A 72,089-nucleotide genomic window follows, 5' to 3' on the forward strand; every position below is an offset into this window, starting at 1 on the left:
GACAAAATGATATCTCTACTTTTTATATACGCTGTCTAGGTCTGTCTTATCTTTTCTTTCAAGGAGCAAGGGTCTTTTAATTTCATGGGTGCAGTCACCACCACAGTGATTTTGGAGCCTGAGAAAATAAAGTCTGTCACTGTTTCCATTGTTTTCCCATCTATTTGCCATGAAGTGATAGGACCAGATGCCATGGAACCTCAAGACACAGTTTCCATAGAAAACCGGAAGTGAGCTCCTTGGTTCACCAGGATGAAGTCAGAAACTACATTACCCAGAAAGCAGTGTCTCCAGTGGCGGCCTTGGGCGCTGAGCCAATGACGTAAAGCAGAGGCGGGCACTGGAGGCAGCTTGGTCGGGACTTCATGGACGTCGATTACACGCGGTCTACCTAGCCTTACGGGCTTTCCCCACTGGAGCACTGAACATCGACCGCTCCACAGAAAAAGGTCTTCTATACCGAACAAAGAGCCGTGAGGAGACTAGAACCCACCGCCACACTTTTGTGTGAGCCGTGACCCCGCTTGGAACGGGTTGTCAGCCGAGCGTTCGAGCTGCCAGCCCTCCGTCCCCACAGCTCTCAGAGGCGGCTCCTGGGGCCTTATGCGCATTCCACGCCGCAGACACTCAGGTCGCAGGTACTTCCATGCAGGGCTGGCGTCGGGTCGGCTGAGCCCTCTTTACTGGCTTTTGTCACCGCCTCCCGCCGTCACGCTCTGCCCACGGGCCCCATGGCGGCGCCGGCGCTGGTGAGTGGAGGGTGCCCAAGTGCGCTGGGGTTGCGGTTCGCATAGTGCCACTTTGTGATATAGGGAATCCCGGGCCTCTCCACCTTTCCGTCTTAATACGCTCGGATCTGGGGGTTCTATGAGAATGGGGTGTGGGAACGAGAGTGCTCATCGGTTCCAACCCGGGGTTCTGAATCCAGGCCAAGTGTTGTAAAGAGAGGCACCCATAATTGGCTCTAAGCTTGTGGATTCACGGCCCTTGGCCTCTGTTCCCTCAGGTCTAAAATTGGAGTATTAACAACTTTTCTCTCTCGGTCGGAGGAACTGGAGAGGATATGCTTGTGACGTGTGTCCTTGAGTGCTCAACGCAACCCAGAGAGCATCACTCCGGATGTGATTTCCGGAGAAGGACTCTCCTAGTCCTGCTGTTATGTTAGGCTCACCCAGGTGGAGTCTGACGCTCAGACATCCCTGCCTCCAGCCTCAGCGCTGCTGAGAACTGGGAGACAGATGAGACAGCTTGGAGAGCAGAAGTGGGGTGGAAGCAGTGTTTCTGGAATTGGCTGCTCCCCTAACAGGAGTAGAAGTTCCCTGGACAGAGCAGAAGACAAGCCTCTCACTGGATTTCCCTTTGTAGGTGCCATCTGGGTACAAGCCATTGGCTTGCCACTGACAGTATCCATTTCCCCAACACATTTACCTATACTTGAAGTGAATCCATTACAATTTTTATTAATGACAGTGCATAGGAATGTTGTGTCTCAAGGGATGTAAACACATGGACAGGTCGTAAATTATTCTTCAGCACGCCACTTTGTTTGCTGTCAACATAGATCTGATCACCTTCAGAACTTTGCTTGTTTATCCAGTTTTCCCTGGCTTGCTCCCTCATTCCAGCCTTGTTCCACATCTGCTCAGAGAGGTCTTCCTGATTGCCTCATCTAAAGTCTCCTGTAATCTCTGTAGTTATCTTATTTTTCTTCGTTTCGGAGCCCCTGAGGCCATATGACTTTATCTTGCTTATTTATTTAGTTCCTTGTCAGGGACGTGGGAGCTCCTGTCCCCATGCTTAGAAGAATGCAGTACCTGTACCAGGTGTTCAATAAGTGGTTGATGAATGAAAGATTCTACCCTCTGGAGCTCCTATTATCATTTCAGTTCAGTTCAGTTCACTATTACACCTAGATCAAATCTAAATCCCCTACCATGACTGGACCAGAGGGACCTGGATTCAAATCTTGTCCCTTCTCATTAGACATGTTACTCTGGGTGGCTTGACTTTGAGCCCCCATTTGCTGATTGTGAAATGGAGACGGTGATGGTGTTTACCTCATGGGCTGCAAGAGGATTAATGAAATTCACAAATACACATTGAGCACTGACAAGGGCTGGGCACTACATTTGTTTGCTTTATGAATGTTTTCACTTTAATCTCTGCAACAACCTGGTGAAGTTGGAACTATTGTTTTATTGATGTGGAAATTGAGGCTTAAAGAAATTAGCATGTTTTGGTTCAAAAGGTTGGATTTAAATCCCAAGAAGTCTAGATGCAGACCTACATACTTTTAGTTGCTTTAGCATAGCATCTAAAACCCTGAGGTGCAGGCATAGAGGGCAGACCAGTGAGTTTCAGCTGCCACTGCTCTTATCCTTGCTTGAATTACAGTAACAAACTCACAGTCCACACAAGATTACCTTTTTTTACATCACTCTCCAGTGAATTCCCATATAGGTGGCTTTTCTCTCCCACACTATTTGTATTCCATCTAAGCACCATCTACCTCCCTCTTGAACCCAGCACAGAGCTGGGTTCTCAGGAGATACTCAAGGATTCAGACCTTGGGTCTCTCTGAGTTTGTCACTAACCAAGCAGTAGGCTCTAGTTTAATAGCCATACAGTCACCCTACCACCTCTGTTTGACTTTGCAGGCATTGATATCATTTGAAGATGTGGCCATAACCTTCACTGGGGAGGAATGGAGACATCTAGACCTGGCCCAGAGGACCTTGTACCAGGAGGTGATGCTGGAGACTTGTGGCCTCCTGGTCTCACTGGGTAAGGCCTCACCTCACATGTGGTACCCAGAGCCTCTTTCATTCCACCCTCTCTCTGAGCATGATCAGTTAAGAAGACCTGAGGAACCTGCCTTTGCTTCTCCCTCCAGCCTCAGCCTGTTCTGGTCTAACCGCCTCATGATTATTTTATCATTTTTGTAGTAATCCTTTCACTTAGCCCCAGCAAACTAATATCTAAAGTGCATAAAGTAGAACTGGGAACTTAGAAAGTGCCATATAGGTATTTGTTATGTATAATAAGTTATACATAATAATATACAAAATTATACAAATTACATACAAATATAATCATATACAAATTGCACAAGAAAATTATACAAAATAATAAATTCCAAATGTTCTTCCACCTAAAGCTTAGTTGGCCACTTTACCCAGAAATGGTTACCTCTAACTGGGCTTTCCCTGCCTCGTGTCCACATAGTCTCTCCCAGGAGGTCAGTCTTCAGTGAGGTAACTACAGTGTTTTGTGACAATTGTGAATAGTTATTGAAAGGAGGCATCTGGGGAATAGTATTCCAAGTGGAGGGACAAACACAAGCCAATTCCCTGAGTGGGCAGGGAGCTTAGGTCCAGCAGAGACAAAGGAAGATCTGGTTCACCTTTTCCCCTGCCTCCTCACTGAACTTGGTGCCAGATGTAGAGCAGACCTCAGTGAACATTTGCTAAGTGACAGCTGGGTGCACTCTGGCTTGTAGTACAGGATTTTCTAATCAAAGTTTCTGTGGTATTGCTGCCTAAGTCATTGACTTCTCTTCAGAATCCTCCTATCTTTAAACCTTCACATTTGGCAAAATATATTTGGCTGCATGTGCCAGAAAGCCACATCATACAAGTTTCTTCCTGAAAAAAGTTTATTACTTCACCTAATGAGAAGCCCTGTGGTGGTCCTGGCTCCTGGGTAAGTACCTCCCAACCCAGTTCTCGCTGTTTGTCTGCTTTCTCTCTTTGGTCCAGGTCATCAGGCCACCATCCCTGAAGTGGCCACAGGATGGTGTAGCAACAAATAGGGTAACTGCTGCTGCTAAGTCTCTTCAGTCGTGTCCAACTCTGTGCGACCCCATAGACGGCAGCCCACCAGGCTTCTCTGTCCCTGGGATTTTCCAGGCAAGAGTACTGGAGTGGGTTGTCGTTGCCTTCTCCAAATAGGGTAGCAAGTCCCCATCTTTAGATTCCGCCCCATCTTCCCAGCCAGGACTTTTCTTCAGAATGGGTAGCAGTTTTAGGTCATGGCCTTCCTCAGACATCTATCAGTTGATTTAGTCTAGTGTTTTCAGCCATCCTTGGGCACCAGAATCACCTGGTGAGGTTTGAAAACAACCAGTAGTGTCTTTATGCCCAGAGATTTGGTTTAATTTGTTCTGTGTTTAGAACCAGGTGTGTCTAAGTAGTTCTGAAGCATGGGAAGGTTGAATCTTGCTGATTTAATTAAGGAAAGACTTCTGGAAGGAGGTGTCCCCTTTGGGGTTTCATAGTGGTATGTTCAAGGTATTCACTCCTGTATACGTGAGACTTTCCCTTTTGTCTTTACCTATATACCCATGCCCCTTTTATTTCTCCATGTACAGGGCATCCTGTTCCCAAGGCAGAGCTGATTCACCTGGAGTATGGGCCAGAACTGTGGACGGTAAAGAGAGGCCTCTCCGGAAACACCTGTACAGGTGAGTGGCATGGCAGCTGCCAGACTGCCAGGGAGTGACTGGCAGTCTGCCAGTCAGCCCCATTGAGTGGGCAGTGCCCCTTTCCATGAGCAGTTTCTTTCTGTGGCTTTCTGGGGGTCTTGGGTGATCATGGAGTCCTTTTACCTGTGTTTCCTCTGTCTTCCCAATCCCATCACACTCTTTGCCTTTATTGGGGTTGAAATGTGCTATCCTGAGTAAGAGACAGACTCTATACTTGGCCATTCAGAAGCATCAGGACCCTGGGGAAGTTGTATGATCACCCTGTGCCTTTGACATACAAGTTAGGCTGTGGATGCTGCCTGTTATAAGAGATAAACTCCAAAATCTTAGTGGCTCAGAAAGATTTGTTTTTCTCATTTGTGCCATGGTATAATGTGGTCAGGAAATACAGGTGGTGCAGTAGTAAAGAATCTGTGTGCCAGTGCAGAAGATGTGTGAAACATGGGTTTGATCCCTGGGTTGGGAAGATCCCCTGAAGTAGGAAATGACAACCTGTTCCAGGATTCTTGCCTAGAAAATTCCATGGACAGAAGAGCCTGGCAGACTATAGTTCATAGGGTTGCAAAGAGTCAGACACGATTGAGCAACTGAGCACATACACACATAATGTGGGTCTGCAGGCAAATTCTGTACGACATATCTATTTAGGGACCAGGTGTGTTCTATTGTCAGTATGTGGCTGTAAGATTGCCCTGACATCATCTAACTGGCCAAAAGAATAGGAGAGAAGGGAGTAGTCATACCCACTTGCCTACATAGTTACGTCCATTCGCCTTCCATTGCCTGACCCAAAGTAAGTGACTTAACAATATTCATGTATTATTACTCATAATGAATAGTGACTAATGGTATCTCAAACTGCCTCTGGATTCAGAAAAGAGTCATTTATTTTTCTGCAGATTACTACCTCCAACTCTACTTTGCATATCACTCTTCCACCTCTATCCAATCATTTATCTGTACTGTACATCCCTACAGGCATCCATGCTTCCATTTGTAAATGAGATATTCAGAAGCAGTCCCTAGCCTTGTCATCCTCTTGCCCTCCTGTCTTGTAAAACCTCAAGAGGATGTTTGCCTTTGTCAGCCTCACATCAAATGTGTGGCTAGCACCAATGTAGATTTGTGATTGCTCCCCTCTTGGGTTCCCTCAGGTTGCTTAGCCAGCCAGTGAGTATCTCTGGTCAGCCCCTCCTCAGTCCCACTGAGTCTGTCTCAAATCTTCACTCCTTTCTGTAGTTCTACATCTTCACTTGGAGGTTTCAAAGGCACTTCATACCCATCGTGCCTAAGAAGGATCTCAAGATCTTGCCCACTCCTCTCATCTCCCCATTTCAGTCAATGGTCTTGCTGTTCAAGAAGTTGAGAAAACCAAAAACAAACTTGAACAACACCTCCATCTTTATCATGTCCATGATGCAGCCATTCCTGAATCTTGATCATCTTTCATCATATGTTTCTCCTGAATCTGTCACCTCCACCAGTTCCATGAGTTCCATCATTATCACCCTAGACCAGGCTGTAATCAATCATCTTTTGCCTGCATGATGCTAAGTACCCCCATGATCAGCTCTATGTCTCACATCCATTCCCCTGTCCACTTTTACCTTATTCCAAACATCACCACCTCCTCAGTCATTGAGATCTCAACATATGACCCAGTTCATTCAGAAAATAAAGGCTGTTCCCATGTTTTTTCTTGCTTTTTAACCCTTACTGACTTATCCCTGCAGCTTCCTTCTCACCTCTACAGAAGAGTTCTCATCCCTGGCCATGGCTGATACCCCTAGCAGAGTCTAGGTCATACCTTCACCTACCTTCTCAGGTGTCTTAGTTATCTATTGCCAGATCGCAATGAGTGAGTAAAAATCACTCATTTAATGTTAAAATATCACTCATTTATTATCTTATCTGTGGATCAGAAATCTAGGCACAGCTTAGCTTGATCACCTGCAAAGCTGTAGTTGTAGGCAGTTTACAACACATCAGCTTACTTCTTCAGATCAAGTAATGGTGTAAGAGATTCCAGCAAGAGAGGTTCCACACATAATTATCTGTTACATCTCTCATCTCCCCATTTCAGTCAATGGTCTTGCTGTTTGTGACCCCATGGATTATAGCCCACCAGGCCCCTCTGTCCATGGGATTTTCCAGGCAAGAATATTGGAGCAGGTTGCCATTTCCTTCTCCAGGGGATCTTCCTGACTCAGGATTGAATCCGTGTTTCTTATGTCTCCTGCATTGGTAGGCGGGTTCATTATCACTAGTGCCACCTGTGAAGCCCAGGATTCAGGCAGAGGGTATCAAAACTGTGGGAACACTATGAGGAAGGGGTTATGGGAAACCATACAGGAGTCTGTCCACTGCGTCAGAGAACATGCTTCTTCATTTATTTCCTCCCTTTTCTGTATTTCCATCTTCTCTCTGCTCAATAGAAAACATGCTGAAGTTTCTTGCAATTGTGGGAAACATTGAAAAAAAAAATGCTCTTGACTCTCCAACAACATCCAGAAGTTGTTGACTCTATTTCAGCTGAACAACCAAGCTTTTTAGAGGACTTTTCTCATTCTCAGAAGAGACATCTACGCAGACCTCCCCTTTACTAGTCAATATTTCCTTGAATTTTTGTACTGAGGTGTAATTTATATATAGTGAATGTATAAATCTTAAAGGTCCATCATTATGAAATTTTACATATATATAAATCAGCATATCCACTGCACGTGTCAAGAAATGCAGTATTTCCAGCACCTCTCAGGCTTCTTGTGCTTCCCTCTTTGTTAATATCCCCTTCTACAAAATTAACCAGTATTTAGACTCTATCACCATAGATTTAGGGTTTTTTTTTTAATATTCATTTATTTATTTATTTGGCTGCACCAGATCTTAGTTGCGGCGTGTGGAATCTTAGTTATGGCATGCGAACTCTTAGTTGCAGCATACGGGGTCTATGACATACGGGAGATCTATGATATCCATGGTATACAGGGTCCCCTGACAAGGTGTTGAACCAGGCCTCCTGCATTGCAAGCTTGGAGTCTTAGCTACAGACCACCAAGGAAGTCCCATAGATTAGTTTTGAAGGTTTATAAATGGAACCCCACAGTGCACAATACGGCCCTGCCTGTCTTCTTTTGATAATCATTATGGCTCTGGAATTTGTCCATGTGGTTGCATTTATTTGGAGTTAGTTTCTCACTGTGCAATAGCTCAGTGAATACACATACCTGTGTTCCTATCGATGGACATTTGACTTTTCAGAATATTATGGAGAATGCTGCTATGAATATTCTTAACCATATTTTTTGTTGCCTATAAGCACACATTTCTGTTGGGAGTATATGTATGAGTGGACTGGCTGGATCATGGTATAGTTATATGATTAGCTTTAATAGAAACTACCAGTCAGTTTCAGAGTAACTGCACCATGTCACAGTCCCACCAGCTATATGTAAGATCCCCCATTGCTTCACATACTTGTGAGCAGATGGTATCTGCCCCTTTACTCTTTGAGGCCCAGTAGTGGTAATTCTCAGCATTGCAGTACTAAAAAAATGTTCTCACAGGTTACTGCTGACATTCTGATTAACCAATGTAACAACTATAATAATGACAAGAGATAGTGATCTACAATTTACAGAACATTTCCCATGCACTTTGCTGTACGTTTTCTCATGTTACCTTGTTATGAACTGAACGCTTGTGTCCTCTCAAAATCTGTATGTTGAATCCCTAATGCCCCAGTGTGATGATTCTGGCCCTTTGGGTGGTGATTGGGTTTAGATGAGGTCATGAGTATGGAGCGCCCATGATGGGATTAGTGTTCTTATATGAAGACAGGGACCACATCCTTTCTTAAGTGTGGTGTGTGGTGGTAAGGAAGAGAGGGTGAAATCTCTGGTGTCTCTTATGATAAGGATTTGATCCTCTCAGGTCCCTACTTTTATGACCTCACTTAACCTTAATTACTTCTGTAAAGGCCAGGCCCTACGTCCAAATACATTGGCAGTTAGGGCTTCAATACATGAATTTGGGGAACACAAACATTCAGTCCATCACAGAATGTCTTTTGAATAAATAAAGGGCTATTCAGATACTCATTTTTTTCTTCTGTCGGTTTTGGTAATGTGAGTCTTTTAAGGAATTCATCTACTTCATCTAATTATTCTATCCATTACTTTTTAAGATTGTTTCATCTCAAAATGGTACATTTTATGTTTATTTTACCACAATTAAAAATTGCTAAAAAATAAGTTAAAGATACATACATATCATTTTTTATAATGCCATGAAAAACTGACATTCTCAAAAAAACATTGTTTCGTTGTACTTGTGTATATATTTTGCTTTTTTTATTTGAACATTGTAAAAAGTATCTGCTTATGTTGTCTTATAGGATTTGTATTTTTCATTCAACAGTGCATTACTGAGATTCATGATGCATGTAACTATAGTTTGGTGTCCCTGATGGCTCAGCAGTAAAGAACTCGCCTGCCAATGCAGGAGACACGGGTTCAGAAGATCCCTTGTCTGGGTCAGGAAAATCCCTTGGAGAAAGAAATGGCAACCCATTCCAGTATTCTTAGCTGGGAAATCCCATGGACAGAGGAGCCGGGCAGGCTACAGTCCATGGGGTTGCAAAGAGGCAAGACACAACTTAGCAACTGAGCATGCACACAGCTATAGCTCACTCATTTTTTTTCTCCCATAGTCATTTATATAACACCGTGTATTCATCCATTTTCATGGAAATTTTCTTGTTTCTAATTTTTTGTACCCATAACAGTGGAGCCATGAAAATTCACATGTGTGTATTCTCACAAACAAGTGTAGTAATTTCTCTTAGAATATGCCTAGGACTGGAATTTGGGAATTAAAGTTAAGCAAAAGGAGAACTTTACTAGATGTTGCTCTGTTGTGTTCTAACATGGTTATTTATACCCACTTAAACTTCACTTGCCCTGTATGAACAATTCCATGGATCTATACTCTCTCCAACACTTGAAAAGTATTTTAAATCAGATGAATATAAAATAGTCTCTCGTTGTGGTCTTAATTTGCCCTTCCCTCATATTTAAGAAATTTGAGTACCTCTTCATATGCTGATTAGTCAATACATATCTTCTGTGAAATGTCAGTTCATAGCATGGTTCAGTTTTCATTTTGGGTGTGAAGTGTTGAAGTCTCTAGCTGTTAATTGTAATTTTGGGTATTTTTCCTTTCAGCTCAGTTTTTGGTTTGTATGTTTTGAGGCTCTGATATTTGGTACATACAGATTTAGGGTTATTATGTCTTCCTGGTGGTTTGATCTTTTTATCATTATATAATATCCCTTTATGTCCCATTTTCTTTGCTCTGTCATCTATGTTATCTGGTGTTAATGTAGGTCTGATATTATAGCCATTTTTCTTGAATTGCCTTTTAAAACATAAGTCATGTTGATTAGTCTTTTATGGTGAATGCTTCTGAATCTTGTTTTTGAATTCTTCCTTTTCCCCAATCTAAAAGATAATCATTTTCACTATTTATTAAAAGTTTTTAATCTTTAGCTTCTGACAATAAGTCTTAATCAATCTGGAATTAATTTTTTGCTTTGTGCAAGGTAGAAATACAACTTCATTGTCCTTCATTGTGGCAAGTGAGTTTTCTACATCCATTTATTAAATAGTCTTTTCTTATTCCCACTGGCCTCTCTGCTACTTCTGTCATATATCAAAATTGTGTGACTCCTCATGTGTTGAGCAAATTCCATATACACATTTCAGAGCTCCTAACTCTGTTTTTCCTTTGACACTTTGATAGCTTATATCTAGGTTGCATCACACTACTTTGTTATATATGATTTCATAATCATCCTAATTCCTCAAAGAGCAAGTCCTTTTGCTTTATTCTTCTTCAGAGATATCCTGGTCTCTGTTCTTTTATATAAATTCCACAATCAGCTTGCCTGTAACCATGAAAAACCCTATTGGGATTTATCTCAAGTTGTATGAAATTTATAATGAACTTGAGAGAAACTGGCAACTTTATATTATTAATCTCTATTTTCAAATAAATCTTTATTAATGTGATATGTTTTCTAGTTATCTAAATGTTATCTATTTCGGTCTGTTCACCGAGTCTTTACTCAGGTATAGTAGACTGAATATGTCCACCCAGTTGCTTATCTCTGACTCCCTACAACTTGTGCACAGTCCAGAATCCTAAGATTTTGTTTCTCCTCTGCCTCTGCCTCCCTCTCCACCATCCTGTTATTCTTTTCTTTTTGCCTGGCATTCAGCATTCTCTTAAGACCCTGACCCTTTGAACTTTTGGTTGTCTAATACAGTTTTTCTCCTAATTCCTCTGTCAAGGAATTCCTACTCACCTTTGGAAATAAGCTTATGTAGCACCTTGTCCTTGTAGCCTCCACTGGCCTCTTAACGTCTGACATCTGGGCCAAGTTAGGTTCACCTTCTCTGTGCTGTCATAGCAGCATGAGATACTGGAACACAGTCATTACGATTACTCTGCCCACCCCCCCGCCCCCCACTCTGGAGAGTGAGGTAAAGTCTCCACTACAGATTTTCTGTTCCATGCTGCAGCTTTTCTCCTTGGGTTACCTTTTAAAGATGTCAAGAGCCCAAGGACTGGTAAAGAAAGAGATTTTAAACCAGGGTTTAAGAGATGTAAAAATGCTGTAGATGGTAGAGGATTTATTGTCATCTTCATTCTTCCACTAAAGTGGTCATTTATTTTGTTCTGTGTTGACATCACTAATAGGCACTTTTTTTATATTGGATTTCCTTCAGGTGAAAAAGCAAATCCCAAGACCACAGAGCTTACTGCTTCTCAACTGGCCCTTACAGAGGAAGCCCCCTTTGAAGAACAAGTGACTCATATCTCCTCAAGGGATTCCTGGCTGGGGCAAGCAAGGTATCAGGAAAAACTGTCAGAAATGCAGGAAGGGACCTGGAGGCCAGGAGCAGATCCCCACAAGGAGACATGCCTGAGGAAGTTGAGCCATAAACATGATGACTTTGAGACAGATGATAGTCTTTGTTTAGGGGTTTTACAGGAGCAAGTCACTATACAAGATCCTCTGCATGAATGTGATTCCCAAGAACCAGGAAAAGACCTGGTTATTGATATAAGGAATAACCTCTATAAGTGCAAGGAATGTGGAAAAGATTTTAGCAAGAATTGGGCCCTTATTCGGCATCAGCAGATTCATGCTGGAGTGAAGCCTTATGAATGCAGTGAATGTGGGAAAGCCTCTCGTTATATGGCAGACTTCATTCGACATATGAGATTTCATACTGGGGAAAAGCCGTACAAGTGTATCGAGTGTGGGAAGGCCTTCAAACGCAGGTCTCACCTCACGGAGCACCAGCGTATTCACACTGGGGATAAACCCTATGAGTGCAAAGAATGTGGTAAAGCTTTCACCCATCGCTCCTCTTTCATCCAGCATAACATGACTCACACTAGAGAAAAGCCCTTTTTGTGCAAGGAATGTGGGAAAGCCTTTTACTACAGCTCCTCCTTCACTCAACACATGAGGATTCACACTGGAAAGAAACTCTATGAGTGCAGCAAATGTGGAAAGGCCTTCATTCACCGGTCCACTTTTATCCAGCATAATATGACCCACACGGGAGAAAAACCCTTTTTGTGCAAAGAATGTGGAAAAGCTTTCTGCCTCAACTCATCCTTCACTCAACACATGAGGATTCACACTGGAGAGAAACCCTATGAGTGCAGTGAGTGTGGAAAAGCCTTTACTCATCGATCTACCTTCATCCGGCATAAGAGGGCACATACTGGAGAGAAGCCCTTTGAGTGCAAAGAATGTGGGAAAGCGTTTTGTGACAGTTCTTCCTTAATTCAACACATGAGGATTCACACTGGTGAGAGACCCTATGAATGCAGTGAATGTGGAAAGGCCTTTACACACCATTCCATTTTTATCAGACACAATAGGACCCATAGTGGGAAAAAACCTTTGGAATGTAAAGAATGTGCAAAAGCCTTTTACTATAGCTCTTCCTTTACTCGACACATGAGGAGTCACACCAGGGAAAAGCCTTATGTATGCAGAGAATGTGGAAAGGCCTTTACCCAACCTGCAAATTTTGTTCGGCATAATAGGATGCACACTGGAGAAAAGCCCTATGAGTGCAAAGAATGCAAGAAGGCCTTTTGTGACAACTTTGCCTTAACTCAACATGTGAGAACTCACACTGGAGAGAAACCCTTTGAATGTGGTGAATGTGGGAAGGCCTTCAGCCACAGTTCATCCTTCACTCACCATCAAAAGGTTCACACCAGAGTTTAGAAGATGGAGGAAGGCCTTGTGCAAGTTTGCTCACTTTAGGCAATTTTAGTGAACTCATACTGGTGAAGTACCTTTCCTTTTGAATATAACTATTCAGGAAAGTCTTTTGGCCAGAGAAATATCTTACTCAGTGTCAGAAGAGAAACATCATAATTGTCATCTCTGTGAAAGCTTTCTGTGGCAGGTCATCTAAAGGGTCACACTAGAAATTGACACCGGCTACAGCTTTACACTACATCTGAGAATCCACAAGGGAGACTCAGTGGTTGTCATGCATTTGGGGAAAATGTCTGCAACAGTTCTTCCTGTGTTTATTACAAATCCATCTCAAGAGCATTTAAAGAGATGTAGAAGAGAAAGGAAAGAGAAATGCACGTGTGCCTTTTTTCCGATCTCCCTGCCAAGCCTGTGACAATTTGTCATTTGTGTAGGGGCAGGGGAGAGGCTGAAAAGGGAGAGATCTAAGGCCTTATCACCTTTATATATTTTTTTATATCCATAGTCAGGAGAGTTGGACCATTGGGATGTTATCTCTGCTAACATTTATTGAAAGTTATTTGTTACATGTTATTGAAAGTTATTTGTTACATTTATTGAAAGTATCATGTTACATGTCAACGTCATGTCTACTACTGAGCATAAGGCCTGAGTCATGAAATACATATATATATACATCATATGCAATCAGTTCTTATTATTCATGGTAGTTATAGTCTATAAGTTCACCATAAACACTGAATTAATGAATACTGAACCATTGCTTTTACTGGCAATACAGATTAGGTACCTGTGAGCATCTATTCACATTTTCATCAACCAATCAATACGTAATCTTCTATGGAATTTTTTTTTTTCTGTTTTAAAACACCTTATTTAATAAATGTTTCTGAGAAGTTACATCCAATATTTCATTGTATTAAAATACTTTAATGACATAATTTTTGTATATTCTATTGTTACTGTACTGATTTTACTCTTCACTCCAACACACACAAACAATACATATATGCAGTTCTCTTATACAGTAAACACATAAACACTGTATAGTACACTATGTTGTACAGTAGATCATGCAAAGAAAGCCCTAGAAAAAAATATTTAATTAAATATTAACATTAACTAAAACTCTAATTTTGATAGAACTGCAGGATGTGTGATGGGGCAGTGCACTGAGTGGGTAAATCTGTTGACCTTGGCTTGACCCAGGAAAACCAAAGGAGAGGATGATACTTTGTTTTGCCTTCTCTTCCAGGGCTTAGTTGGTGGTTTCTACTTCCTTCTCTGCCAAAGTTTCTTCCACATCTTCCATCATATCATTTGACATCTTTTTTACTTATATGCTTTGTGATATGCATTATGTGTTTGACACTGTCCTTTATATTTTCTATAACACCTTTAAGTCTGAAAAATTTTTAGGCAGTCTAGCCAAGCATTTTCCCAACAGTTAATGATAGTAGTCTGCTTATTAATTATCCCTGGTTGTGCCAACACAGTGACAGTGCATATACTGACAGACACCCAGTAGTCCATCCTGGTGGTTTGTTTGTGTTAAGGGTTTTGCTAAAAAGCTCTCTTATGTTGTGCTTTTATTATACCCTAATTGAGTGATTGGATAACATAGAATTTAGGGGCATGAAAAGAACATCTAGGTTGGAGTGGGTATTTTCAACTTCTTCATGGCAATGGATTGGGGCATGATCCAAAATTAATTAAACCTTGGAGGCAAGATTTTTGCACTGGAAATAGCATTCAGTTTCTTGGATGAGCAGTTGAGGAACAAGTCCCAGAATGTTTGGTATCACTCAAGCTTTTTTATTCCACCTACAATGGACTGTCATATGGTTCAGCTTTTTCAAATCTGGACATGGGGCTCTTTACAATAGTAGGGGTTTGTACTTAAAGTTGCCCTTGGCATTCACACAATAGCACAGTTGTGTGTGATACTTGAATAATTCAAAGTCAGGCTTTGAAAGCCTTATAAGTAAACCTGTCTCATTAGCATTTAAATCTGTTCTTCTATATAGCATTTATTATTTGTTGACATTTTAGTGATAGCCACTGTGACAGGTGTGAGGTGTTACCACATTGTATTTTTTTATTTGCATTTCTCTAATAATTAGCAGTGAAGTGAAGTGAAAGTCGCTCAGTCGTGTCCGACTCTTTGCTACCCCATGGACTATACAGTCCATGGAATTCTCTAGGCCAGAATACTGGAGTGGGTAGCCTTTCCGTTTTCAGGGGATCTTCCCAACCCAGGGATCAAACCCAGGTCTCCCACATTGCAGATGGATTCTTTACCAGCTGAGCCACAAGGGAAGCCCAATGATTAACAGTGATGAGCATCTTTTCATGTTTTGTGTCTGTTTTTTAAATTTTTTTATTGGGGTATAATTGCTTCATCTGTGCCTTGTTTCAAGTGATTGATTTTTCTTCTCATTTTAGGTTATATTTTCCTGCTTCTGTGTGTCACTGTTTATTTTTAATTGGATGTCAGACATTGTGATTTGGAAATATTTTTGTATTTCTGTAAGTATTTTAGTAGGGACACTGACATTCTTACCAAAAAAGTTACAGAAACTGACAACTCTGACATTGCCTATGAAAGGTGGAATCCTCAGAAGGGCCATCAAGATCTCTTATTTCTCTGCATTTTGGCACCTGTGGGTCTGTCCTCATACATGTCTCCTAGGTGCTCAAGTGAGCACTGTGATCAGCTTTTATGTTTTAATAAAATGAAACTTTATCAAGGCTACCTTATCTATACAATTACAAATAATAATCTATCCATCCTTCTTCTGTTTGTGTTGGTCTGATATACGGAAGTATAACTGGATTGCCTGTAGCACCAAGCCCTCAGTTCTGTCTTTAACCAGGTACTACCTGGGAGTCTACATCTGGCCTAGAGGTGTGGGTTAAGGCTCCCCAAAGGGTTTTTTATTTTATTTTTAATATAAATCAGTTTCCACGATGGGAAATCTGTGCAGTTCTACACAGATTCTGAAATCTCTGGTTCTGGGCTCCTGTGGAGAAACTGGAAGACCTTGCAGTAGAAGCTGGATGCCCGCAACACTTAACTCCTGGAGGTGGAATCCACTCTTCAGTGTACCATAGCCATGCCCAGCATTTGTTCTGTTTTTAGTGACCCGTCTATCCCTGGGGCATTGGGAAGGTGCCTGTTTGTTCTTTGGAAATCCAAACCCCTATTATATCCAGAAAGATATCTTAGGCTCCATTTCCTGCCCTCTCTGTTGTGAATGCTCTCCCAGCCATACCAAACTAGCTCTACCCAACAGAACTTCTTTCCCTCCCTAAAGCCCAGTCTGTCCAGTTATCAGGACTTTGTTCAGATATTCCTCTCTGCCAGGTACAATCTCCTGAGAATTTTTTTCTCATAGATTTCCAGGTGATGCTGAAGTTGCTGGTTAAGGGGCCATGTATTGTAAACTACTGATTCATTCACTTATTTAAAAATTCAGATATTCTCTGAACATTTCTGGTGTTTGTCTTGAGTCTTATTTTATTGCCTCAATTCCCATAATATTTACAACCAGGAAATGGGTTGTAATTTTCCATATCAATTACAAAATTTAAACCACTACATAATATAACAAACTAAGGTCATCAACAAATGATTGTAAACTTGATTATTTTCTCATATAAATACTAATTATTGAGTAATCCCTGTATGAGACTATTATTCTTACAAAGACAACTTTAAAGGAGAAATAAAATTATAAACAATGAAGCAATTCTTTACATATTGGAACCTGCCACACTTTCAGAAAGTCAGATTTTTCTCAATGTAATCCGTGAGCACTTACAAACTTTGTGTAATTTCCATTAACATGTCTACTCAGTTCAGTTCAGTTCAGTTGCTCAATCGTGTCCGACTCTTTGCGACCCCATTAATCACAGCACGCCAGGCCTCCCTGTCCACCACCAACTCCCAGAGTTCACTCAAACTCATGTCCATCGAGTCGGTGATGCCATCCAGCCATCTCATCCCCTGTCGTCCCCTTCTCCTCCTGCCCCCAATCCCTCCCAGCATCAGGGTCTTTTCCAGTGAGTCTACTAGTGGGTCCTAATAGAGATAGGTTAGCTCAGTTCCAAAAGTATCTTTTGGAGATAAAAGCTAGCAGATATGGTTTGTGGCAGTCTGAAAATCACCCTGAAATATACATGATCTTACATGGGATTTAGATAATTTGCTTAGGATTCTCCTTGTTGCATTACTTCTGTTAGAATCAAAGATGTAGCATCTAATTTCACAAGAATAAGGAAGACTAACTATGTATTATGTATTGGGGTTTTTTCTTTCATTTGTTATTGCAGGATATAATAAATTTTTATGGTTTTTAACCATTTTTAAATATACAATTTAATAGTATTAAGTACATTCACAAGGTTGTACATCCACTAGCACTATCCATTTCCAGAAGCTTTTTATCATCGCAACAATAACTCTATTAAACAGTAACTCCCACCCTGCCCTAAGTCCTTGGTAACCTATATTCTACTTTATTTCTCTATGAATTTGCCTATTCTAGGTATCTCATATAAATGGAATCATACAATATTTGCCTTTTTAATGTATGGCTTATCTCACTTAGCATAATGTTTCCAAGGTGCATCTATTGTAGCCTGTTTAGTATTCCATTCCTTTTAAGGTTGAAAAATATTCCATTATATGTACATGCCATATTTTGTTTATTCATCCGTTAATGAAAATTTGGGTTGTTTTCTGCCTTTATGGCTATTTTGAATAATACTGGTATTAACATCTGTGAACAATTATCTGAATCCTAAGCGATTGAGTCCTTGCTTTCAAGTATTTTGAATGTATATTTGGAATTGGAATTGACAGAAAATATTCTATATATAACTTTTTGAGGAACCACCATACTTTTTCCCACAATGGTTATACCATTTTACATTCCCATAAGGAATGCAATGGGTTTCAATTTCTTCACAACCTCACCAACACTTCTTTGCCTCCCACGCCCTTTTTTCTACTATAGCCATCCTGGTAGTGGTTTTGCATTCAATCTTAGCCAAAAAGCCGAGAAGCAATTCATTATAGGTTTGATTTGCACTTCCCGGAGGAGACTCTTGAGAGTCCTAGACTGCCAGGAGAATCAACCAGTCCTTTCTAAAGGTGTTCATTGGAAGGACTGATGCTAAAGCTGAAACTCCAATACTTTGGCCACCTCATGCGAAGAGTTGACTCACTGGAAAAGACTCTGATGCTGGGAGGAATTGGGGACAGGAGGTGAAGGGGATGACAGAGGATGAGATGGCTGGATGGCATCACCGACTCGATGGACACGAGTTTGAGTGAACTTTGGGAGTTGATGATGGACAGGGAGTCCTATCGTGCTGCGATTGATGGGGTCGCAGAGTCAGACACGACTGAGCGACTGAACTGAACTGAACATGACTCCAGAGCCTATGCTTTTCACACACACAATTTTGAGCTCTTAAATTGTATGGAACACGTCTTATTTACCTTGACTGCAGTAGATGCTCAAGAAATGGTTGAGTAAGACTGAGCATGATTCTCCACTAGTGATATCAGTATGATCTCAGTTGAATCTTATTATTACGAGGTATATACTCTTATTGCTTTCTTAAAACCTTCACTATCTTTAAGTCTCTGGCTTTCTTTTCCTTGTTCAGTATCACTGTGAAGGCACTTTAAGAATTGCAAAACATTATGATGTGTATGCTCATGCATTTTAAATGAAAAAGTATGAGTATCTGGATGAATCTTATAGCAAAGTAACAAGATGGCATGAAACTGTATGTAGTGAAAGCAACTAAAATCTGGGAGATTGAAGGATTGGTTCATCTTTTTGGCATCAGTGCTTGGAGAATAGAGGGCAGAGCATGGGAGAAACAAAAAGCTACTACCACTATCTTACAATTAAATATACATGTAGGGGCCAGTCCACCCATAATTATAACTGTTCTTATCCTTGTTTGATATCATCCTGTGCTCCTTTAATTATAAACCTCTCAAAGATCCTTCAACATTCCATAGAATGTCAAAATAAATCTTACAACTAAATCAGAGGAAATATAAATTTCTGCTTAATATTAAAAATCCCATTCCAAACCCACTATATCTGCTGAGAATTGATATGGAATGTGCCTTCACCTATTGGCTTTCCATTAAAGTAGCACATACCAGAGTTGGAGAGTATTTTATTAAAAGTTGGAAACCCTATCATTCATCCCACACCAGAATTGTACCAGTGCTATATCCTTTCTTAAAATAATGTTACTTACAACTATCAAATGCCATAGAGAATAAAATCTGAAACATAAACTACATTTAACTGCCTTTTACTTGCAACAGTGTCCGTAAAATCCCAATCACTGATCTGTATAACCTCTCCAGTCACAAGATAAGAAATTGTGGAGCCAGTAAGGCTATTCTGTTAATATTTGAAGCCACCCCACTTAGAAACTATATTTTTCTGTCAAGCTTCAGTGTAAAAAACAAAAATGCTCTTAAATATTTCAAGAAGCTATGGTGCAGGATACTAGTGCCATCAAAATTGGTGAACAAGCTGCCAAAGTTGTGGGAATGGCTCTGGACTATTCAATTCCAACCCTCCAGAAGAGTGATCAAGGGATGGGGAAATGACTGGTGCTTCATTAGTATTGCTGCCAGCAGTAATACCTCAAAGCCACAAAACTAGAAACTAGACACTGCATAATGGATTTCAGCTACATCAAACATGATAGAACTTGCTGGTCTGCTTTGCCTAGAATGATACTTGAGAGAGCATGTGCCTTACCTACAGTTGTCCTTTATCTGCAAGGGACTGGCTCCAGGGCCAGCATACTCCCTCATGTCCAGATACCAAAACCTGTAGGTGCTCCAGGTCCCTTAAATAAAATGGCATAGTTGCTATAACCTAGGCACATCTTCCTGTATACTTTTAAATCGTCACCTAATATGATGTATTCCCTGAGTCACTACAGAAGCCAATATAAATAGTTGAAAATGTAATGTAAATGATATGTAAATAATTGTGTATAGCTGGTAATTCCAAGTTTTCTTTTTAGAACTTTTTGGATGAAAACTTTTCAAAAAACACTTTTCCAACTGTGAGTGGTTAAATCTACAGATGCAGAATCTTCAGTTATGGAGGGTCACTGTAATTAGGACTCATCCTTTAGGAGTTAGACTAAAAAGCACATCCTCTCTGCTCTAATCCCTCACTGTATGTAATTTCTTGGTTGGGTTCTCACAGCACTTGTACAAATTAAAATGCATCATTTAAGCCAACAGGAAATGGATTGTATACTAACCTCACCAAAATAGTGACATTCTTAGTACAGAGATGAGGCTACTTTTTTCTAGGTTTGCTGGTCTTCCACTAAAGGCTATAAAGGAAAGCTGATCCTCATTCATCAAGAGGAAAATAGTGGAAAACTCTAAGAAATATCAGTGTGTCAAAGAAGTTCAACATATACAAAACCACTTTATTAGAGATGAAAAGTTTTATTCATACCACATTTTACTTCTATTGCAACTTTCATTTATTACATTTATTGGACTCACTGAGTGACTATGTACCTTCACATGCCCATTAGCTAATTTTTATGTAGGACCTGGAGTAAAATACATGCTGCTACTTTATGATATGCATGTTGACTTATGCTTGTTTGCTCTCCTGTAGAACTGTTTACAAATTAGCATCATTGCAGATTTACACATACTTCCTACATCCTTCAGGTGGTTCTAGCATTAATCTTCTGATGCCTTCAAGCTTAGTGAACACTTTGCTACATTCCTTACATAAACTTTCTCTTCAGTGTGAGTTCTCTGATATAGAGAATGAAGGATGTATTTTAATTGAAGGACTTCCCACAATTTCTATATTCGTATTGCTTCTCTCTTGTATGTGTGTAATATTTCTTAAGAGATTCATGTTTGCCTAATGTCTTTCCCAACTTGTTACATGTAAAGGGTTTTTCTCCAGTGCGGATTTACTTATGTCAACTAAGGGATTAATGCTAGCTAAAGTCTTCCCCACACTTACTGCCTTCACAGTCTCTCTACAGTGTGAACTGTGATAAACAATAAGGCTTATATCATTGCTAGAGACTCCCATATTCATTACTTTCTTAAGAATTTTCTCCAGTATAGATTTTCTGATTTTGAATCCGGGAAGATCTATGGCTACAGTATAGTACGATGAACACTGCCTTTATGCAGTTTCTCTATTATGTGACCTTTCATACACATAGTGATTCATACGGCCTAAAGACTTTTCCACACTTATTGTACTACTGGGTTTCTCTCCATTATGTACTCGCTGATGGGCAGTAAGATTTGAGCCTTTGCTAAATGCCTTCCCACATTCATTACATTTATATGGCTTTTCTCCAGTATGAATTCTCTGATGTACAGTAAGGTTTGAACTACAGCTGAAGGTCTTCCCACATTTAATGCATTCATAGGGTTTCTCTCCAGTATGAATTCTGTGATGTTGAAAGAGAGATGACCTGTGACTGAAGGCTTTCCCACATATACTGCACTCATAAGGTTTCAATCTAGTGTGGTTTCTCAAATGCATATTCAGTGATTCAGGTTGGTTAAAGGATTTCCCACATTTTTGACATTCAAAGGGCTTTTCTTCAGTATGAATACTCTGATGCTGAATAAGAAATGAGAGGCTGCTAAAGACTTTCAGACATTTGTTACATTCAAATTGTTTCTCAATAGCATGAATTCTTTGATGTCGAGTAAGGTGTGAGCTACAGCAAAAGGCTTTTCCACATTCTCTACATTCATAAGGTTTCTCTCCAGTATGAATTTTCTGATGGTGAATGAGAGATGACCTGTGAATGAATGCCTTCCCACATATTCGACATTCATAGAGTTTTTCTTGAGTATGAATTCTCAGATGTTCAATGAGATGTGAAACACGACTAAATGCCTTTCCACAGTTCATACATTCATATGGTTTCTCTCCAGTGTGAGTGCTTTGATGATTAGTAAGTGATGAGACATGGCTAAAGGCTTTCCCACATTCAATACATTTGTAAGGTTTCTCTCCACTGTGGCTTATTTGATGTCGAGTAAGGGATGAGCCATGGCTAAAAGTCTTCCCACATTCATGACATTCATAGGGTTTCTCTCCTGTATGAATTCTCCAATGCCGATTAAGGATTGATTGTTTGCCAAAGGCTTTCCCACATTCACTGCATGGATAGATTTTCTCTCTATTCAAAGTCTGGTGAAGGGCAAGAGATCTGCTTTGGCTGAAGGCTGCTACACTTTCATTAGAATTCAAAAGTTTCTTTCCATCATTGATATTCTCATTTTTTATAACTGAATTTGTTGGTAAGCTCTTCTTAAGTATATCACGTTTATGTGACTTCCCTTCAGCAGAAATTCTCTGTGGTTCAGAAAAAAAAGACTTTAAATGGAGGATGCTTTTAAATGCATTACATCTGTAAACACTTTCCCCAACTGGACTTTCTCTAAAGGTGAGGGTGACTGGTCTGAAATGCTCTACTCGATTTTCATACTTCCCCTCCAACTTCTTGATATAATACAAGTCCTTGTTAAAATTTGAAAATTCATGATTTTGTTGTATAGTTTTTTCCTTTATTACCATTTGGGGTAAATCTTCATCATAAATATCTTCCTTCATTGATAGTTCTTTGTTTTTCCATCTTGATTTACAATCTGTAATATATCAAAAGAGCAAAACACTGCTTTATCTGAACTTCTTGAAAAGAAACTTCTATGGTAGAAACAGGAGAATTGGATAAAAAATAAAGTCATTCCCCCCAGTGCCAAGAAAACACATAGCTCTGACAACTCTCATATATTCAGTGATTTCTGAACAAAGTTAAAATGGAGCACAGAGAATATAAACAGCTCACAGAGGTAGGAACAGAGTGTCATAAGGGAAATGAATTAAAACATGAGTCTGTGGGGAAAAAAAATGAAACTATCAGAAAGAAAATGCAAAAGGCATTCTGGATCCCAAGCCAACATTTTGTGTCTATACTTATATAAATGACTACATTTTATCTCACATAGCCTTGATTCTCCAAACTTGGATTAATCTCAATTGGCTGTCAGATTAGTATGCTTAATATGGAGAATGTACAGCACTGCACTAAATAGCTACAATGACAACAAAATAATGTAAATACTCTTTATGGCTCAGAAAGATTTAAGCTTTGAGAGTTTACGTAGGATCTGTGTGAACTCATATATTTATTGACAGAAAATACTGTTCTTAGAAACCTTCTTATATATCCCTTACTTCCTTTAACATTTATGTTCACTCTTGATCTTTGAAGTTCTGCCTCAGGGGTAAAGTGGTTTTCCATTTAGTTGACAGCTTTTTTATCCTAAAACCATCTGTATATTTTTTCTTATGTGGACATATAAATGAATAATGTGCCTTATTTCACTTCAAATAAATAACAATTTGGATTATAATGATGGCAAAACCCTCCACTTTTGAGCAGATGAGTAACACAGAAAGATAATAATTTAGGATAGAGAAATTGTTATTTAGAAATTTAAGCATACCTCAATTTTGTTACACCTGGAATCTCTGATAACAGTATCCCTAAAATATACTAATGTGCCTCTATACTTTATACAAGCATCTTTAAACAAAGACCTCTGTTTCCTGATTCACCACGACTTACCTGGAAACATATCTTTTGACAGCTTTTCCTCCACCATCCAAGGTTCTTTGCCATCCTCCAATAAAGCAATCACATATGGCTTAGGTATGGAAAGACCTGCTTGCAGGAAATATATTAGAAAAAACACTGTTTAAGTTGTGGTCTTCATGGAGAGACCATCACCATAAAAGGACCAAAGAAAGATCTGAAGGATGTTCACTGAAATGGGATGGTAAACTTCAGGCAGGACACAACAAAACTATACATGTCCTTGGGACTGTGAAACAAAAATTCAGCCATTTACTAAAGAGGATCTCTAGCAATTCACAGTGGCAGATGGAAGATCTCTTTCATTGAGGGGGAGGAAGAGATATGCTTACCTAGAGATACCAGGTTCTCATAATTCTGGACCATCACATCCTTGTATAAATCCCTCTGAGTAGAACTGAGCCATCTCCACTCTTCATGAGAGAAGTCTATGGCCACATCACTAAATGTCACCTGAAACAGCAAACATGTTTAGGCTCAACCATAGCCCAGGCCTCTTCTGTCACTGATTAAAGGGTAAAATTAGCGTGTTGTGGAAGAAAGGAAAAAAGATTACAGCAATTGTCACAGTGATCAAGAATCTGATCTAAGTAATAATTGGGTAACTATGTGCTTGGCACTGTTATACAATAAGGGTAAGAGACAAATACAAGAACTCTGCTTCAGGAGAGTAGGGAAGAGAATTATAAAATTTTTAAAATTCAACATTTGACAGCATTTAGTCAGGTGCTTAGTTTTGTTTTTCACAGCTTATGTGCCAAGTAATAAAACATGAATTAAGTTTTAAAAAAAGAATCCAACAGGCTCAAAAAAAAGACATCTTTATATTAAAGATAAACACATAATTATATACATAACCACTTTATAAACAAAAAGCAAAAACATTTATGGTACATAATTAACCCTTATAATCTATAATTAAAATAATTTGAGACTCCTGGGCAAAAGGACTGAAGGATGGTTTCATGCCATAGGTAGTCCTTGAATAGAACCTTAAACGAAGAGCAAAGAAAAAGTTAGACACAGCCTAAGGAAAATATCCTAAGAAAACAGATTTCTTCCCAACAGTACTCACTCATTCATGGTACTATTTAAAATGGAAAAATTTTAGAAAAAGTTTAAATGTTCAATCATAACTTATGGGCTAGTCAAATTAAAATATGTGAAAAAAATGTATACATTTGTTGTTGTTTAGCTCCTAAGTTGTGTTCAATCCTTTTGTGATTCCCATGGACTGCAGCCCCCCAGGCTCCTCTGTCCAAGGACTTTCCTTTTTTTTCCTGTCCAAGGCAAGAATATGGAGTGGGTTGGATTTCCTTCAGTGTATTTAAAACGTCATTATTACTACCTTTCATTGGTGAAACAGACATTGTTTGGCTACTGTAAATGTTTCATTCCAACTATAGATTCAATACTATATTACTTCATTTGGATGTTTTACATGTGTGTTCACCAGTGATACTGGTGTTTGGTTTTAAAGAGAGAATTTACTTTTGTCTGGTGTTAGGGAAATTAAAAATCAATCAAATCTACCAAGCAGAAAATCCTCTCTGTAGTGTAAAAATAGAAGTTTTTTTTTTTTCTGTTCTGACAGAACAGTTTTATTACTGAAAAAGCATTAAACCAGACTGTAATGCACCTCATAATAATAATAACTAATAACTAATGAGACTGCAAGGACAGAAAGAAATCTCACCCTTTCATAAAGACAGTCAGATACAATCCATTACAGGGTTGTACAGAGTCAGACATGACTAAAGCGACTTAGCATGCATGCACAAGGGCCTTGGAGATATCACTTTGCAATTACAGGTGAATATAGGATGAATTATTGCAACACATAGTTCATCCTAAATTCACCTGGTAATTGGGGTAGTCCTCCGTGTTAGGTGCCTTTACTCCAAAGAAAAAATTTAAAACTTATTACCTTTATGACAAGCAGGTAGTTAGAACCTGGAGCCAGGAGTCTAGGCTAAACTCCCATACAGATAGGGAGACAGAGGTGCATCTTCCTTCATGTTTTCATTTCAAAGGGATGTCTCCAAGGCCCTTGCACATGCATGGTAAGTCACTTCAGTTGTACTCTGTGCAACCCTACAGACCATAGCCTGCCAGGCTCCTCTGTCCATGGGATTCTCCAGGCAAGAATACTGGAGTGGGTTGCCATGCCCTCCTCCCAGAGGATTTTTCCAACTCAGGAATCGAACCCACATCTCTTTATGTCTCCTGCATTGGCAGGCAGGTTGTTTACCACTAGTGCCACCAATGCCCTTAAGAAAGACTTTAATGCTCTGAAAAAGTGGCAGAGGCTTATTTAGCCTTGGAAAGATTTATAAACATCTCAAAGGGACAGGGGAAAGAATATAGAGTCACATATTTTTCTCAAGGAAACACTCTTAAGAAAAAGAAAGGGGAGAAGGTCTCCCTTTGGCACCAGGAAAATTATTTTTCCCATCTGTATTTACTCTTAGCCAGGTATAAGGGTTATACGAGCCTTATCATTGGAGAAGGCAATGGCACCCCACTCCAGTACTCTCGCCTGGAGAATCCCATGGACGGAGGAGCCTGGTAGGCTGCAGTCCAAGGGGTCGCTAAGACTCAGACATGACTGAGCGACTTCACTTTCACTTGTCACTTTCATGCATTGGAGAAGGAAATGGCAACCCACTCCAGTGTTCTTGCCTGGAAAATCTCAGGGACGGCGGAGCCTGGTGGGCTGCCTTCTACGGGGTCGCACAGAGTCGGACATGACTGAAGTGACTTAGCAGCAGCAGCAGCAGCCTTATCACTGGAGAAGGCTAATGCCACCCCACTCCAGTACTCTTGCCTGGAAAATCCCATGGACAGAGGAGCCTGTAGGCTGCAGTCCATGGGGTCACTAAGAGTCGGATACGACTGAGCGACTTCACTTTCACTTTTCACTTTCCTGTATTGGAGAAGGGAATGGCAACCCACTCCAGTGTTATTGCCTGGAGAATCCCAGGGACGGGGGAGCCTGGTGGGCTGCCGTCTATGGGGTCACACAGTCGGACACGACTGAAGTGACTTAGCAGCAGCAGCAGCAGCCTTATCACATGAACTGAGAAAATGTCCATCTTTCCTGTTTTCCACAGTGATCTAGTGATCTTTAAAATGATCAGCTTTTACAAATCTCACCTGATAAGTCAAACTGAAAAGTCAACACTATATTAAATGAATAAAACACCATGTTTTATTCCACCAATGCAAAGATATTTCATATTTTAAGTTTTGATATTAATCAATATCATAATATTAATAGTCCAGAGAAGAAACCCCACATACTCTAACATATTCTTTGATCTTTATTTAAATCAAAGCTTCTCAGTCTTGGCACTACTGACATTTTAAGCTGAACAACTCTTTGCTGTGGGGGCTGTCCTGAGAATTTTAGGATGTTTAATAGGATCCCTAGCCTCGACCCTTCAGATACTAGTAGCAACTCCCCTTAACGACTCCCTAACCCCATTTTAACAGCTGAAACTGTCTCTAGACATTATCAAATGTCTCTTATGAATGGGATTAAAGGGAACAGTGTCAATCTTGTTTGAAAACCATTGCTGCACAAAATTTTTGCATTTCCTTGAAAGACCTATCTTAGGCCTCTCTACCTACACTCAAGGTGTTCTCTCAGTTTGGTATAACTTCACTTCCACCTCTGCCTCCCTGGTATTATGGGCCACCTAGACAACTCCAGCCAGGGATACTTCAACTCTCTCTTCCCCTTCAGTGTCCCAGCAGCCTGGGATGCTAATTCACCTCTGTCCCTAGAACTTAGATATTAAATAAATACCTTAATTTTTATGATTTCTTACTTTTCTACCAGTCCTGTATTATTCAATACAGTAGCCACTGTATTTGCTATAAAATTTAATTAAAATTAAATTTAAATAAAATAAAAAATTCAGTTCCTTAGTCACTCCAGTTATAATTCAAGTGCTTAACAGTCATAAGGGGCTGGTGGCTGCCACACTGGACAGGACACAAATAGGATACTTCCCCCACTATAGAAAGTTCTCTTTGACAGTATTGCATGAGATCATGAAATCTTGTGAACCAATCACAGAAACCTATGTAAGAATCTCCTAACAGTTATTTGTTACGTGTTTAGAAAATAAATCAATGAATGATTTTGGCAATTAGTTCACTTTAGCTTTTACCTAAAAAATAAAAAAAAGACTTCTTTCAGTTCTAATTGTCTAACATTCCCAAGAAACAGACTCTGCCCAACATGCATATCTGCCACTCATATCTTCTCCTATACAGGTTTCACTTCCACTCCATGATTCTTTCCCATCATTTTCTCATCACTCCTTCATTCAACAACTGTTTACCAAGTATCTGGCTATACCAGATACCACTCTGGCCACTAAAGATAAAACAGTCAACAAAAAAATATCCTTTCCAGTAGGAGAAGATAAACAATGAGCATATGCATATAGTAAACACATAGTGTATCAGCTAGTGAGTGATGTGTGTGCATGCATGCTTAGTCATGACTGATTTTTTGAGACCCTATGGACTATAGCCCACCAGGCTCCTCTGTCCATGGGATTTCCCAGGCAGGAACATTGGAGTGGGTTGCCATTTCCTCCTCCAGGGGATCTTCCCGACCCAGGGGTCAATCTGTGACTACTGTGTCTCCTGCATTGGCAGGTGGGTTCTTTACTGCTGAGCCATCAGGAGAGTGCTATGAAAAACAACACAATGATGGAGAAGTAGAAGTGATAGTTGAGAGAAGGTGACTACAATTTTACATAGGTGTTCAGGGAAGTTTTACTGAGAAAGTAACTACAGAGCAAAGAAACAAAGGAGGTCAGAATGCAAGCTTGTATATATCTAGGTAAAGAATATTCCATGCAGATGGTACAGCAACTTCCAAGCCAGTGTGGCCAGAACTCCCAGAGAACAAAGAAGCAGATGGAAGATGAAATCAGGGAAGTAATAAGACAGCCTAACTGTGCATTCTAAAGGAGATCAATCCTGGGTGTTCATTGGAAGGACTGATGCTAAAGCTGAAACTGCAATACTTTGGCCACCTCATGCGACGAGTTGACTCACTGGAAAAGACTCTGATGCTAGGAAAGGTTGGGGGCGGGAGGAGAAGGGGACGACCGAGAATGAGATGGCTGGATGGCATCACCGACTCTGTGGACATGAGTTTGAGTGAACTCCGGGAGTTGGTGATGGACAGGGAGGCCTGGCGTGCTGTGATTCATGGGGTCACGGAGAGTCGGACACGACTGAGCGACTGAACTGAACTGAACTGTGCAAAGTTTTTTGTCACTACACAATTCTGACTTCTGAGTTAGGGCCACCAAAGAGTTTTAAGCTGAGGAATGACAGGATTTTATATAACAAGAGGATCACTGTGACAGCTGTATTGAGAAGACTTAAGAGGGTCAAGGGCAGAAGCAGGAAATCAGCAAGGTGACAATTGCAATAACCTAAGTGGCTTGGACCAGGGAGGCAGTGGTAGTGGCAGTGATGTGGTAACCAATGGTCAGATTGTGTAGACATACTATGTATATTTTAGATCTAACTAGAGTGTCTGAATGTGAATTATAAGAGAAAGGGAGGTCTCAAGGATGACTCCAAACACCTCTTGACTTGAATAACTGAAAAGACTGACATATACCATTAATAGAGACCACATGATACAGTTTAAACAACCATAAAGCAAATACCTAAAATCCCAAACTTGAATTCTGAATCATAGTTTTAAAAAAGTTTTGCTCAAGACTCTTCAGTGATTTTTAGCAGAAAACTGATAGAAAAGAGGAGCACTGAGAGAAAATACTTTGGAGTCTTCCAGGCTCTATGCTTTGTTATAATGAAAGGAATCAAAGATCCAATCCCAAAGTGAACTTTGTGAGGTGGCAACTGGTACGACAGGGAAAGCAAACACTCAAGAGTCCTGATAAGTAGGTGTTTTAGGAAGATTTGGGGACATTTCAACTTACCTGAAACATGACTCTGCAATTTCCAATAGTAGACACAGTCCTCTTTCCAGGTTCTCTTCTTATAGAAGGGCAATGCCTGAAAAGGCAGATCAAAACAGGAAAAAGCAGTCATGACAAATCAGGTGTATCTTGCAGCTCTGGACACACCTGCACAGAGGATCCCACTGGGAATCACTTTCTAGGGTTCCAACCTTTCCCTGAATTAACAATGTGTTCCTTGGCAAGAGGTAACCAGGTGGCATCTATGTGTACATCAACTATCATATATACATGAGAGGGTGAGTGTGTGTGTTTGTGTGTGTGAGCACGCTCAGTCTTGTCCAATTCTTTGGGACCCCATGGACTGTGGCCCGCCAGGCTCCTCTGTCTATGTAAATTTTCAGGCAAGCATACTGGAGCAGGTTGCCATTTCCTTCTCCAGGGTATCTTCCCTCACCAGGGATCGAAGCGGGGGTCTCCTGCGTTTCCTGCGATTCTTTACCACTGAGCCACCTGGGAAGCCCATATATAAGTGACTGACTTATAAAACAACAGTAATAATAAGGTTAAATAAGAGCTCTTTCGATCTTTACCACTATGCATGGGGGACATTCACATTATTCCAGATTTCTTTTTTAAATAAACGATGAGAAAAACTGAAACTTGGCAACACCGCAGCAATTTAAGGTTTACACAATGATTTTTTTTTCTTTCAGTGCGTATAACGCACACTCGCTCTCCCATTTCCTTTTTTACAACAGCTCTTAGAGGTAAGCGCCATCCTTACTCCCCTTTTACAAAGTAGGACAGAGGCCCAGAGGAGCCAGGGGCCTGCTTGGGCTCACACCGCGGGGTAGACGCTGGGACCTGAGAGGTTATGGCGGCAGTGCCCAGCGCCGGCCACCCTCCCCGCACCCACACTTGCCTGACCCCCTCAGCAGACCCCCAACAGCACCGAAGCCATCCACTGAGGGCGCCTCCGCGTACCTGACGCACGGTGTAGCTGTAGCGAACAAAGGCCGCTTGCCTCGCCGGAACTGCGCTGCCCAGAGTCCTCCACGATTCCAGGACCAAGAATACCGCTGCTGGGTCGGAGACAAACGCCGGGCAACCCCAGGCGGAAGCCCAGTACAGACAGCACTTCTCAGACTCCTCCGCTTCACGGAGAAAAGTTGCCGGTGAGTCGCACGGTAGCCTTCCGGAAAACCACACTTCCCAGGAGGCTCAGCGGCCGAGCGATCTCGGAGTACCGCGAGACCACGGGCTGGGCTTTGTGAGAAATTTCACCGCTTGGAGACTGCACTGGGATAGATAGATCCCTCGGGAAGAATGCAGAGGACAACAGTCCTCTCTGGCGAACTCCGCTTCCCGAAACCAACAGCAACGTCTACATGCACTGTGAAGATAATGAGAGCCCAAACCGGGAACCTGCATTTCCCAGAAGATTATGAGGCCGTGAAACGTCTTTTGGGTCATTATTGTGGTCGCACAGACGTTTTCCTCCCTGAACAAGGGCAGACTTGCTGGTGTGGGACAAGAAGTAGCCTCTACCAGCCGAAGATCTGTCATTCAAAACTTTGCTGCCACTCTGCTCGGCTTGTCCTGCTCTTGAGTATTTGGCTTCCACTTGTCCAGGACTGTATTTCCCAAAATACCCTGTATCGGAGCTGTCACAGCATTAGCTGAACGGGGACCAACTGCACTTCCCGGAAGTTCGTGGGGTCACGTCGTCGCTCGGACACTGACTACCGCAGTGATGCGCATTACATGTCCTCGAAGGACTCGGGATTATCGGACTCAAGTGAGGGTTTTGAGGATAAAGACCCTCAATCTTGGGAAAAACCACTCCTCTCACCCTCCTCTGTCCTTGAGACTTTGCCCAGCCCACCCATACGGGCGCTGGACAGATGTATCAAGGCCAGAGCATTCTACTCTTGGTATTAATTTGGGTTGTTACCTTTATTTTCTTTTTTAATTAAATTCATTTTACCTGTTTTTTTTTTTAATTATAAAAAGCATGAGAGAATTTTCTCATACCTTTTATGAAATTCTTTGCCTTTTCTCATGCTTTTTATGAAATTCTTTGCCTTTTCGCCTGCTTGGGATTGTTGAGTAGATTGAATCTGTTAAGTGGCATCTTCCCGTCCTCAGAAAAATTTCCTTCTCCATATATTGGGCTCTTCTCCATTCTTTCTCCTCTTCTTGTGAATTCCAGTTAATTGTTAGGTAGATTTTTCCACTATTTTCCTCTAATTTCCATCTTTCTGTCTCTGTATTGCAGTCTGAATGATTTATTGTTTATCTAACATTTTTCCCGTGGTCATGTATGGATGTGAGAGTTGGATTGTGAAGAAAGCTGATCGCCGAAGAATTGATGCTTTTGAACTGTGGTGCTGGAGAAGACTCTTGAGAGTCCCTTGGACTGCAAGGAGATCCAACCAGTCCATTCTAAAGGAGATCAATCCTGGGTGTTCATTGGAAGGACTGATGCTAAAGCTGAAACTGCAATACTTTGGCCACCTCATGTGATGAGTTGACTCACTGGAAAAGACTCTGATGATGGAAGGGATTGGGGGCAGGAGGAGAAGGGGACGACAGAGAATGAGATGAATGGGTGGCATCACCGACTCGATGGACATGAGTTTGAGTGAACTCCGGGAGTTGGTGCTGGACAGGGAGACCTGCCGTGCTGTGATTCATGGGGTCGCAAAGAGTCGGACACGACTGAGCAACTGAACTGAAAAGAAATTTAATGTGTTTTAGGACCTGGATAGAAGGCAGGAGAAGGGGATGGCAGAGGATGAGATGGGCAGGAGGAGAAGGGGATGACAGAGGATGAGGTGGCTGGATGGCATCACTGACTAAATGGACATGAGTTTGAGCAAGCTCCGGGAGATTGTGAAAGACAGGCGAGGCTGGCATGCTGCAGTCCATGGGGTCACAAAGCATTGGACTGAGCAGAAACAAAGGATCTGGATAGCAAAACAGCACCTGGGTAAAACAATGTTGCTAGCTGGGTTGGACACAGTACTGTTTATACCAACAGGACAGACAAGCAGAGGCAACCAGAAGCAGAGTGCCACCCATGTTCACCAGCTTCAGGGCCTTTGAAAGTCCTCCCCTCCCCTCCATCTTTCTATACCTGCTGAAGTCTTTCCTTTCTTATCCCTAAAAAGCATTCTGAAATTTACAAAACTGCCAAATAAAAATTGTCACTAGCTATCGACCTCTCAACGGAGAAGGCAACGGCAAGCCACTCCAGTACTATTGCCTAGAAAATCCCATGGATGGAGGAGCCTGGTAGGCTGTAGTCCATGGGGTCGCTAAGGGTCGGACACGACTGAGCGACTTCACTTTCACTTTTCACTTTCACAGGTTGGAGAAGGAAATGACAACCCACTCCAGTGTTCTTGCCTGGAGAATCCCAGGGACGGGGTAGCCTGGTGGGCTTCCGTCTATGGGGTCACACAGAGTCGGACACGACTGAAGTGACTTAGCAGCAGCAGCAGCATCGGCCTCTCAAAGAATAGGTCACAGCCCCTGTAGTTGCTGACTTTTCATCACATCTTGAAAGGAGTTCCGGGCAGAGATCAGGGATGAGGCACGCTCTGGGAAAAACTCGCAGAACAGGCTTTCGGATAGATCGATATTTTCTTTTTTGTAATATTTAGCTTTATTTATTTGGCTGTGCTGGGCCTTAGTCGGGGCATGCGGGATCTTCAGTCTTCCTTGTGGCATGTGCTGTGATGTGCTTGGTTGCTTAATCGTGTCCGACTCTTTGCGATTCCGTCAGGCTCTTCTGTCCGTTGGGAGTCTCCAGGCAAGAATAATGGAGTAGGTTGCCATGACCTCCTCCAGGGGATCTTACTGACCCAGAGATTGAACCCGCATCTCCTGCACTTCAGTCGGGAAGATCCGTTGGAGAAGGGATAGGCTACCCTATTTTGGGGCTTTCCTTGTGGCTCAGGAGGTAAAAAATCAGCCTGAAATGTTTAAAGTCATCTGTGAGGGGTGGTCGAGCGACTTCACTTTCACTTTTCATACCTTGGAGAAGGAAATGGCAACCCACTCCAGTGTTCTTGCCTGGAGGATCCCAGGGACGGGGCAGCCTGGTGGGTTGCCGTGTGTGGGGTCACACAGAGTCGGACACGACTGAAGTGGCTTAGCAGCAGCAGCAGCAGCAGCAGCAGTGAGAGGTGGTGGATAAATCTGTTTGCGTCCCCTTTAAGAAGATGCGAGGCCCCGCCCCTTCCTGAGAGCCTCGGGCTACCTTTTCTCAGCCCCCAAGCCGGGGTTCCCAGGGGTCTCCAGAGAGCTTGGATAGGTAGCAGTGTGCAGAAAAGAAACTACTTTGCCCAGAAGTCTGTGCTAGGAGGAAGCGGTGAGAATTGGGCCATTCAGTTCAGTTCAGTTAAGTTCAGTCGCTCAGTCGTGTCCGCCTCTCCGCGACCCCATGAATCACAGCACGCCAGGCCTCCCTGTCCATCACCAACTCCCGGAGTTCACTCAAACTCATGTCCACAGAGTCGGTGATGCCATCCAGCCATCTCATTCTCGGTCGTCCCCTTCTCCTTCTGCCCCCAACCTTTCCCAGCATTAGAGTCTTTCCCAGACTCGTCGCATGAGGTGGCCAAAGTATTGCAGTTTCAGCTTTAGCATCAAATCGGGCGTTTCCTGCGTTGTTTTCCCGGACTTCTGGCGTCCTCGGCGTTTCTTTTTCAAACGTGGTTTTCTTGCGCTCTCCGACTTTCCTGACCAGGCGACTTTTCAGAACTTGCCAGAGAAGCACCTTGAAGAGACGGGAGCCACCTCTGCGCCTTGGGAGACCTTGGGAGGGAGGGGTTCGAGAGAGCCCACGGAACCCGTCTCGGTCGCTGACTCTCTTGGCCCCGGTCCGCACAGGGAATTCGAGGAGGGCACAGCGCTGGCCCTTATGGACCAAGTGCTGGTAAGTAGCTGGTGCCCGGTGTCCCTACCCACTCGGGTCACTACCTTCATTGTCTGGCGCCCCATGTGGGAGATGGTGGTATGCGGCGGCGGGGGGGGGGGGGGTCTTCACTTTGTCCCCGCTGCTGTTGGATCTGGGTGCCCTGGCATGGGGTCACTTGCAGCCTATAATATGAAATCCAGGATGGGGCTTACGTGGAGAGGGTCTCATTTTTGGCAATACCCGGTTTGCGGCATGAAAGGAGGAAATGCAGCTTCTCAGAATCTCTAGTACGCTCGATGCGCGTGGACCTTCCCGCTGCCCGCTCTGCAGAATGTGGGCTGCTGAGTGCGGAAACCTTAATGTAGATTCCAGGTATCGCCCATCCCAGGGCTGTGCCCTTGACTGAGTACCATCGCTGAGCTTGGCCTCCACTTCCTTGGGTACAAAATGGGAGTGTTTACAGTGGCTCCCTCTCTGTGTGGGTAGATCCGGGGAGTCTACTTGCATGGTTTGCTCCTGTCCCTCAGCACTGCCGAGGGAGCATCGTTCTGTATTGTGTTGTTAGGGAGGTACGTTTCTGGGCGATGATCTTCGGGACTTACCCCAAGAAGAATCTGACATGTGGGCCTTTCTGAGCTCTAGCCTCTGCGCCGCTGATGAGTAGGGATAAGCCTGCAGAAAAGGTGGTGGGAATAATCTGTTTGGAATTGCTGCTCCTCTGCTAGGGTACAGAAGATGGCGGATCAGGTGGTGAGCCAAGGAGGCCCTTGAATGCATCTTTGCGATTGCTGTTTGGTTCTTGCAAGTGGGGTTAACTTGCTGGTGACAGTAGTGAATCAGTCGACCTGTTTAAGACACTCATATTTGGCAAATCTGTTACATATTCAGTAATGGTGGTGTGCAGGAGTGTTGTGTCTTCCCACATGAACACACAACGGGCCCTGGGTTACTCTCTAGTTTGGCACCATGTTTACTTTTGTCATAGCCCTAATCACTGTCAGGACTTCTCTTATTTGTTCATTTGTCCTCCACGTGATTCCCTTTCTCACGTCATTTCAGGCTCCCTCCAGTGTCCCCTCCTCGGGGAGGCCTTTCCTCACTCACTCCATTTAAAGTCATCTAGTCTTGAATACCCTCACTCTGTTTTCTGTCTGTGGAATCCTCAACGGCGATTCAAGATGGTTTTCTGCATTCCTTCTCAGGGACCTGTCCCCAGTCCTGGAGCATCACTCCTGCTCTCTGCTTTATCCTCAGACCTAGAACAGTACAGGGCCTGTAACTGGTGCTCCACAGTGGTTAATGAGTGAATGGACCTGTCACCCTTGAAATAAGGGACTCCCATCACACTTAAATCCAAACCTTCCATCACGGCCTGTGGGGCCCTGCTGTATCCATCTGCCCTCCCCGCACCTTCTGTTCTCCCCTTCTGTTCCCTTGCTCACTGTTGTCTTGCTAAGCTGTTTTGAACATTCCAAGCTCTTTCCCACCTCCCAGCTTCTGCAGTTTCCTCAATCTAGGAAACTGCTCCCAGATCTCTGCAGAGCTGTTTCTTCAACTCCTTCACAGCTCTCCACCAGTGTCTCCTCTTAGAAGGGTCTTTCCCTGCCCTTGCTAGTTCTAGATAAAGTACCCCTGTCCCCATCTGCCCGTCTTTTGAAATCTTTGTGCACAGAATCTGGTAGTTTCTTTCCAAAGCAGAGATAGGGGAGTGGTTGATTTTTCTCTGCAGGGTGTTCTGGGAGCAAAGAAGGAAAATAACAATGAAAACAGTCATAACAGCTGGCCTCCATATAGCACTTGATCTGTGCTGAGGTGGAGTCACCCCACCTCCCCAGAATTAGCTTCTAGTAGCATCCCTACTATATAGAAGAGGAACTTGAGGCCTGCCAAAGGTCATACAGCTCTGAAGTAGGAAGACATGACAAGCACTTATATGTGCCAGGCATTCTGGTATTTGCTTCTTGAATATTTTCTCTTTAATTTGAAAACCACCTGGTGAAGTGGGAGCTATTATTTTGATTGGAAAGTCAAGAGTCAGAGAAATAAGTTGATGTCTGCCAGGTTATAGAGCAGGCAGCTGTCATTTCAGTAGGCTGTGTTCCAAGTGGGAGTCTAGCTCCGTGATTGGAAAGGATTGAGTAATTGCTAGAATTTAGCACATGAACTCTCAGTGTGGTCAGGCAGGTGGTTAGGACCAGTTGATTAATATTGTGCTTAACTACTGATAAGTCTTATGATCGTTATCATCTGTTCCTGTTCCTCTCCATAGAATGCTTGTTGTCTAGGGTCTCAGCCTTTAGAGCCCAATGCTGATGTTCTTGGCTCTGGTTCCCAGGTCACAGATCAGTTTGGACAAGAGCAGCTCATTCTGAGGTCCTGTCTCTACTCAAATTTCTGGATAGGATATCCAGTTCCCAAACCAGCTCTGACCCACCCAGTGAAGCACAGGCAGAAGCTGTAGGTGGTGGAGAAGCATCCCCCAAAGTGCCTGGCCAGCTGGGTCGCCAAGTGTTAGGCAGTGGGGGTCATGGCTGCCTTGACTGAGGGGACCACTGCCTCTGAAATTTTGTGGGAGACTTCTTGTTGCGGCCTTCGAGGGTGCCTGGGTCGGTGTAGAGCTTGCTCTCTCCTTTTTTTTTTTAATGTTTATTTACTCATTTGTACTGGGTTTTAGTTGTAGCACACATGACTTTTAGTTTTTAGATCTTTATGTTGCAGCAAGCTGAGGCTTTAGTGGTGGCTTCTGGGATCTAGTTCCCCAATCAGGGATGGAATCTAGGTCCCTGCATTGGGAGCATGGAGTCTTAGCCACTGGACCACTAGGGAAGTCCTGAGCTCTCCATCTTGAGGTCTCTCTGTCCTCCCACCTCAACACATTCTTTTCCGCCACAGGGTAAAGGAGATGTTTTATGTAAGGGTGAGGCTGTGGGCTCCAACTGCTTAGTATTAAAGTCTGCCTTTGCCGGTCACCAGTCCAGTGGCAATAGAGAAGTGGCATAATTTGGAGAGGCCTTGTTTTGCTGTTAATGCTCACTGCTATGACATATAATCTCCAAAAGCTAAGTGGCTCAACATGTAAAAAGGATTTTTCTCAGGGCAGGGTTCATGTGGGTCAGCTTGGGAGTTCATATCACACAGTTTTCAGAGACCCAGGTGTTACCCGTCTGGCTTTATAGTTACCTTGGCATCATTCCACTGGCAGAGGGAAAATGAGAGAAGGATGGAAGTGACACCCATATTTATTTCCTCTCTTTTCTGCTAACAAGAACTCAGCAGTTAGCCATCCCTTTTTTTAAAAAATATGTTTTATTTTATTGAAGTATAGTTGATTTAGAATGTTCTGTTTCTGGTGTATAGCAAAGTGATTCAGTTTTATATATATATAAATAATTCAGTTTTATATATATATATATAATTCAGTTTTATATATATATATATAATATTGTTCACACCTGCTAATCCCAAACTCCCATTCTACAACCCACTTCCTCCAGCAACCACAGGTCTCTTCTCTGTGACTGTGAGTCTTTGTGTGCCTCTTTTGATACAGCTGAGAACTGAGAGCTGTGTGTCCAAGGAGAAGTTCAGACAGGTTTCTGGGTTTCGTTTACCTGAAACCAGTCTGGTGCACTTAGCCTACTCCTGAAAAATAAAAGTGATGATAATTTCTAACTGACTAGGCTGTGTGAAGATGTAATCATTTGATGCATGAAACTACTTAGCACCTTGCCTGAGTTACAGTTACAAGCTCAGAAAAAGTCAGTTGTTAGGATCTTTCGTTTAATAGTGTCAGTCACAATGCATAGTATCTCCCAGGTCCTCCTGAACTCAGAAAAAAGTTTATGTTACTGTCTCTGCCTATACTCTGCATCCTACCCTTTTCTATCTGTTCATCCATCCTCTCATTTGTCAGACAGAAGCAGTCCCTAGTTGCCTAGTCTTCCTGGCCCTCCTTTACTGTGGAGTCTCAGGGCAGCCTTTGGTTTCGTTGGGCCCACATCTGGGCTGCTGAGAACAGGTGGAGTCACCAAGTGTGTTGACTGGCACCACTGCAGAGTCATGGTCTTGCCCCTCTCCTGCTTCCTTGGTGGTCCTCAGCCAGTTCATATATGTGTCTAGTCCCTTCCTTAGCTTGATGGCATCTCTCCCAAATATTTAACGTTCAGTTACATTCCACCTGTTCCATCAGATCCTTCATACCTTGGAAGGAAATCATGATCTTGCCCACTCCACCCTCCACAGTGTCAGTGGATGGTCCTGTCATTTACACAGTTGAGAAGGTGGGAAATGACTTTGTACAAACACTCCATCTAATCCAACATTCAGCCACCAGCATCTTGTTTATGTTTTTCACTTCGGGTGAATCCATCACCTCCACCATCTCCATGGACTCCAATCACAAACCTCCTGGTCTTAGCTCTCACCATCTTTTGCCAAGATGATGCCAAGACATTTCTGACTGGTCAGCCCATATCCGCTGTGTCTCTGGTCAGCTTGGTGCCATGTGTACAACCACTGATCCAAACATTCACCACTCCCTGAGCCACTGATGTCTCGGTATACAGCCTACTTCATGCCCTTCTTTCTTGCTTCTTAGCCTTATAGATTATCTCTGTCTTGTACCTATAGTTTCCCTTCCCAACTGTGTGGAAGGGGTCTTGCCCCCTGCAGTGGCTACATCCTGCACCAGAAAATAAATCACAAATTCTGCAACTTAGGAGGTGTCTCATGCTTCCTTCTAGAAAGGTAACCAGTACTTAGACTCTGTCATCACAGATTAACTTTGACTGTTCTTGAACTGATACAAATGGAACCCCACAATTTATTGTCTGTCTTCTTCTGATCTTCATTATTCTGTGAGAGTCCTTCTTGTGGTTGTATATAGCTCACCTCTGTTCTTTCTCAATACTCAGCAGTATCTCATTGTAAGTATGACCATTCTGCCATGATTGCCATTTTAGTTTTTTTTTCATTTATCTGATTTATGGATATTCTCTTCATGTTACTTTGGGATACTCCTTTCCGTTGGAAATATATACAAGATAGGAATGACTGGGTCTTAGGGTGTGTGTATATATATAGTTCACTTTAGTTCAGTCGCTCAGTCATGTCTGACTCTTTGTGACCCCATGAATCTCAGCACGCCAGGCCTCCCTGTCCATCACCAACTCCCAGAGTTTACCCAGACTCATGTCCATCAAGTCGATTATGCCATCCAGCCATCTCATCCTCTGTCGTCCCCTTCTCCTCCTGCCCCCAATCCCTCCCAGCATCAGGGTCTTTTCCAATGAGTCAACTCTTCGCATGAGGTGGCCAAAGTATTGGAGTTTCAGCTTCAACATCAGTCCTTCCAATGAACATCCAGGACTGATCTCCTTCAGGATGGACTGGTTGGATCTTGCAGTCCAAGGGACTCTGAAGAGTCTTCTCCAACACCACAGTTCAAAATTCTTTGGCAATCAGCTTTCTTTCTTTTTTTTTTAATTGGAGGCTAATTACTATACATTATTGTATTGGTTTTGCCATATATTGACATGAATCTGCCCCGGGTGTACATATGTTCCCCATCTTGAACCCCCCTCCCACCTCCCTCCCCATCCCATCCCTCTGGTTCATCCCAGTACACCAGCCCTGAGCATCCTGTATCAAACACGGACTGGCAAAACGTTTCACATATGATAATATATATGTTTCAATGCCATTCTCCCAAATCATCCCACTCTTGCCCTCTCCCACAGAGTCCAAAAGACTGTTCTATACATCTGTGTCTCTTTTGCTGTCTTGTATACAGGGTTATCATTATCATCTTTCTAAATTCCATATACATGCGTTAATATACTATATTGGTGTTTTTCTTTCTGGCTTACTTTACTCTGTATAATAGGCTCCAGTTGCATACACCTCATTAGAACTGATTCAAATGTATTCTTTTTAATTGCTGAGTAATACTCCATTGTGTATATGTACCACAGCTTTCTTATCCATTCGTCTGCAGATGGACATCTAGGTTGCTTCCATGTCCTGGCTATTACAAACGGTGCTGCGATGAACCTTGCTGCTGCTGCTGCTGAGTCACTTCAGTCGTGTCCGACTCTGTGTGACCCCATAGATGGAAGCCCACCAGGCTCCCCCGTCCCTGGGATTCTCCAGGCAAGAACACTGGAGTGGGTTGCCATTTCCTTCTCCAATGTGTGAAAGTGAAAAGTGAAAGTGAAGTCGCTCAGTCGTGTCCGACCCTTAGCGACCCCACGGACTGCAGCCTACCAGGCTCCTCCATCCATGGGATTTTCTAGGCAAGAGTACTGGAGTGGCTTGCCATTGCCTTCTCTGGCGATGAACCTTAGAGTACACATATCTCTTTCAATTCTGGTTTCGTCGGTGTGTATGCCCAGGAGTGCGATTGCTGGGTCTTAAGGCAGCTCTATTTCCAGTTTTTTAAGGAATCTCCACACTGTTCTCCATAGTGGTTGTACTAGTTTGCATTCCCACCAACAGTGTAAGAGGGTTCCCTTCTCTCCGCACCCTCTCCAGCATTTATTGCTTGACTTTTGGATAGCAGCCATTCTGACTGGCGTGAAATGGTACCTCATTGTGGTTTTGATTTGCATTTCTCTGATTATGAGTGATGTTGAGCATATTTTCATGTGTTTCTTAGCCATCTGTATGTCTTCTCTGGAGAAATGTCTGTTTAGTTCTTTGGCCCATGTTTTGATTGGGTCGTTTATTTTTCTGGAATTGAGTTGCAGGAGTTGCTTGTATATTTTTGAGATTAATCCTTTGTCAGTTGCTTCATTTGCTATTATTTTCTCCCATTATGAAGGCCGTCTTTTCACCTTGCTTATAGTTTCCTTTGCTGTGCAGAAGCTTTTAATTTTAATTAGGTCCCATTTGTTTATTTTTGCTTTTATTTCCAATATTCTGGGAGGTGGGTCAAAGAGGATCCTACTGTGGTTTATGTCAGAGAGTGTTTTGCCTATGTTCTCCTCTAGGAGTTTTATAGTTTCTGGCCTTACATTTACATCTTTAATCCATTTTGAGTTTATTTTTGTGTATGGTGTTAGGGAGTGTTCTAGTTTCATTCTTTTACAAATGGTTGACCAGTTTTCCCAGCACTACTTGTTAAAGAGATTGTCTTTTCTCCATTGAATATTCTTGCCTCCTTTGTCAAAGATAAGGTGTCCATAGGTGCATGGATTTATCTCTGGGCTTTCTATTTTGTTCCATTGATCTATATTTCTGTCTTTATAACAGGACCATACTGTCTTGATGACTGTGGCTTTGTAGTAAAGCCTGAAGTCCGGCAGGTTGATTCCCCCAGTTCCATTCTTCTTTGGCTATTCGAGGTTTTTTGTATTTCCATACAGACTGTGAAATTATTTGTCCTAGCTCTGTGAAAATTACTGTTGGTAGCTTGATAGGGATTGCATTGAACCTATCAATTACTTTGGGTAATATATTCATTTTCACAATATTTATTCTTCCAATCCATGAACACGGTATATTTCTCCATCTATTAGTGTCCTCTCTGATTTCTTTCACCAGTGTTTTATAGTTTTCTATATATAGGTCTTTTGTTTCTTTCAGTTCAGTTCAGTTCAGTTGCTCAGTCGTGTCCGACTCTCCGCGACCCCATGAATCACAGCACGCCAGGCCTCCCTGTCCATCACCAACTCCCGGAGTTCACTCAAACTCATGTCCACAGAGTCGGTGATGCCATCCAGCCATCTCATTCTCTGTCGTCCCCTTCTCCTCCCGCCCCCAACCTTTCCTAGCATCAGAGTCTTTTCCAGTGAGTCAACTCGTCGCATGAGGTGGCCAAAGTATTGCAGTTTCAGCTTTAGCATGAGTCTTTCCAATGAACACCCAGGATTGATCTCCTTTAGAATGGACTGGTTGGATCTCCTTGCAGTACAAGGGACTCTCAAGAGTCTTCTCCAACACCACAGTTCAAAAGCATCGATTCTTCAGCGATCAGCTTTCTTCACAGTCCAACTCTCACATCCATACATGACCACGGGAAAAACCATAGCCTTGACTAGATGGACCTTTGTTGGCAAAGTAATGTCTCTGCGTTTTAATATACTATCAAGGTTGGTCATAACTTTCCTTTCAAGGAGTAAGCGTCTTTTAATTTCATGACTGCAATCAGCATCTGCAGTGATTTTGGAGCCCCAAAAATAAAGTCTGACACTGTTTCCACTGTTTTTCCATCTATCTCCCATGAAGTGATGGGACCAGATGCCATGATCTTTGTTTTCTGAATATTGAGCTTCAAGCCAACCTTTTCACTCTCCTCTTTCACATTCATCAAGAAGCTTTTGAGTTCCTCTTCACTTTCTGCCATAAGGGTAGTGTCATCTGCATATCTGAGGTTATTGATATTTCTCGCGGCAATCTTGATTCCAGCTTGTGCTTCTTCCAGCCCAGCTTTCTTCATGATGTACTCTGCATATAAGTTAAATAAGCAAGGTGACAATATACAGCCTTGACGTACTCCTTTTCCTATTTGGAACCAGTCTGTTGTTCCATGTCCAGTTCTGACTGTTGCTTCCTGACCTGCATACAGGTTTCTCAAGCTTTAGGTGTAGAGTTAGGTTATTTAGTTGACTTTTTTCTTGTTTCTTTAGGTATGCCTGTATTGCTATGAACCTTCCCCTTAGCACTGCTTGTACAGTGTCCCACAGGTTTTGGGTTGTGTTTTCATTTGTTTCTATGCATATTTTGGTTTCTTTTTTTATTTCTTCTGTGATTTGTTGGTTATTCAGCAGCGTGTTGTTCAGCCTCCATATGTTGGAATTTTTAATAGTTTTTCTCCTGTAATTGAGATCTAGTCTTACTGCATTGTGGTCAGAAAAGATGCTTGGAATGATTTCAGTTTTTTTGAATTTACCAAGGCTAGATTTATGGCCCAGGATTTGATCTATCCTGGAGAAGGTTCCGTGTGCACTTGAGAAGGTGAAATTCATTGTTTTGGGGTGAAATGTCCTATAGATATCTATTAGGTCTAACTGGTCTATTGTATCATTTAACGTTTGTGTTTCCTTGTTAATTTTCTGTTTAGTTGATCTATCCATAGGTATGAATGGGGTATTAAAGTCTCCCACTATTATTGTGTTATTGTTGATTTCCACTTTCATACTTGTTAGCATTGTCTTACATATTGTGGTGCTCCTATGTTGGGTGCATATATATTTATAATTTTTATATCTTCTTGGATTGATCCTTTGATCATTATGTAGTGTCCTTCTTTGTCTCTTTTCACAGCCTTTATTTTAAAGTCTATTTTATCTGATATGTGTATTGCTACTTCTGCTTTCTTTTGGTTGCTATTTGCGTGGAATATATTTTTCCAGCCCTTCACTTTGAGTCTGTATGTGTCCCTCGTTTCGAGGTGGGTCTCTTGTAGACAACATATATAGGGGTCTTGTTTTTGTATCCATTCAGCCAGTCTTTGTCTTTTGGTTGGGGCATTCAACCCATTTACATTTAAGGTAATTATTGATAAGTCTGATCCCGTTGCCATTTACCTTATTGTTTTGGGTTCGAGTTTATACACCCTTTCTGTGTTCCCTGTCTAGAGAAGATCCTCTAGTATTTGTTGGAGAGCTGGTTTGGTGGTGGTGAATTCTCTCAGCTTTTGCTTGTCTGTAAAACTTTTGATTTCTCCATATTTGAATGAGAACCTTGCTGGGTGCACTAATCTGGGCTGTAGGTTATTTTCTTTCATCACTTTAAGTATGCCCTGCCATTCCCTCCTGGCCTGAAGAGTTTCTATTGAAAGTCAACTGTTATCCTTATGGGAATCCCCTTGTGTGTTATTTCTTGTTTTTCCCTTGCTGCTTTTAATATTTGTTCTTTTAGTTTGATCTTTGTTAATTTGATTAATATATGTCTTGAGGTATTTCGCCTTGTGTTTATCCTGTTTGGGACTCTCTGGGTTTCTTGGACTTGGGTGATTATTTCCTTCCCCATTTTAGGGAAGTTTTCAACTATTATCTCCTCATGTATTTTCTCATGGTCTTTCTTTTTGTCTTCTTCTTCTGGGACTCCTATGATTTGAATGTTGGGGCCTTTTACATTGTCCCACAGGTCTCTGACGTTGTCCTCATTTCTTTTAATTTGTTTTTCCTCTCTGTTTCATTTATTTCTACCATTCTATCTTCTACCTCACTTATCCTACCTTCTGCCTCCGTTATTCTACTGTTGGTTCCCTCCAGAGTGTTTTTTATCTCATTCATTGCATTATTCATTATATATTGACTCTTTTTTATTTCTTCTAGGTCCTTGTTAAAACTTTCTTGCATCTTCTCAATCCTTGTCTCCAGGCTATTTATCTGTAACTCCATTTTGTTTTCAAGATTTTAGATCATTTTCACTATCATTATTTGGATTTCTTTATCAGGTAGATTTCCTATCTCTTTTTCTTTTGTTTGGTTTGGTGGGTATTTATTCTGTTCCTTTACCTGCTGAGTATTTATCTACCTCTTCATCTTGCTTATATTGCTGTGTTTGGGGTGGCCTGTCTGTATTCTGGCAGTTTTTGGAGTTCTTTAGTGGAATTTCCTCACTGTGGGTGGGGTTGGATGGGTGGCTTTTCAAGGTTTCCTGGTTAGGGAAGCTTGTGTCGGTGTTCTGGTGTGTGGAGCTTGATTTCTTTTCTCTGGAGTGCAATGACATGTCCAGTCATGAATTATGAGATGTCAGTGGGTTTGGAGTGACTTTGGGCAGCCTGTATATTGAAGCTCAGTGCTATGTTCCTGTGTTGCTGGAGAATTTGCGTGGTATGTCTTGCCCTGGAACTTGTTGGCCCTTGGGTGGTGCTTGGTTTCAGTGTAGGTATGGAGGCGTTTGATGAGCTCCTATCGATTAATGTTTCCTGGAGTCAGAAGTTCTCTGGTGTTCTCAGGATTTGGGCTTAAGCCTCCGCCTCTGGTTTTCAGTCTTATTCTTACAGTACTCTCAAGACTTCTCTATCTGTCACTTCCAATACGGTTCCCTCTGATTTAGCTTCTTCTGTTTGCTGGTCTCTTCAGTGTCCAATTTCCACTCTTACACAAGGGGGCGGTGGACACTTTTTTAGGCTCCCTTGTTCAGCTGTGCTGTGGAGAGGGAGGAACACTGCAAACAAATAACACTGGCATCTGTGGGGAGTGCTCGCAGTGTCTCAGCCACACTAGGTTTGCCCCTGTTCACGGCGTGTGTGCTTTCCCAGTCTGTACTAAGTAGGAAGTCAAGACACACCTGGAGTAACAGGCAAATTTGGCCTTGGAGCACGAAATGAAGCAGGGCAAAGGCTAATAGAGTTTTGCCAAGAGAATGCACTGGTCATAGCAAACACCCTCTTCCAACAACACAAGAGAAGACTCTACACATGGACATCACCAGATGGGCAACACCAAAATCAGATTGATTATATTCTTTGCAGCCAAAGATGGAGAAGCTCTCTACAGTTAGCAAAAACAAGACCAGGAGCTGACGGTGGCTCAGATCATGAACCCCTTATTGCCAAATTCAGACTTAAATTGAAGAATGTAGGGAAAACCACTAGACCATTCAGATATGACCTAAATAAAATCCCTTATGATTATACAGTGGAAGTGAGAAATAGATTTAAGGGACTAGATCTGATAGATAGAGTGCCTGATGAACTCTGGACGGAGGTTCGTGATACTGTACAGGAGACAGGGACCAAGACCATCCCCATGGAAAAGAAATGAAAAAAAACAAAATGGCTCTCTGAGGAGGCCTTACAAATAGCTGTGAAAAGAAGAGAAGTGAAAAGCAAAGGAGAAAAGGAAAGATATAAGCATCTGAATGCAGAGTTCCAAAGAATAACTAGGAGAGATAAGAAAGCCTTCCTCAGCGATCAATGCAAAGAAATAGAGGAAAACAACAGAATAGGAAAGACAAGAGATCTTTTCAAGAAAATTAGAGATATCAAGGGAACATTTCATGCAAAGATGGGCTCGATGAAGGACAGAAATGGTATGGACCTAACAGAAGCAGAAGATATTAAGAAGAGGTGGCAAGAATACACAGAAGAACTGTACAAAAAAGATCATCATGACGAAGATAATCACGATGGCGTGATCACTCACCTGGAGCCAGACATCTTGGAATGTGAAGTCAAGTGGGCCTTAGAGAGCATCACTACAAACAAAGCTAGTCGAGGTGATGGAATTCCAATTGAGCTATTTCAAATCCTGAAAGATGATGCTGTGAAACTACTGCACTCAATATGCCAGCAAATTTGGAAAACTCAGCAGTGGCCACAAGACTGGAAAAGGTCAGTCTTCATTCCAATCCCAAAGAAAGGGAATGCCAAAGAATGCTCAAACTACCGCACAATTGCACTCTCTTGTTTTTCTGTGTTGCTTCTCCCCTGGGAGTTACCATTGGGTAAGTAATCTGTGGGTTTTAATTATTTATTTATTTTTCCTCCCAGTTATGTTGCCCTCTGAGGTTCCAAGGGTTGCCACAGACTCACCCGTGAGAGTGTTTCCTGGCATTTGGAAACTGCTTTCTTTTTTAGGACTCCCTTCCTGGGATGGATCTCCGTCCCTACCTCTTTTGTCTCTCTTTTTATCTTTTATATTTTTTCCTACCTCTTTTTGAAGACAATGGGCTGCTTTTCTGGGTGCCTGATGTCTTCTGCCAGCATCCAGAAGTTGTTTTGTGGAATTTACTCAGTGTTCAAATGTTCTTTTTATGTTCTCCCTGTCCTATTCCTCCGCCATCTTAGGACCGCCTCCCCTGGTACTTGGGTATATTTTCTATCTGTGTTTAAATTTTCTTTATCTATTCTTCTCCTGACCTCAGTGAACACTGCTATGACCATTATTTTAAACTATCATGTAAAGCACTTATCTCTGTTTTGCTAAGATTGTTTGTGAGATTTTATCTTGATCTTTCATTTGGAATACATTCCTGTTTATTCATCTTCCTTGACTTTCTACAGGTGTCATTTTATGCATTAGATAAAATAGTCACCTCTGTCAGTCTTGACAGAGTGGCCTTGTGGAGATAAGCCTTCCAAGCCTGCCCTAATTCTTTGTCCTCTCAAACCTTTGAGATTGTCTGAGCAATCTACTTCATTTTTAGTGGCTTCCATTAGTTGAGGGTGTGCAAAGACTTATCAGAGTCCCAAATGAGAGGATCTCAGTCAGTACCTAGATTCTGGCTGATTGTAAGCCAGACTCCCACACAGCAGCTTTTACACGTTTGGAAATACACCTCCATCAAAGGAATACTAGAAGATAGGTATTTCTCTCTGTTCCTTTACACTGAGCCTGGAGTGATAGCCAATTAAGAACTGTTTATTTTCCACCATCCCATCAAACTGATAAGCCCTGCTGACCACCAGAGCCAGGCAATTATGGTACACCCCGAGTGGCAGTCATAACAACTGGGACACCAGATGTGTCTACAAGCTCCCAACTGGTTGCGTTCTAGAGTACAGGAGGAGCATGAAGATAGGACCCATCTTCTGAGGTTTCTGGAGTGGATTATAGATGCCCTTAGATCTGTGTTTCTGAATGTTAAGTTTTAAACCAACTTTTTCACTGTTCTCTTTCACTTTCATCAAGAGGCTTTTTTGTTCTATACTTTCTGCCATAAGGGTGGTATCATCTGCATATCTGAGGTTATTGATATTTCTCCCGGCAGTGTTGATTCCAGCTTGTGCTTCGTCCACCCAGCATTTCACATGATGTACTCTGCATATAAGTTAAATAAGCAGGGTGACAATATACAGCCTTGACGTACTCCTTTCCCAGTTTGGAACCAGTCTGTTGTTCCATGTCCAGTTCTAACTGTTGCTTCTTGACCTGCATACAGGTTTCTCAAGAGGCAGATCAGGTGGTCTGGCAGTCCCATCTTTTTCAGAATTTTCCACAGTTTGTGGTGCTCCACACAGTCAAAGGCTTTGGCATAGTCAATAAAGCAGAAATAGATGTTTTTCTGGAACTCTCTTGATTTTTTGATGATCCAGCAGATGTTGGTAATTTGATCTCTGGGTCCTCTGCCTCTTCTAAATCCAGCTTGAACATCTGGAAGTTCACGGTTCACATGCTGTTGAAGCCTGACTTGGAGAATTTTGAGCATTAATTTACTAGCGTGTGAGATGAGTGTAGTTGTGTGGTAGTTTGAACACTCTTTGGCGTTGTCTTTCTTTGGAATTGGAATGAAAACTGACCTTTTCCAGTCCTGTGTCCACTGCTGAGTTTTCCAAATTTGCTGGCATATTGAGTGCAGCCCTTTCATAGCATCATCTTTTAGGATTTGAAATAGCTCAACTGTAATTCCACAACCTCCACTATGTTTGTTCATAGTGATGCTTCTTGAGGTCCATTTGATTTCACATTCCAGGATGTCTGGCTCTAGATGAGTGATCATACCATCATGCTTATCTGGTCGTGAAGATCTTTTTTGTATAGTTCTTCTGTGTATTCTTGCCAACTCTTCTTAATATCTTCTGCTTCTATTAGGTCTGTACCATTTCTGTCCTTTGTTGTGCCCATCTTTGCATGGAATGTTTCCTTGGTATCTCTAATTTTCTTGAAGATATCTCTAGTCTTTCCCATTCTGTTGTTTTTCTCTATTTCTTTGCATTGATCACCGAGGAAGCCTTTCTTATCTCTCCTTGCTGTTCTTTGGAACTCTGCATTCAAATGGGTATATCTTTCCTTTGCTCTTTTGCCTTTCGCTTCACTTCTTTTCACAGCAATTTGTAAGGCCTCTTCAGACAACCATTTTGCCTTTTTGCATTTCTTTTTCTTGGGAATGGTCTTGATCCCTGCCTTCTGTACAATGTCATGAACCTCTGTCCATAGTTCTTCAGGCTCTCTATCAGATCTAATCCCTTAAATCTATTTATCACTTCCACTTCCACTGTACAATCATAAGGGATTTGTTTAGGTTACACCTAAATTGTCTAGTGGTTTTCCCTAATTTCTTCAGTTTAAGTCTGAATTTGGCAGTAAGGAGTTCATGATCTGAGCCACTGTCAGCTCCTGGTCTTGTTTTTGCTGATTGTATAGAGCTTCTCAATCTTTGGGTGCAAAGAATATAATCAGTATGATTTTGGTATTGACCATCTGGTGATATCCATGTGTTGAGTCTTCTCCTGTGTTGTTGGAAGAGGCTGTTTGCTGTTGAGAGGGTAACAGGCACGAAGGCCAAGGGTCTCCAAATGGAGGAAATAGCCTGCAAGTGTCAGACATTTTTATCTCTCTTAAGCGGCAGGAACAAACAAACTAGCGATATTTTTTCTTCGCTATACAAATTTAAATGGAAGTTTCTCTTAAAATACTGTGTTGCCATAATGACACCTGGTTTCACCTGAAGTTCAGTTCAGTTCAGTTCAGTCGCTCAGTTGTGTCCTACTCTTTGCGACCCCATGAATCATAGCACGCCAGGCCTCCCTGTCCATCACCAACTCCCGGAGTTCACTCAAACTCATGGCCTTTGAGTCGGTGATGCCACCCATTCATCTCATTCTCTGTCGTCCCCTTCTCCTCCTGCCCCCAATCCCTCCCAGCATCAGAGTCTTTTCCAGTGAGTCAACTCTTCACATGAGGTGGCCAAAGTATTGGAGTTTCAGCTTTAGCATCAGTCCTTCCAATGAACACCCAGGACTGATCTCCTTTAGAATGGACGGGTTGGATCTTCTTGCAGTCTAAGGGACTCTCAAGAGTCTTCTCCAGCACCACAGTTCAAAAGCATCAATTCTTCGGTGATCAGCTTTCTTCACAGTCCAACTCTCACATCCATACATGACCACGGGAAAAACCATAGCCTTGACTAGACGGACCTTTGTTGGCAAAGTAATGTCTCTGCTTTTTAATATACTATCTAGGTGGGTCATAACTTTCCTTCCAAGGAGTAAGCATCTTTTAATTTCATGGCTGCAGTCAGCATCCGCAGTGATTTTGGAGCCCCCAAAAATAAAGTCTGACACTGTTTCTACTGTTTCCCCATCTATTTCCCATGAAGTGATGGGACCAGATGCCATGATCTTTGTTTTCTGAATGTTGAGCTTCAAGCCAACCTTTTCACTCTTCTCTTTCACTTTCATCAAGAGGCTTTTGAGTTCCTCTTCACTTTCTGCCATAAGGGTGGTGTCATCTGCATATCTGAGTTTATTGATATTTCTCCCGGCAATCTTGATTCCAGCTTGTGCTTCTTCCAGCTCAGCATTCCTAATGATGTACACTGCATATAAGTTAAATAAGCGGGGTGACAATATACAACCTTGATGTACTCCTTTTCCTATTTGGAACCAGTCTGTTGTTCCATGTCCAGTTCTGAGTGTTGCTTCCTGACCTGTATACAGGTTTCTCAAGAGGCAGGTCAGGTGGTCTGGTATTCCCATCTCTTTCAGAATGTTCCACAGTTTATTGTGATCCACACAGTCAAAGGCTTTGGCATAGTCAATGAAGCAGAAATAGATGTTTTTCTGGAACTCTCTTGCTTTCTCCATGATCCAGCAGATTTTGGCAATTTGATCTCTGGTTCCTCTGCCTTTTCTAAAACCTGCTGAAGTTAACTATTCTCAAATCTTGAGTTAACCAATGCATTTTTCTTCTGGAAATGTTGGTCTTAAGCTATGTTAATGTACTATACATTTACCCCAAACTTTATCTTCAAATCGGTTCCAGCAGATGGCTCAGAACCTGCTTGACAAACCAGTATGTTATACTCAGATATTGTTCACCAAATCTATGTAAACAAAACCATTTGTATGGCAATCTGCCCTTCTACAAGATTCAAGTTAATCTTTTTATGGCCCGGGATGAATCGTCTGGTGTCAAGATTATCCCAAAATGCATCTTATAGGTGAAGGGCCTGGTGCCATTCTGAGTTTTAAGACATTCTTTTATTTCACTAAGAGACTGCTAGTGACTATATAACATCCAGCTGAAGACTAGCATGGGGGTACTCTTTCTGCCCCCTTCTGATGCCTATGTCAGAAGCTTTCTCTATCTCTTTTATACTTTAATGAAACTTTATTACACAAAAGCTCTGCACGATCAAGCCTCATCTCTGGCCCCAGATTGAATTCTTCTCCTCCGGAGGCCAAGAATCTCGGTGTCTTTGTGTCATTCCACAACAACCTTTCAGTATGACCAGTGCGTTCTCTTGGCAAAACACTCTTAGCCTTTGACCTGCTTTGTTTATACTCCAAGGCCAATTTTGCCTGTTACTCCAAGTGTTTCTTGACTTCCTGCTTTTGCATTCCAATCTCCTCTAATGAAAAGGACATCTTTTTTGGGTGTTAGTTCTAGAAGTTCTTGTAGGTCTTCATAGAACCGTTCAACTTCAGCTTCTTCAGCATTGCTGGTTGGGGCATAGACTTGGATTATTGTGATATTGAATGGCTTGCCTTAGAAACAAACAGAGATCATTCTGTCGTTTTGAGATTACATCCAAGTACTGCATTTCGGACTCTTTTGTTGTCTGTGATGGCTACTCCATTTCTTATAAGGGATTCTTGCCCACAGTACTAGATATAATGGTCATCTGAGTTAAATTCACCCATTCCAGTCCATTTTAGTTCACTGATTCCTAAAATGCCTATATTCACTCTTGCCATCTCTTGTTTTGGCCACTTCCAATTTGTCTTGATTCATGGACATAACATTCCAGGTTCCTATGCAATTTTGCTCTTTACAGCATCAGACTTTATGTCTAATACCAGTCACATCCACAACTGGGTGTTGTTTTTGCTTTGGCTCCGTCTCTTCATTCTTTCTGGAGTTATTTCTCCAGTAGCATATTGAGCACCTACCTGCCTGGGGAGTTCTACTTTCAGTGTCCTATCTTTTTGCATTTTCATACTGTTCATGGGGTTCTCAAGGCAAGAATACTGAAGTGGTTTGCCATTAACTTCTCCAGTGGACTACATTTTTTCAGAACTCTCCACTATGACCCGTCCATCTTGGGTGGCCCTGTATGGCATGGCTCATAGTATCACTGAGTTAGACAAGTCTGTGGTCCATGTGATCAGATTGGCTAGTTTTCTGCGATTGTGGTTTTCAGTGTGTCTGGCAATGGCAAGCCACTCCAGTACTCTTGCCTAGAAAATCCCATGGATGGAGGAGCCTGGTAGGCTGCAGTCCATGGGGTCGCTCTGGGTCGGATACGACTGAGCGACTTCGCTTTCACTTTTCACTTTCACACATTGGAGAAGGAAATGGCAACCCACTCCAGTGTTCTTGCCTGGAGAATCCCAGGGACAGGTGAGCCTGGTGGGTTTCCGTCTATGGGGTCACACAGAGTCGGACACGACTGAAGTGACTTGGCAGCAGCAGCAGCCAATTTAATGCCTTCAAGCAGTATTTTCTGAAACATCTCAGATTCTTAACATGGCTTGCCTCCCCTCAAAACATAAAACAAAAAACTCCTGATATTCCCATTAAAAATTACTGCCAGCTTTCTTTTCTTCTTTCCAAAACCTCAGAGTAATGCCCAACTCTTACCTTTTTCTCTCTCATCCTCAACATTAGAACATCCAGTCAGTCATACATTAAAGGGGCTTCTGTGGTGGCTCAGAGAGTAAAGAACCTGCCTGCAATGCAGGAGACCTGGCTTCATTCTCTGGGTCAGGAAGATGCCCTGGAGAAGGGAATGGCTACTCACTTCAGTATTCTTGCCTGAAGAATTCTATGGACAGAGGAGCCTGGGGGGTGGGGTGGGGTAGGGTGGGGATATGGTTCATGGGGTCGAAGAGTCAAACACAAATGAGTGACTAACATATCCCTCTCACCCACTCACTCATATATAAAAAACAGATCCAGAATCCAACCACTTCTCCTTCCAGTTACCAACAAAACTCAGCTGGATTACTGTAGTCATCCCTGGTCTTCCTGCCTCCTCCCTCACTCCCCTAAATCTGTTCTTCACTCTGAAGTCTGACAGAGCCTTCTAAGACCTGAGTCACATAACCTCCTTGTTCCTGTACCATTGCTCCTATCCTCTCCAGGAAAACATTCAACTTCTCAGGCTGCCATTTCAGGTCTGACTGTTTCTTTCCTGATCACCAGAGGAAAGAGAAATGTGGTTTGACTAGTTGACTCATTGGAAAAGACTCTGATGCTGGGAAGGATTGGGGGCGGGAGGAGAAGGGGACGACAGAGAATGAGATGGCTGGATGGCATCACCGACTCGATGGACATGAGTTTGAATGAACTCCAGGAGTTGGTGATGGACAGGGAGGCCTGGCGTGCTGTGATTCATGGGGTCGTGGAGAGTCAGACACGACTGAGCGACTCAACTGAACTGAACTGAACTGAACACTCCCAGCTCAACCTTACCTTCAAGCATTTGGACATACTGCTACTTGTGCCTGGAATAATCTACCCCACCTCATTCCCTTGGTTGCCAGACATAAGAACTATTTCACACAAACACTGACCTAGGGCTTGGGGTTTCTCAAGAGTCCCCAGGCCAAAGGGATAGGAGAGTTACAGTCTGCATCCTAGAGCATCACAATCTCAGAGAACCTGTGTGTTCTGTGTGAAAGTTGGGACTGGTGAGATCCCACTCACCTCGCTAGGGTCTTTAAGCACTTGTGTGGCCATGGAACCTGTGGGAAGAGGGAGGCTGTGAGAAGCAAGTCACCATGGAAGGGCTCCATGGGCTCAAACCTCCACTGTACCCTTGCCTCGTGCTGGGGCCAAGTGACCTTGGGCTTACTGTTAACTTCTCTTTTTTAAAATTTTATTTACTTTTGGCTGTGCTGGGTCTTCCTGCTGTGTGGACTTTTCACTAGTTGCAGAGAGCAGGGCTATTCTTCATTGCAGAGCAAGGGCTTCTCATTATGCTGGCTTCTCTTGTTGCAGAACAGGGGCTCCAAAGCATAGGCTCAAAAAGTTGCAGCAAATGGGCTTAGTTGCTCTGAGGCATGTGGTAACTTCCTGGATCAGGCATGTGGTCTCCTGCATTGGCAGGTGGATTCTTTACCACTGAGCCACCAGTTCAGTTCAGTTCAGTTCAGTCGCTCAGTCGTGTCCGACTCTCCGCGACCCCATGAATCACAGCACGCCAGGCCTCCCTGTCCATCACCAACTCCCGGAGTACAATCAAACTCATGTCCACAGAGTCGGTGATGCCATCCAGCCATCTCATTCTCCGTCGTCCCCTTCTCCTCCCGCCCCCAACCTTTCCCAGCATCAGAGTCTTTTCCAGTGAGTCAACTCGTCTCATGAGGTGGCCAAAGTATTGCAGTTTCAGCTTTAGCATCAGTCCCTCCAATGAACATCCAGGATTGATCTCCTTTAGAATGGACTGGTTGGATCTCCTTGCAGTATAAGGGACTCTCAAGAGTCTTCTCCAACACCACAGTTCAAAAGCATCGATTCTTCGGCGATCAGCTTTCTTCACAGTCCAACTCTCACATCCATACATGACCACGGGAAAAACCATTGCCTTGACTAGACGGACCTTGGTCGGCAAAGTAATGTCTCTGCTTTTTAATATACTATCAAGGTTGGTCATAACTTTCCTTCCAAGGAGTAAGCGTCTTTTAATTTCATGGCTGCAATCAGCATCTGCAGTGATTTTGGAGCCCAAAAATACAAAGTCTGACACTGTTTCCACTGTTTTTCCATCTATTTTGTTAACTTCTGTATCCTAGTCTTCAGTAATACCTCTTACCAGCTGCGTGACTTTGGAGAAGGACTCAACCTTCAGGTGACTCACTGTCCTCATCACCCCTTTTCCAGTTGGGGGAAAATTTTAAAAACTAACTCAGACTGTGTTCCTTCTCTGTTCACAACCCTCCATGGTTCCAAGCACCAGGAGAACCTAGGTACACCTTCTCCACCTGCCATTCCAAGCTCCACTCCCCGGTCAAACTCTGTTCTGTACAGACATGACATAAGCCCAGGTTTCCCCAACAGTCCTGGACCAGAAGCTCCTCGAGGTGTTTGCACAAGCGATCTCTCTGCTTGTAACACTCCCACATCTCATCACACTGACTTTCGGAAATGGGCCCTCCCTTCTCACACCCCTGCAGGTACTGGACGCTCTGACCTAGGCTGTGGTAATTCAACCATACTCCCCATATGTGGGGCTTTAGGATTCAAAAGTGGGAGTGGTTCAAGTGAGGGCCTGAAGATCTCAGCACCAACTCATGCCAGGTCCATCCATCAGTCCTCTGTGATCTGAGCCTGTGGGTGAACAGGGACGGGAATGACAGGTGACCAGTGTGGGAACTCTAACATCACCCCTTCCAGCCCAGCCCTAACGTGAGGTCCTCCCAGGTAGCCCCACTCCAAGCCTCAGATTCACCTCTGTGCAGTGAGGACAACAGTTTCTCTCGACCTTTCAGTCTCTGGTTGCCTCAGACCCGACTCAGCGATCAGGAGCTATGGAGCTGGTGAACCTGCCCCAAGCCAGCCAAAACGACGGCCACAAAGGGAGACCGGAAGTCCCGCCCCTATTTCTTGCCAAACATGGCTCGCCCCTCTCCCGCGCCTTCATTGAGTCAGCACTGCCGCTGTTTGGCGCAGAGCACTCTGGGTAATACAGACCCCTCTCCGCACGTGGCGAAGAGCCTATGTCCCATCCATTCCAAGCCGCGGAAAAGGCGCTTTGGTTTCTCTGACAGGAAAGGCACATGGATTTGTGAGCAGTGTTGGCTGTAGTCGATCACCAAAGTGTTGATAAAGATTATTTCACAGTTCATCAAGGTCAGCATGCTCTTAGAGGCTAAGCGGTTTTTCCGATGCTCCAAAGACTGCAAATCCAAATGATAATTCCATGGTGTCACTGAGACTCAGAGTGCTTCCACACGTAGCTGGGAGCTAATAAACATAACTTATTGCTCTTCAAATGCATATAGCCTAAAGTGTTAATCGGTTTTGTGCATTTCAGTATGTTCTGTCAGGAACTAAAGTGACTGAAGTGACTTAGCAGCAGCAGCAGCAGTCCTCTGATGGAGAAGGATAAGAAGCTTATGGAAGCTTCCTGATGGGAGAGACTGACAGGGGGAAACTGGGTCTTGTTCTGATGGGCGGGGCCATGCTCTGTACATCTTTAATCCAATTTTCTTTTGATGGGTGGAACTGTGTTCCCTCCCTGTTATTTACCTGGGGCCAAACTATGGTGGAGGTTCAGTTTCAGTTCAGTCGCTCAGTTGTGTCTATTTGCAACCCCATGAATCGCAGCACGCCAGGCCTCCCTGTCCATCATCAGCTCCCAGAGTTCACTTATGTTCATTGAGTCTGTGATGCCATCTAGCCATCTCATTCTCTGTCGTCCCCTTCTCCTCCTGCCCCCAATCCTTCCCAGCAACAGAGTCTTTTCCAATGAGTCAACTCTTTGCATGAAGTGGCCAAAGTATTGGAGTTTCAGCTTTAGCATCAGTCCTTCCAATGAACACCCAGGACTGATCTCCTTTAGGATGGACTGGTTGGATCTCCTTGCAGTCCAAGGGACTCTCAAGAGTCTTATCCAGCACCACAGTTCACAAGCATCAATTCTTCGGCGATCAGCTTTCTTCACAGTCCAACTCTCACATCCATACATGACCACTGGAAAAACCATAGCCTTGACTAGACGGACCTTTGTTGGTAATGAAGATAATTGTGACCTCCTTCAAAAGGTCCCATGCAGGCACTGCTACACTCAATGCCCCCAACCCTGCCTCAGGCCAGCACCGACCCACGCCTCCTCTGGAGACTCCTGGACACTCAAGGGCAAGTCTGGGTCAAATTTTTGTGGGGTCACTGCTCTTTTCTCTTGGGTCCTGGTGCACACAAAGTTCTGTATGTGCCCTCCAAGAGTCTATTTCCCCAGTTCTGTGTAAGTTCTGGCAGCTCTGTAGTGGGGTTAATGGCGACCTCCTCCAAGAGGGCTTATGCCATACCCAAGTCTGCTGCACCCAGCCCTACCTAAGTCTGCTGCACCCAGAGCCCCTGCCTCTGCAACAGTCCACTGTTGTGACCTCTATCTGCACAGGAGACACTCAAACACTGTTCTGTCTTAGTCTTTGTGGGGTCTCTGGGTCCTGGTACACACAAGGTTTCCTTGAGAAGGTGCAGGAGAAGGCCTAAGCTGGAGAGAAGGCCCTTCCCACCACTCCCACACATAAAGGGATTCTCAGACATCTGGACTCTGCAATTCATAGGAACAAAAGCCAGACCTCATTCCTTCTGAGGTATTTCTCTTCACTGTGCTGGTGAATGCTTACACTGAACCAGAATTGTTTCCCACATGCTTCACACATATACAGTTTCTGCCTAAGTTATATTCCTTGGTGCTCAGTCAGGTACAAAATGTCTCAAGACTGGGCCACACATCCCACGAGGTTGGACCTGCCTTGGGAGCCCTGATTTTGGACATGCCTTGAGAAGGTGCCTTCTCATCCTCCATTCAAAACCAACAATCTGAAAGCACAGAAATGTTGGGGAAGCACACATAGACTCTGTGGGAGGGGGAAGTCCTTTCACAAATGCACTTCTTACAAACCCAGAAATGAGCACATAGGACTGTAAGGAGGTTAGAGGGCTGAAGTGAACATGAGAAAGGGTCTGCTGTGCAGTTCTGAGTGTAGCAAGATCATAAAATGGGGAGGTGTACTATGAGAAAGGACACAGAGGTGGGATACAGGAAGGAAAGGCTGGGTCTCCAACTCACTTTTCTGTAAATGGCTTTTATCAGGGGCTTGTCTACTGGTGACAAGAGTACTGAACAACAGAGGAAATTGATAGCAAGCAAGCAGCTGGTGTTCATGGACTACTTAGACTATGTCTATAACTAACATTATGTGTAGCTCAGTGTTGAAGAGCACTTCAAAGGGAGCAGTGGAGAGGAACAGGGCAGACATAAAGGTCGGACAGGTGTGAAGTAGCCTTGGCCAGAAATCAGAATATAAATGATAAACAGGCAAAATGTCAAAAACAGATTAAAGATAGAAGTTAAGCTATGACCCGTGACATTGGTATGAAAACAGTAGGTGCTGGAGATGTTCTTGGTATGATCTGAAGACAGCCCTGGCTTGGAGCTATCCCCCCACATTCCGCTTCCCAAGGCCAGTTCTCTTCTAGGGCCCTCTCGCCGTGACTGGAGTCATACCTGCTGTGTCAGGTACCCATATCTCTCCTTGCAACTCCAGTTGGGCAACTGCATAGAACCTGGAAGATGCATATCTTAAGGGAAACAGAAGGCAGGTGAGTACACAGCACTGGTGCAGAGCAACACACTCCATGACCATAAAAAACAAAACAAAACAAACCCAGTGTTACAAAAAGAACCTTGGAGAAATGGCTTACAGGAATAGCCCAGTGGTCCCTCCAAGTAGTGACATACTGGTGCCTCCAATTCCTGGAACAGTCAGGCATGAGGAAATGCCAGCTGGAGGGAGAGGGGCAGAATCTGAGGCAGAGAGGTACAATGAATTTTGACAGTCACTGTGCCAGGGTGACCAAACCTTCAGGATTCATTGGTTTCACTGCAGACTTCCTACTCCCATATTCTTCCCTGCAAGGCTTCAGGGATGCTGAGGAGTTACATGGGAGAGGATGAGAATATACACTCAACACTGTGGTCTGGTCTGGTACCCACAGCACCTAAGTAAGAAAAAATTGGAAGGAAGCAATGTCCACAGTCTGGCTGTGAGAAGAAAAGAGGGGTCCATGGAGACACAAGGAAGGAAAGAACTTAGTCAAGGATGCTGAGTTGAGGCCACAAGTGCAAAATTCTCCAACATCACGTCACAGTACAGGAGTCTCTGAGTCACATCAGGAAGCTCCCACTCCTCCTGAGACAAGTCCACAGCCACATCCTCAAAGGTTACATTGCCCTACCATGATGGGGTGGGCAGTGTCCCTGAGCAGCCTCTCTCACCAGAACAGTTCGTCCCACAAACATCCACTCCCTGTCCTTCCTCCTCTCCAGCTCCAACACTTAGGATATTACCAGGCCCAGAGGCCACTGGTGCCAATGAGAGAGTAACAGGCAGGAAAGGCAGGGGTTCTGCGAATGGAGAGAATAGGCTGCAAGTGTCAGACATTTTTTTTATCTCTCTCTTAAGCAGTAGGAGGAAACAAACAAGTATTCGACTTTTTTCCCTTCTCTGTACAAATTTAAAAAGAGGTTTCTTTTAAAATTCTGTGTTGTCATAATGATACCTGGTTCCACCTGAACTTAACTTTTCTCAAACCTTGAGCTAACCAATGCATTTTTCTTATGGAAATGTTTATTTCAAGCTATGTTAATAAACTATATATTTACCCTAGACTCTGTCTTCAAGTCGGTTCTGCCTAAGACTCAGAACTTATTTGACAAATCAGTATGTTTTACTCATGCAAATGTTCTCTTAAGCTATGTTAATGAGTCTACGTCTTTGCTTGGAAACCTGCCTTTCTTCAAGATTCATGTCAATCATTTTTTGGCCCTGGACAATGCACCTTGTGCCAATGTTATCCCAAAATGCATGTTGTGGCTGAGGGGCCTGGTGACAGTCTCTGAATTTTGAGACATTTCCTTTCTCTAATTAGCAGCCTGCTAGTGCTCAAAGGTTAAAGCGTCTGCCTGCAATCCGGGAGACCTGGGTTTGATCCCTGGGTTGGGAAGATCCCCCGGAGAAGGAAATGACAACCCACTCCAGTATTCTTGCCTGGAGAATCCCATGGATGGAGGTGCCTGATGGGCTACAGTTCACAGGGTCGCAAAAAGTCTGACACAACTGAGCGACTTCACTCACTCAGTAGCTATATAACATCCAGCTAAAGACTATCAGGGGGGCACTCTTTCTGTCCCCTTCTGATGTCTATGTCAGAAGCTTTCTCTATCTCTTTTATACTTTAATAAAACTTTATTACACAAAAGCTCTGAGTGATCAAGCCTTGTCACCGGCCCTGGATTGAATTCCTCTCCTCCGGAGGCCCAAAATCCTGGTGTCTGTCACAGCTCAGCAGCAACCTTTAATCTTGGCTTGTCCGGGATTCTTCAGGGAAAGGTAAGGACGCTTGGAGATCTAGTTCTTTGTTCTCTTATCAAACACATTTTCTACTGTACTTTACTAACTCTACGGTGTGCTTGTGTGTGTGATTGATTGAAAGAGACACACGTGTGAACCAAGAGCTGGGTCCTAATCTGTGATTCCTTGGCGACCTCATATGGCTTATGGCAGAAACCCTGTTGGGGGATTATACCGACCTGCTAATATTGAGAGGCACCCAATGTCTCCTTCGGGGAATGGCCAGAGATGGACGAAGCATATGGACTGAACTCTCCTTTTGTGGTCTCTTTGACCATTTCATAACTTCCTGGGAATTAGAACTACTAACCTGATCTGTCAGATCATAGACTTTCAAGGGACTTGTGATCTATGCTGTTACTGTGTATTGATACTTAGTTCTCAAACTTGAAATAGTAGTCAGGAAGTGCCTAGCCTCACTAGTAGTCGAAAGTTCATAAGCTAAATGGAGCTCTAGCTCCAAGAGCATCTCTCAGGTTAAAGGTTACTCAGTTAGGAAGTACAGTGGCATTCTTCCTTTGGTAACGATAGCTCTTTTTGGACCAGGGAAGGCTCTGCAATGGCTTTTGTCTCAACTCCTTAGATATTCTTTCTGTGGAATCTGTGGGAATGAACTGGAAGGGCTGGCCCTAATAACTCAAGGACAAAATAACTTTTTCCTCACTGACCAGCCCTTCACCATCTCTTTTGCTATCACTTATACTGGTATGGTGATGCTTGGAAGGAACATCTTGGTTTTATGTTTGTACTGGTTTTAATGTGGTTAGGAATATACTCGGGGTCGTGCATAGGCACTCAGGAAAATAATGTTTCCCCCAGTGGTCTTAGCTTGGGAGGCATTCTAGAAGGTTACTCTGATTGCACCCCAAGTCCAAGTGGCATCAGAGGCAAGCAATGTTTTAATGGTGAGGAACTGGACATTAATTAGTCTGGGATGTCATCAGGTCTACCCCTGGTGAATCTCCACCTGCCTCGGTGGTAGAACCAGGAGAGACAAGTATGGTGCCTGAGTTGGTAAGGGACAGACTAAGTCTGACCAGGGAAAGAAAGCTTCGGTGGAAAGTCTTTCTACACCCCCATCTAGGGAGGGGTGCCACTGGTAGAAAGGTGGCACTGGTCACTTTTTTTCTCTTACACATGGGAGCTAGCAATTCCAGCCTCACTCCTTTGAACTGTATCCTGAAAAACTCAGATAGATTTGATCCCCAGAGCTTAAAGAAGACACACTTGATCTTCCTATGTGATACTGCATGGCCATGATATCTATTGGAGGACAGCAAACGGTGGTGGGTTGGGGGGGGGTCTCTTAATTATAATACTGTTTTACAATTAGACTGGTTCTGTAGAAAACAAGGGAAATGGGTAGAAGTAGAATATGTGTTGCCCTTCTTCTCTCTGTGAGACATGCCAGACTTATGTCCTAAGGGTGTAGATTTGGGTATTAAACATTCATCTCCCTCCTGTCCTCTTACTTTGCCCCCATACCCAGGGCTCCAAACTGAGCAAACTGAAAGTCAGGGAACCACACACACCCCCGCCCCGCCCCCAGAAGGGCTACCTTGGTCTCGGTAAAAACCCAAACTAAGATTCAAACTGTCCAAGTAGAGGTCCAAACAACCCATCTCATCTCAGTACAACCTCAAACTACTTTAGTTTCAATGGAAACTCAGACAATTGAAGTGAGAGAATCTCAAATAGCAAAAACTAAGGGTGAAATGCAGGATGAGATGGAGGACAGGAGACAAAGAGATAAAAGCAGAGTTCTCCAATCTGTCCTTGGGATATATATACACAGAGCATATATATTTCCTTGGGATCATATGCACAGAGCAGCCAGAGAGGTTGAGGAACAGCCACACAAGCTGTTGTCTCTTCATGAAACACCCATCAGGAGAAATAATCAGTTTATGAGAGTTAATAAGCCCATTTCTTATCAAGAAGTGCAAAGAATCAAGGAGGATCTGGGAGACTATTTAGAGGACCCAGAAAAATATATTAGAACTTTTAATGTGTTACTCTGCTCTATGACCTTACTTGGAAGGATGTGATGTATATCCTGGAACAAACGATAACTCCTGACTCAAAAACTCGAGTTTTGGGGAAAGCTGTTTCCTATGGAGATGAATGACTTGGTAATGAATTAGTAGGGAAGAGGGAGGACAAGATAGTTGCCCTCCCCATTGGGAATCAGGCAGTCCCAACTATAGAACCAGATTGGGAATAATAAAGGAAGATGAGATCAGAGTCATTTTGTCAGATGTATTCTTGAAGGACTCAGGCAAGCACATGCTAAGACTTTAAACTATGCCATATTGGCAAACATAGAACAGGAAGAAAAGGAAGCTGCTCCTGGTAAATTCCTAGATAGACTGAGAGAAGCCATTTGCAGATTCACTGAGATTCATCCTGAAAGTGGAGAGGGAAGAGTGATCTTAAAAGATAGATTTCTCACTCAGTTGGCTCCAGATATCTGCCATAAGCTATTAAAACAGGCATATGGACCAAATCAGTCTTTAGATAATCTGTTGCAACTGGCTCCAACAGTCTATTAAAGCAGGGAATATGAGGAAAAGAAAGAAAGGCAGAGAAAGACAAAGGAACTAGTGGAAGACTTTGTAGTGGCTGTCAGAATCTTTCTTAAACAGTCTGAGAAGAACTCCTGGAGGGACCCAGTGAAAAAAGATGGACTTGCTATTACTATAGAAAGAAGGGGCACCTCAAGTGGGATTGCTGTCAGGCATCCAAGCCACCCTCAGCTCCATGTCTGGTCTGCAAGGGACCACACTAGAGGAGAGTCTGCACCCAGAGGCATAGGACCCAGGGGTTGGACTCTCAAGACAATCAGGACCGAAGTTGCCCGGGGGTCCCCTCACAAGCTCCCGTCGTAATTACACCTGAGGAACCCCAGGTATTCATAACTGTGGGGGGCCAATCCATTGATTTCCTTTTGGACACTGGGGAATCTTATTTTGTGCTTATTGAAGCCCCTGTCCCACTTTCTCCCCCATCCGCTTCCATAATGGGACTGTCTGGACGAGCCAAATGTTATTATTTCAGTCATCCTGAAAGCTGCAACTGGGACCCTGTGCTATTTTTCACACATGTTTCTGATCATGCCAGAGTCTCCCTCGCCCGCTTTGGGGAGGGATATACTGAACAAGGTCCATGCCTCTGTTTTCATGAATATGGAGCCCTCCTTTTCTCTCCCATTAATTGAAGAAAATGTAAATCCTAGATTGTGGGTTGATGGGAAATCTGTGGGTTGAGCACAAAATACTATTCCTGTAGTTGTCAAGCTCAAAGACCCACACTTATTTCCACATAAGAAGCAGTATCCACTGAAACCTGAGGTTAAGGAAGGGTTAAAACCCATTATTGAGAATTTAAAGGAGCAGAGACTATTAATTCCCTGTAACAGCCCATTCTACACTCCTGTTTTGGGTATAAAGATGTCAAGTGATAAATGGAGATTAGTTCAAGATTTACAAATAATAGATGAGGCTGTAGTTCCTTTATACCCTGTGGTGCCTAATCCTTGTATTCTATTGTCTTCAATGAAAGGTTGTTGCTGAGCTGTGAAAGATACCAGGATTTTTGGCCTCAGGAAGAGAGGAATTCAGTCTGGGGCCAGTGATGAGGCTTGATCACTCAGAGCTTTTGTGTAATAAAGTTTTATTAAAGTATAAAAGAGATGGAGAAAGCTTCTGACATAGACATCAGAAGGGGACAGAAAGAGTTCCCCCCTGCTAGTTTTTAGCTGGATGTTATATAACTACTGAAGTGAAGTGAAGTGAAGTCGCTCAGTCATGTCCGACTCTTTGCGACCACATGGACTGTAGCCCAACAGTCTCCTCTGTCCATGGGATTCTCCAGGCAAGAATACTGGAGTGAGTTGCCATTTCCTTCTCCAGGGTATCTTCCCGACTCAGGGATTGAACCCAGGTCTCCCGCATTGCAGGCAGATGCTTTAACCTCTGAGCCACCAGGGAAGTCCATATAACTACTAGCAGGCTTCCAATTAGAGAAAGGAAATGTCTCAAAACTCAGAGACTGTCACCAGGTCCCTCACCCACAATGTGCATTTTGGATAACATTGGTACAAGGTACGTTGTCCTGGGCAATAAAACAATTGACATGAATCTTGAAGAAAGTCGGGTTTCCAAGCAAAGACATAGTCTCATTATAGCTTAAGAGAACATTTGCATGAGTAAAACATACTGGTTTGTCAAGTTGGTTCTGAGTCTTAGGCAGAACTGACTTAAAGACAGTCTAGGGTGGGAAATCTGGTCCCATCACTTCATGGGAAATAGATGGAAAAGCAGTGGAAACAGTGTCAGACTTTATTTTTTTGGGCTCCAAAATCACTGCAGACGCTGATTGCAGCCATGAGATTAAAAGACACTTGCTCCTTGGAAGGAAAGTTATGACCAAACTTGATAGTATATTAAAAAGCAGAGACATTACTTTGCCAACAAAAGTCCATCTAGTCAAGGCAATGGTTTTTCCCGTGGTCATGTATGGATGTGAGAGTTGGACTGTGAAGAAAGCTGATCGCCGAAGAATCGATGCTTTTGAACTGTGGTGTTGGAGAAGACTCTTGAGAGTCCCTTGTACTGCAAGGAGATCCAACCAGTCCATTCTAAAGGAGATCAATCCTGGATGTTCATTAGAGGGACTGATGCTAAAGCTGAAACTGCAATACTTTGGCCACCTCATGCGACAAGTTGACTCACTGGAAAAGACTCTGATGCTGGGAAAGGTTGGGGGCGGGAGGAGAAGGGGACGACGGAGAATGAGATGGCTGGATGGCATCACCGACTCTGTGGACAAGAGTTTGAGTGAACTCCGGGAGTTGGTGATGGACAGGGAGGCCTGGCGTGCTGTGATTCATGGGGTCGCGGAGAGTCGGACACAACTGAGCGACTGAACTGAACTGAGCTGAGGGTGGGAAAATGCATAGTTTATTAACATAGCTTAAGACAAATATTTCTATAAGAAAAATACATTGGTTAGCTCAAAGTTTGAGAAAAGTTAAGTTCAGGTGGAACCAGGTGTCATTACAGCAACACAGAATTTTAAAAGAAACCTCTTTTTAAATTTGAATAGAGAAGGGGAAAAAAATGTCTAAGACTTGTAGTTTGTTTCCTCCTGCTACTTAAGAGAGAGAGAAAAAATGTTTGACACTTGCAGCCTATTTCCTCCATTTGGAGACACCTGGCCTTCCTGTTACCCTCTCACCATCATTCTGCTCTTTCCTATTGATCACTGTGCTGTGCCACATCCATGATAGGCATGGGGGCAAATAAATAAATGCCATCCAAGCACTGGGTGAGGCATGAAAGACTCCCCTCTCTTGCCCCCAAGTTCCCCAAGGGAACTTTCCTCCCAGACACAACCAAACACGGGCTCAGTTTTCTTCCTTTAGGCTGGGAGCAAGTCTCTGGGACCTTTGATTTTCATTCTCTCCACTGAGCACATGACCCCATGGATCATACCTTTCCCACATTTCCCATCTCCCACCCCAAAACATGGCTACCCCCTCCACCTCAGCCCATCAAAAGCATCTCCCTGTGCTCCCCACATGCCACCGTGCCCATGCCATCTGAAGAGTTCTTGGCAAATGCAATCATGATCCATTCTGCCCCTGACCCCTGATGGCCCACAGTGGCAGGGGAAACCCCTAGCCCTGCTTGAATGGCCTCTCCATTATGCTCTTTGCTTGCTTCATCTTCCTCAGTACCACGTGCAGATGCCACATACTTTAAGTCCTCTTTACTGCTGTGTGCAGTCCTCTCACCAGTCTCAGCCTTCCTCTTTCCACTTAAGCATATTCAAAACCCAGTACCATCAGTCCCCTAGCCTAGACCAAGCTACTACTCTTCCAGTTGACCCATTTACCCTTAAGCTCATCTGCCAGCCTGAGTGAAACCTTGTAGGCCTCACCAAAGGTCACTGCAAAACTCTAGTGAGCTTTTAGAGGGGGCAGTAAACACTGGCCTTGGCCTCACTGCCATCTCACCTACATTACTGCTGTGCTTCCACATCCATCTCATGTGTAGTCCCCCTTGGAAGCCTTAGTCCCCTACCAGACCCACCCCTCCCCTACACCTGCTTCCTTCCCCACAGTCACTTCTCTCCCTCATTTGCCTTTGTGATGCTCACAAAGTTCCATTCAGGTGCTCAAGAGAAAGGCCCAGTCTCCAATCTGGCCTCCTCTTCCTTGCCCACTAACAACATGTCATCACTATCTGAAGACCCCCTCCTAAATTACTCACAGCTGTACCCCAGTCCACACACAGGACACCAGTTTGTAGTGTCTCCAATCTGAATCCTTCCCCTGAACTCCAGACCTAGTGTGTGTCCAGCTGTCTAATCAATGCCTCCACTTGAGAGGGGGGGGTGGTCTCTGCAACATCTGACTCAACATGGCCAAAACCTAACTCCTCATATTCCCTCTTGAAAATTACCCCTACAAGTGATTTACCCATTCCAGTTAATGGCATCCTTCCTCCCAGCTGCAAAGGCCAAAACTTAAGATAGTTCCTCTCTACATCAGAAAGTTTTGCTGGATTTGAGACTTCCCTGATGGTACAGTGGTTAAGAATCTTCCTTCCAAAGAAGGGGATGCTTCCCTACTTGGCAAACTAAGGCTGTGCACCCCAACTACTGATCTACTGACTGCATGTGGTGTAGAGTCCATGCGCACAACAACGAAGGCCCTTTGCAGCAAAAAAAAAAAAAAAGTTTTGTTGGACCTATTTTCAAAAAAAAATCCAGAAACCATACATCTTCCCCCTATCCACAGCCACTACCCTCCTCAGGCCACCACCACACTCATCTCGAGTACTGCAGTAGCCTCCCTCAATCCTAGTGTCTGTTCTCCAATTTTTGACCAGAGAGAGTCTGTTAAGAAATGATTCATATTACTCCCCTCATTAACACTAGAACCTTCATGGTCCCAGGACTGGCAGAATAGAGGCACGGCTCCTCTGCCTGCCATTTCAGGCCTGACTCCTGTATCCCGGCTCTCTAATCCCACAAGACATAATGGAGAACTGTGGCTGCCACTCAATCTCACCTCTAAGCATTTTACCTGATGATCTCCATACCTTTAAAACCTTCTATAAGGCAGTCTACCGATGGTCAGAAATCAGGGACCCTACATAAAACCCCTGGCCTGGATTCAGGGTCTTGAATGTGACAAGAGGCCTCAGAACCCATGACAACAGTAGTCTGACAGGCATGGAGTTCCAAGACATATCCTGGAGACCATGAGTGGGAGACAGGGAGGAAGATGGCCTGAGACAGTCTTTACCCTGTGCATGGCTCATAAGTCCTTCTGAAGCCATGGAAATCTGTGGGAAGAGTGAGATTGTGAGTGAAGGGCATCCATGGTGGGGTCTCAAAGGTTGCAAAATGATCACCAGCTGTCTTTAATTTCTGAGCTTCAGTCCTTGATGCTTCTTCTTACTAGCCACAGTAGTGGCTAGCCTTAAACTAGGCCTACCATTCCACATTTGGCTCACCTGCCCACAATGTTTCTCATAAGGAGCCTCAACCCAGGTTCCCCGAATGAGCCTCAATCGTGGCTCCATGGCCCTGCACATGCTGGTTCTCTGTGTTAATAGTCTACTTCTCATCACACTGGGTGTCAGAAATGCAGAGTCCACCAAGGAATGCTCCACTGTCTTAAAGGGGACAATCTGAAGTGAACTGAACAGGAGTCCCTCATTTGAAGCTTTAGGATTCAGAGGTGAGGGTCTGGACAGGAGAAGGTCTACAGCACATAGTATCAACCTGCACTGGGTCCCTCAGCACGGGCCACTCTGGAGCCTGTGGTGGAGTGGAGCCGGGAGAGGCAAGAGACCAAGCCATGCGGCTGCGGGCTCCAACAAACCCTTACCCCAGCCAGTACCCCGGGAGGAGTTACCATAGACAGTGCCCTCTCCAAGCCACAGACCCACTTCTGTGAGGTATGGACATCTCTCACCCCTTCATGCTCACTTTACCTCCTCGGGGACCAAAAATTGCAGAACCAGATCAAGCTGACAGACCCAGGAAACACCAAAATGACTGGGCTGGAGAATGCCGGAAGTCCTGCCTTGACAGGTTTGGCAAAGTACCAGAGTGTCCTTCTCCTCGGCCTTCATTAGCCCAGAGCTGAAGATGGGCAGCCCTAGAGGCATCTTGGTAATGTAGTTTTTACCTGGCCAGGGATGTTGGCAAAAGGGGCTTCACTGGTAGCTCAGCTGGTAAAGAGTACATGCAGAGAAGAACGTTGTGGTACATATATGTAATGGAATATTACTCAACTATAAAAAAAGAACACATTTGAGTCAGTTCTAAAGAGGTGGATGAAACGAGCCTATTATATAGAGTGAAGTAAGTCGGAAAGAAAAATACCAGTACAGTATATTAATGCATATATATGGAATTTAGAAAGACAGTAAGGAGGAACCTATATGCAAGACAGCAAAAGAGACACAGATGTAAAGAACAGACTTTTGGACTCTGTGGGAGAAGGTGAGGGTGGGATGATTTGAGAGAATAGCATTGAAACATGTATATTACCATATATGAAATAGATGACCAGTTCAAGTTCCATGCAAGAAACAGGGCACTCAGAGCCGGTTCACTGGGACACCCCAAAGGGATGGGATGGGGAGGGAGATGGGAGAGGGGGTTTGGGATGGGGAAGGGGGTGGTTGGGGTGGACTGGGAGGTGGGGGGTGGACGGTGTGGGGGATACATGTACACCTGTGACTGATTCACGTCAATGTATGGTAAAAACCACAATATTGTAAAGTAATTAGCCTCCAATTAAAATAAATAAATTAAAAAAATAAACTGTCTGCAATGCAGGAAACCCCAGTTCAATTCCTGAGTCAGGAAGATCCACTGGAGAAGAGATAGGCTACCCACTCCAGTATTCTGGCCTGGAGAATCCAGTCCATGGGGTTGCCAAGACTCAGACACTTCTGATAAACTTTCATTTTCCTGGCAAAAGCCTAGATACCCCACAAGAAGCTCTCAGAAGTTGTGCTCCATGAAGGGATAGAACCTCGCTTCTCTCAAAGGGACACACGAAGCCTTCCATGGTGTGTAGTCTGCAACCAATCACAAAAATATTTACAGACATTTTATTTGGATGCTTCACAAAGCTACAAAATAAGACACACGAAGCATTGTCAATTCCACACAGTGCTTCCACCTATTACCGGGAAGCTACAAATATTATTTCTCTGCAAATATATGTGGACTGAAGTCAACTTTGTGGGCTACAGTATATTTGAGCAGTGAGAAGAGAAAAAAAAAAATGCAGACAGGGCCATAATGGGGAAAATGGGGGAGGCATGTTGGATGACTTAGCAGATGGTCAAGTATGGAGCCCTGCTGCACTTCCCACAGTAAACATGCCTGTATGTGTAGTCAGTGTAACAGGAGGGGGCCAGTACCTCAGCCAGATTCAGCTGCTCACTGTTGGAAAGGTCAATATTAGAGAGACAAGTATTGGTGGAAAAGGAAAAGTTGCTTTACTCAGGAAGCAGCAACCTGGGAAAATTGCACTAATGTCCAAAGACCATCTCCAAGTTGCTTGTGTGGAGAAAAAGGTTTTATTTGTTTTTAATTTATTTTATTGACGTATAGTTGATTTACAGTGTGGTCTTAGTTTCTGGTGTACAACAAAGTGATATATATATATATACTGTATTATATATATATTTTTTCATTATGGTTTATTACAGGATGTTGAATATAGTGTCCTGTGCTATACAATAGAGCCTTATTGTTTATCCATTGTATATATTGTAGTTTGCATCTGCTAATCCCAACTCCCAGTTGGTTCCTCCCCCACCCCTCCCTCACTCCCTCCCCCTTGGCAACCACAAATCTCTATGTTTGTGAGTCTGTTTCTGTTTTATAAAAAATTCATCTGTGTCATATTTTAGATTCTACATATAAGTGATATCATACAGTATTTGTTTTTCTCTTTCTGACTTACTTCATTCAGTATGAAAATCTCTGATTCCATCCGTGTTGCTGCAAATGGCACTATTTCATTTTTAATGGCTGAGTGGTATTCCACTGTATATATAATCCACTTCTTTATCCATTCATCTGTCAATGGATACAGGTTGCTTCCATGTCTTGGCTATTGTGACTAGTGCTGCTATGAACACAGGGGTGCGTGTGTCTTTTTGAATTTCAGTTTTTTCCAAATATATGACCAGGAGTAGAATTGCTGGATCATATGGTAATTCTATTTTTGGTTTTTTGGGGAACTTCCATAATGTGGAAGTCCCAGAGTGACTGTACCAATTTACATTCCCACAAGCAGTGTAGGAGGGTTCCCTTTTCGCCACATCTTCTCCAACATTTGTTATTTGTAGACTTTTTAATGATGGCCATTCTGACTTGTGTGAAGTTGCATCTCATTGTGGTTTTGACTTGCATTTCTCTAGTAATTAGCAATGCTGAGTATCTTTTTATGTGCCTATTGGCCATCTTCCTTGGAGAGATGTCTATTTAAGTCTTCTGCCCATTGTTTGATTGGGTTGTTTGTATTTTTGTTACTGAAGTGTATGAGCTGTTTATAGATTTGGAAATTAAGCCCTTGTCAGTCGCATTGTTTACAAGTATTTTCTCTCAGCCTGAGGGTTGTCTTTCCATTTTGTTTATGGTTTCCTTTGCTGTGCAAAAGGCTTTAAGTTTCATTAGGTTCAATTGTTTATTTTTGCTTTTATTTCTATTGCTTTATGAGACTGACCTAAGAAAATAATGATATAATTTATGTCAGAGAATGTTTTTCCTATGTTCCCTTCTAGGAATTTTATGGTGTCTTGTCTTATATTTAAGTCTTTAAGCCATTTTGAGTTTATTTTTGTGTATGGTATGAGGGTGGGTTCTAACGTCACTGATTTATAGGCAACTGTCCAGCTTTCCTAACATCACAGGCAGAAGAGTTTGTCTTTACTCCATTATATAGTCTTCCTAGGTGACAAAGATTTTAAGGAACAGTGTGTGGGGAACGGGGATTGCTGCAGGGTGCACGAGCAGCTCTTGCACAACTCGTGAATTGGTTAGCATCAAGGTGAAATTTCAAGCATCACCCATCTTCTGGTTACGTATCTGTGGCAACAGTTTTTGTGTGTGCAAAGTCACTTCAGTTGTGTCCAACTCTGGGTTACCCCAAGGACTATAGCCTGCCAGGGTCCTCTGTGCATAGGATTCTCTGGGCAAGAATACTAGAGTGGGTTGCCATGCCTTCCTCCAGGGGATCTTCCAAACCCAGGGATTGAACCTGAGTCTCTTATGTTTCCTGAAGTGGCAAGTGGGTTCTTTACGACTAGTGCCACCTGGGAAGCCCCAACAGTTTTCATGGTTCCTATAAAAACAACTTAGGAATGGGTTGTTCTTATTCTATATCTTTCAGAAAACTGGGAGTTTGGTGACTCTGTTCTGTGTCTGGTTTATTATCTAAACTGTTTTCACAGCTATTCTTATCTTTCCAAATATAAAATAAATATAAATGGCATATAAATCAACTATGTAATTGTAGTCTTTTCAGTTTGGCTTCTTTTACTCATCATAATACTTTTGTGATTCCTCTATGTTGTCACATGTGCCAATAATTTGTTCCTTATTATTGCCAAGTAATATTCATTTAGAGGAATGTGACATGCTTTGCTTTGTTT

The 72,089-nt window shown here is 43.0% G+C and overlaps 2 protein-coding genes across 4 annotated transcripts; one reads left to right on the forward strand and one right to left on the reverse strand.

The window, feature by feature from the left end:
- The first annotated feature begins 346 nt into the window (after positions 1-346).
- On the forward strand, positions 347-14,769 carry ZNF599 (zinc finger protein 599). The gene is made up of 4 exons (XM_055412274.2): positions 347-749; positions 2,658-2,784; positions 4,370-4,462; positions 11,275-14,769. Exons 1-4 carry the CDS (start codon positions 732-734, stop codon positions 12,798-12,800), a joined length of 1,764 nt encoding a protein of 587 aa, XP_055268249.2. The 5' UTR covers positions 347-731; the 3' UTR covers positions 12,801-14,769.
- Positions 14,770-20,273: 5,504 nt separating this feature from the next.
- LOC129546879 (uncharacterized) lies at positions 20,274-30,692 on the reverse strand. 3 transcript variants are annotated; one of them, XM_055412279.2, is made up of 6 exons: positions 30,467-30,692; positions 29,501-29,576; positions 23,852-23,972; positions 23,493-23,591; positions 22,436-22,509; positions 20,274-22,216 (listed from the first exon to the last, which is right to left on the reverse strand). In XM_055412279.2, the coding sequence occupies exons 2-6, from the start codon at positions 29,507-29,509 to the stop codon at positions 21,023-21,025; spliced, it is 1,497 nt and encodes a 498-aa protein (XP_055268254.1). In that variant the 5' UTR covers positions 29,510-29,576; positions 30,467-30,692; the 3' UTR covers positions 20,274-21,022. The 3 variants fall into 3 exon arrangements, with proteins under 3 accessions (XP_055268254.1, XP_055268253.1, XP_055268252.1); XM_055412278.2 differs by having other exon boundaries at positions 20,274-22,509; positions 23,493-23,588; XM_055412277.2 differs by having other exon boundaries at positions 20,274-22,509.
- Between the last annotated feature and the right edge of the window lie 41,397 nt (positions 30,693-72,089).

This window comes from Moschus berezovskii, chromosome 22 (assembly GCF_049115385.1).
Source record: "Moschus berezovskii isolate FMDL1 chromosome 22, NW_MosBer_1.0, whole genome shotgun sequence".
Classification (NCBI taxonomy): Eukaryota; Metazoa; Chordata; class Mammalia; order Artiodactyla; family Moschidae; genus Moschus; species Moschus berezovskii.

Excerpts from the sequence above, each read along its gene's own strand:
- ZNF599 (XM_055412274.2), top strand. Across the intron at positions 2,785-4,369 it reads TGGCCTCCTGGTCTCACTGG|GGCATCCTGTTCCCAAGGCA; the intron begins GTAAGGCCTCAC and ends CTCCATGTACAG. Across the intron at positions 4,463-11,274 it reads CTCCGGAAACACCTGTACAG|GTGAAAAAGCAAATCCCAAG; the intron begins GTGAGTGGCATG and ends GATTTCCTTCAG.
- LOC129546879 (XM_055412277.2), bottom strand. Across the intron at positions 23,592-23,851 it reads TGAGAACCTGGTATCTCTAG|CAGGTCTTTCCATACCTAAG; the intron begins GTAAGCATATCT and ends ATTTCCTGCAAG. Across the intron at positions 22,510-23,492 it reads GTCAAAAGATATGTTTCCAG|ATTGTAAATCAAGATGGAAA; the intron begins GTAAGTCGTGGT and ends GATATATTACAG.